Below are 72,089 nucleotides of genomic sequence, written 5' to 3'. Positions count from 1 at the left end.
CAGTCAAGCAGTAACTGTTACTATTAGTACGCCAGCTAATAGCTTTGCAGTTGTAAACTCACTCAGATGGGATTATGTGATCCTACTAATATAGTAGTGCTGGAGTGAGCTTTGCTCAATTACGTACTTGGCCTCAGGCCTTCTATTCAAGTCATTACAACAGTGTCTCACAAACTCATCTAGCAAGAAATCTGGTATTTCTTCCTACACTAGTCCTAGAAAACCACCAAAGAAAACTTATTTGCTCACTGAGTTTGTACTTTCTTGCTTCATTTCAGGGAATTATGTTTCTGGAAGCACAAAAGGATGAGATACAGAAACATAATGTTACCCATATAACCCAGGAAATACAGTTCTTACATATTTATAAATCCTTTCTGCACACTAATTGATTACTAATCTTTTGGAAGAAATGCTAACAGCCCAGATGGCAATAATCTTAAAGAAGGTGAGCTAGTAAATGGCTTAATATTAAGCTGAATAATAACAATGAAGAGGGACTCACAGGCCCACTGAGGTATTCACCTAAATGGAAAGAAATCTTTTTTGTAAATTTTTAGCAACTACTTTCCCACTAAAGAGCCTTTGATGAAGCAGCCTGCTCATCTAGTTACTGATCATCTGGGAGTCTGTACTTGGCCCCTTGGAACTATTTTAAAAAGCACAGAAAATAAATATGTGGTGCTCATCAAATTAACATTGTTTGGGGGAATGAAGCACTTCATAACTCCTTCAGGAACAGTATCATGAAAAAAGTGTGAGGCAATCACAGAGAGGGACTGAGACTTTAGCAAATGTTCTAAGCACTGTCTTTCATATAACTGTTGTATCACAAAAGCTACTTGAAGAATGGACTTGACACTGCTTCAGCGAATAAGCTGGGGTACTATATTCACACTGAGGCCTTCTGATGCTAAATTTTGTAGGCTATTACACATCCAAACACAACTCATGGATCTCTGTTCTCAAAGCAAGATAACAACTACCCTTAATAAATGTACAATTACCCTAGAGACAGACAGCCAAGTACATGAGAAAGTATGTCAGGAGGCTGAGAATCCTTGCCAAATAAGTGACAAAGATAAAGCAAGCATCTGGCTCTTTTTTTCTAGAACTGTCTTGACATTAAATACCCTACTGGATAGTATCTCCATAAACCCATCAAGTGTCCTAGAAATGGCAATGTTTCAGCAAATGGTGACAGAATTGAGTCAGTAATCATAGCAATACCAACTTCAACAACTCACAGAGGTCACAGCTCAGATCATGTGTCCTTAGTCCTTCACTGATAGACAACATAGTGCTCCAGCTTTGAGAAAGACATTCCTTATAGGTTGGTGTTTCTACTGGAGGTCTTTGATTGTAGGCAACAGAAAAGGATTCAGAGTAACTTAAGTAAAAATTAGAATGCATTAGAAGACTATAGGGAATCTCAGAAGATCATAGGAAAACTAAAGAATCAAAATTGTAAGAGCCAGGAACCAGGGAGTTCCAGAGAGTCTGGGACCACTCAGCATCTTCGCCCAAGAGCATACCACCACTGAAATTCATTCACTTATCCAGTACATAATTACAAGTGCCTACCATGTGCCAGGCACAGTTCTAAATGTTAGGGAGATAGCAGTAAACAAAATACACGACGTCCCCATTCTCACGGGGCTTTCATTCCAGTAGGGGGAGACAGATAATAACAGTAATAATCACAATGGTGGTGGTAATAGCTCCCATTTTTGAGCATCTGCTCTGTGACTAACACTATGCTAATGTTTTACCTATTCATACATTTATTGAACAAACATTTATTGAGCCCTAGTATGCCAGGAATTGTCCCAAGTACTGAAAATACAGCCATGAACAAAACCAATAAGAATCCCTGCCCTCATGCAGCTGACACTGTAGTGAAACAAATAAGTTCACTCCCCCCACACAAACCCCTAGAAAGCACCACATAATTAGCTATGGTAAGGTTATGGATATGCCCCATGCTTTACCAAGGCAGTAAGAGGGAGAAGAGTAGGCATCCAGATTTACTGTTTAATTAACAGTAAATATAGTGAGAGAAGAGTCTCTAAAAAGAAATCAGGAAACTGTGAGAAAAGGAAATAGATGTTAGGTAGAAAAAAAATCCATTCTAGTGTATAAGACATGGGAGATGTACCAGATCATTAGTAAAATTATACCAGAAACTAGATTGTCTATAAACAGAAAACAATGTTTTAGACTGCTTGAGAAGTCTAGCTCCAAGATTTACAAAGTTAGCTGTAGGATCATGGGCAAATTATTTAACCTCTCTATGCCTCAGTGTCCTCATCTGTGAAATGGGTGATATTAATATCTGCCAGTAATGATGTCATAAGGAGTAAATGAGTTAATGTTTGTGAAGTGTTTAGAACAGTCCCTGTAAATATAATAAGTACTCTGTAAACAGAATAGAATAATACTAATTGATGGAAAGATATTCATAGTATATTATGTGGAAAAAATAGTTTTCAAAATGAGTGCCCAGCATAATCCCAGTTTTTATTTTTTAAAAGTAATAGTTACTGTAGAAGGTAGGTAGAAGGATGTATAATGTAAGAAACATGTATATCAAATGGTTTGCAGCTGGGATTGGGAGATATAGATAATTATTCCTTCTTTTCTCCATTTCTCGTATTTTCTAAATTTCTAGTGTTAATATTTATTACTATTTTAATTTTTAAGTTATTAGAAAAGCATCTATACTCAAGCACATATACACATCAAAATATTAGTAAAAGGCATGTATTGGTAGATGGGGAAGTGATCAAATGCAAACATGTTTAAATTGCTTACAACTTAACGTTACTTAGTAAGGCACACTGAGAGGAGAAAAGTCAGAGGAAATTCCTGGCTCTGAAATAATTATAATAAAAGCTCTGTAGTTATTACTGACAGGCTAATACTACATTAGAAGAAAAATAATCAACAAGAAGAATGACACCTGCATACTGTGGTTCCACAATCCCTAGAGATAAAGACTCTCATGCCTAACAAGACAAACCCCAACATTCTTTAAAGACAGACAAGGTTCCTAGAAACCTGTAAGACAATATAAACTGATTTAACACACATGTAATTGGAATTATAGGAACAGAAGGGAGGAACAAGACAAACACACACACACACATACATGACAACAAACTTCTCATTAGAAGCTATGCAAGCCAGAAAACAATGTAACAACTTTAAAGTGCTGAAAAAACTGTTTACTTAGAATTTTATACCCAGGGTAAAGATCTTTCAGAAATAAAAGCAAAATAAAGAAAACAAAAATCTGATATTATTCATTGCCATCAGACCTGCACTACAAGAAATGTTAAAGAGATTTCAACAAGCAGGAGGAAAATGATACCAGATGAAAATATGAATCTATACACAGAAATGAAGAGAACTTGAAAGGCTAAATATATGGGTAAATATTTAAACAATGTCTTCACTTTTTTTTAATGTCTTTAAAAATTATGAATAGTTATTGCTTAGAGCAATAATAACTATACATTGTAGTGTTAATGATATATGTAGTTCTTTTATTTGTATCTCTATAATGATGGGTGTTAACTAAACCTATTGTGGCAATTATTTCACAGTCCACTGAACTGTATGGGTACACTTATATGTGAATTTTTTAAATTGACCTGCACAGTTCAACTGACCCACACATTTCAAACCCACACTGCTCAAGGATCAACTCCATGACTGGAAATCCACATATATGGCAGGCAAACTGTAGTTATATGTGGATTGAACTGTGTGTGAGGGCAGTGCTCTTAACCCCCATGTTATTCAAAGGTCAGTTGAATGTGTAAATCAAACCATCAGGTTGTACACCTTATACTTATACAGTGATGTATGTGAATTCTTTCTCAATAAAACTGAATAAAATAATGTAGAAGTAAAATATATGAAAATGATATGATCAATAGTAACAAAAGTGGAAGAATATTTTTGTAAGGTTCCTACAATTTATTAAGGGATATAATATTATTTGAAGATAGGTCATGATAAGATAAAGATGCATATTGCAAATATTAGATCAACTACTAAAAAGATAAAACTAAGAGGAGGAGCTAATAAGCCAAGAGAGGAAATTAAGTAGAATGCTAATAAAATACTCAAGTAATACGCAACAAATTACATGGAATGTAAATGGTGTAAACACTTCAATTATTGTCAGGAAGGAGGAGGAAAAGGAAGAGAAGTAACAGATGACTGTGTATTGCTGATAGTTTCCTGTTTCTTTTATATCACATTGTCACCAGAAAGGGATCAGGACTGAGGCAGGTCTGCTCCAGTACAGTCTGGAATGTGTGGGTTCTTGTCTTCATGCAGGAAAGATTTCACAGCACAAGACCTGGTGATTTTGAGAGTACTTTTGTTAAAGCTGGGAACAGTGAGCCCTGCAGGCATGGCTCAGCAGTTGAGCATTGACCTAGGATCCAGGAGATCGTGGTTTGATCCCTGGTCAGGGCACATACCCAGGTTGTGGGCTCGATCCCCAGACAGGGGTCTGCAGGAGGCAGCAAATCAATGACAACTCTCTCACCACTGATGTTTCTCTCTCTCTCTCTCTCTCTCTCTCTCTCTCTCTCTCTCTCTCTCTCTCTCTCTCCCCTCCTCCTCCTCCTCCTCCTCTCCTTTCCTCTCTCTGAAATCAATAAAGATATATTTTTTAAAATGCTGGGGACAGTGAAACAAAGGAAGGGCTTAAGATAGTTGAGGCAAGATCATAGCAACATGAGTGAGCCTAGGGGGAGCTTCCTTCGTCCTTTGGAAATAGGAAGAGGAAAGACTAGATGTGGCTGCCTTGGCCCTTTAGAAAGTCTCAGAGGCAGAAGTGGGCCAGCTAGCTGGGCTGTGTGCTCTCAGGAAACAAGTTACAGAAGCAAAAGGACAGCCCTTAGAGACGGGTTCAGGGGGTTAGCCTGGGATGAGCTGCTGCTGCCCACTTCTTCTCTGGTTGCAAGTCTCCTAGGAACCTTTAGAGTTTAAGAGAAAGAAAGCAAAAATATATGCTTGAGGAAAGAAGGGGTGGAGAGAGCATGCACTGGGTCCTTTGTCTTAAGGGTTTTCTAAAGGTGGGGATTTTAGGGGAGGATCTCAATAGAATATTCATAAGCTTTCCAAGTGTATCTTTGATATGCTGATGCATCAAAATGAGCATAGAGAGAGGTCAGGGTCATTTTCTGGTCAGTTTCACCTTCAAAGAATGTCCTTGAAGAGGGACAAGGACTGAGGTGGGTCTACCTCATCATGGTTTGAAATGTTTAAACCTTTGCTCCTAGGTGTCCTCGGTTAGGGAAAGTAAGATCTTGTGATTTATTACCTGGCTGTAAATGGCTTGGCCATATGTTTAGCTATCTGTCTCAGTTTCCCCATTCCACTTGCCAAGAAATTTTTCTATCTTCTTAACAACCTGCCTCAACAGGATACAAAATTAACATCAGAAATCAATGTCATTTTTATACACCAATAATGAACACTCAGAAAGAGAAACTATAAAAACAATTCCATTTACCATTGCAACAACAAAAAAATAAGATACCTAAGAATAAACTTAACCAAGGAGGTAAAAGACCTGTATTTGGAAAACTACAGGACATTGAAAAAAATACAGAGGAAGATATGAATAAGTGAAAAATATACCATGTTCATGGATTTGGAAGAATTAACATCATTAAAACACCCATACTACTCAAAGCAATCTATAGATACAATACAATCCCTATTAAAATATCATTGGCATATTTCACAGATCTACAACAAATATTCCAAAATTTTATATGGAACCAAAAAAGACCCTGAATAGTCACAGCAATCTTTATATATATCTTTATTGATTCCAGAGAGAGGAATGGAGAGGGAGAGAGGGAGGGGGGGGAGAGAGAGAGAGAGAGAGAGAGACATCAGTGATGAGAGAGTCATTGACTGGCTGACTCCTGCATGCCCCCGATTGGGGATTGAGCCCAAAACCCCGGGCATGTGCCCTGACCGGGAATCAAACCTTGATCTCCTGGATCATAGGCTGATGCTCAACCACTTGAGCCACGCTGGCCAGGCAGCAATCTTGAGAAAGAAGAACAAAGTTGGAGGGAACACAAAACCAGATATCAAACTATACTACAAAACTATTGTAATCAAAACAGTGTGGTACTGGCACAAGAACAGGCATATGGGTCAATGGAAGAGAACAGAAACCGCAGAAACCTACCTATGCCGTTATGGTCAATTAATATTTGACAAAGGAGGCAAGAGCATACAATGGAGTAAAGACAGTCTCTTCAATAAATGGTGTTGGGAAAATTGGGCAGGTACATGCAAAAAAAAAAAATCCAACTAGACCACCAGCTTACACCATACACAAGAATAAATCCAATGGATAGAATACTTAAATGTAAGTCATGAAACCATAAAAATCCTGGAATAAAACACAGGCCATAAAATCACAGACATCTCATGTAGTAGAATTTTCACCAATACATCTCTTAGGGCAAGAGAAACAAACAAAAACAAATGGAACTACATCAAACTAAAAAGCTTCTGCACGGCAAAAGAAACCATCATCAAAATGAAAAGGGAACCCACTGTATGGAAGAACATATTTCCCAGTGATACTTCTGATCAGGGGTTAATTTCCAAAATATATAAAGAAGTCATTCAACTCAACACCAGGAAGACAAACAATCCAATTAAAAAATGGGAACAGGACCTGAATAGGCACTTCTCCAAAGTGGACATGCAGATGGTCAATAGACATATGAAAAAATGCTCAGCATTACTAATCATCAGAGAGGTGCAAATTAAAATAAGGAGATATCACTTCACAACAGTCGGAATGTCTACCATCAATAAATCAACAAACAAGTGCTGGCAAGGATGGGCAGAAAAGGGAACCTAGTACACTGCTGGTGGGAATGCAAAGTGATCCAGCCACTATGGAAAACAGTATGGAGTTTCCTCAAAAACCAGTGGGGCGTATGTGGAAAGCAGCCTGCAGATGTTTCTCTCTCATCGATGTTTTGCTCTCTCACTCCCTTCCTCTCTCTCTAAGAAATCAATGAAAACTTTAAGAAATGGAACTGCCTTTTGACCCAGTGATCCTACTTCTGGGAGTATATCTTAAAAACCCCAAAACACTGCCCGGCCAGGAGTGGCTTAGTGGTTGAGCATTGACCTAGGATCCAGGAGATCGGGGTTCAATTCCCAGTCAGGGCACATGCCTGGGTTGCGGGCTGCAGCTGATAAATGACTTTCTCATCATTGATGTTTCTATCTCTCTCTCTCCCTCTCCTTTCCTCTCTCTGAAATCAATAAAGATGTATTTAAAAAAAAAACAAAAAAAAACCCACTAATCAAACAATAAATCAAACAATATATGCACCCCTATATTAATAGCAGCATTATTTACTATAGCTAAGATCTGGAAACAGCCCAAGTGCCCATCAGTTGATGAGTGGATAAAAAAAGCTGTGCTACATTTACACAGTGGAATACTATGCAGCTATAAAAAAGAGGGAGCTCTTACCATTTGTGGCAGTATGAATGGACCTGGAAATTATTATACTAAGAGAAATAAGCCAGTCAGCGAAAGACAAATATCACATGATCTCACTTATATGTGGAATTACTGAACAAAATAAGCTGACGAACAAAATAGGTCTTGAGACATGGAAGCATGACACAAATTATTGATTCTCAGGGGAAGGGGTGTGGGGTACGAGAAGAGATTAACCAAAGAATTTATATACATATATGCATAGCCTATGGACAGAGACAACAGTGTGGTGAAGGACTGGGGTAGGGCAGGGGGCTGGGAGGGGGGGGCAAAGGGGGAGGGAAGTGGGGTACATCTGTAATACTGTCAACAATAAAGATAAATTTTAAAAAAGAAAGGGTTCTGGAGATGGGTTGCACAAGGTAAATGTACTTTTAACATTACTGAAAAGTACACTTAAAAATGGCTAAGTTGGTTTTATCTTATGTCTGTTTTAGAAAAATTTAAAAAAATTTTAAAGAAAAATTTTATGAAGTAAAAAGCAATGTTGACGTCGAGAGAGAGAGAGAGAGAGAGAGAGTGAGAGAGAGAGCGCAACCAAGCCCTTTTTTCTCTTTGCCCATGGGTTAAAATATTAAGAATGGGTATTTGTCTTCTGGGCTCAGTCCTCACCCAGTCTCCAATGTCTGGCTATTTGTGTACCTGCCAGTGTGGCTCCCAACTCTCCTTAACCTCACTTTCTCCTTTCTCACAGGTCTTCTTCCTTTAGATCGGAGGACTTGCACACATATACACATATACCTCCTGGAATAGGGGATTTTCAAAACTTGTTGGTTTTATTTTAATCATCCCATCTCTGTTTCATGATGGTGTTGTATATTATAGGCGTGTCATTTTGTAGGGCCTCCTTGGCCTGGCCTCAGTGTTTTCAGCTTAGGCTACTATTCAGTCTTTGCTAATGGCCGAAACTTCTTGGCCTTTTTCACTCTCTTCACCTTCTTTGGAACTTCTGTACTAGTACAAGAGGATTTTTTTCTTGGACTCCCATGAAGCAGTCTTTTTATTCCCCTCTGTATCTTCTTCAGCTAGAAGGACAACAGGGATGGGAGGAAGAAGATGGCAACAGAATGGAAAGGAGGGTTTCATGAGAAGGGGCACAGGCTAATGAAGGGTTTTATGCCAAACAATGAATGGGTGGGAGTCTTGGGGGGAAGGTAATCAATGGGAAAGAAAAGGAGGAGCTTGGATGAGGTGGTCTCACCTTGCCACTATCTCTGGACCTGGGTTGACAGGGGTTCTTCCTCTTCTTCCTCCGTTTTGAGATTGCAGTTGATTGTCCTGTGCCTGGGGTTGCATGTTCTATAACTCTGCTATGTTCCTCCTTTTTCCTGGTAACTTTAGCCATGTTGAACTGTCCCTGTGGTCTTCTCCAGAGCTCCTAGTCAAGCTATGAGATACCCTTTGCTAGGACGATGAAGAGCCACACCCGTCAGCTTTGTTTGTTCAGCTAGGCAGTAGGTGATAGGGGGAGGGCCTCAGACATCACAAAGCACAAGTCCTGGCTCCTCCCTGGGGATGGGGATGCTGGGGAAACCAAGATATTCTGGTTGGAGTTAGAGAGTGGGCATTTCCTGAACATTCCCCTAAAGAACTTTCTCAAGCTGGCCTGCCATCCCTTTTTCTTATCTGCACACATGGCACGAAGAGGATGTTTCCTTCAAGCCCTTCCCTTTAGCCACTCCCATTTTTTGTTTTATTCTGTTGGCTCCCATCCTTCACCACTACCTAGTATTTTAGATATCTAAAATCTTTTCAAGATAACATAACTATATTTCGGTTTCTATGGAAATGCAAATCTTCCCATCTCCCTTCACTAGTTTTCTCTTATGCACCTTGAAAATAATTCCCCTTTGGGCTATTACCAGGAAACTTCCCCATCTCACTTCCTCTTCTCAGTGTCTATGTAGATCTCCTTAGTTTTCTGTTCTCCCTCTGAAATACCTGCCTCTATCAGTAATCAAAACAGTAGGGTACTAGCATGAGGATAGACATGTAGAGTAATGAAACAGAATTGAGTATTCAGAAGTAAACCCATATATCTATTGGCAATTAATTTTTTAGAACAATGTCAAGAACATTCATTGGGAAATAACAGTGATTTTCAACAAATGGTGTTGTGACAGCTGGATATCCATATGTAAAAGAATAAATTTAGACCCCTATCTCTCATTATACTATACTCAAATGAACTCAAAACAGATCACAGACCTAAATATAAGAGCTGAAACTATAAAACTCTTGGAAGAAAACATAGGCAAAATCTTCATGATCCTTGAATAGGCAATAGTTTCTTAGGTATGACACAAAGGACACTAGCACAAAAGAAAAATTTGATAAATTGGCATCAGAATTACAACCTTGTGATTCAACATACCCTATCAAGAAAGTAAAGAGACAAAAGTGAATGTACAGAAGTGGATGAACAGAATGGGAGGTAAATTTTGTATATCATATGTAAGGGAAATTTATCTGGAATATGTAAAGAACCATCCAATTTAAAAGTGGCCAAAAGACCTGAAAGACACTTCTCTAAAGAAGATATACGAATGGTCAATAAGTATACAAACAGATACTCAACATCATTAGCCATCAGAGAAATGCAAATTAAAACCAAAATGAGATATCACTTTCCACCCAGTAAGACAGCAATAATTTAAAAGTTAAATAATAACATGTGTTGGTGAGGTTGTGAAAAAAATTGGAACCCTCGTACCCTGCTTGTACAAATGTAAAATGGTGCAGCAGTTTAAAAAATAGTCTGGCAGTTCCCCCTTAAAGCTAAGCATAGAGTTATCATATAACCCTGGAATTCCACTCCTAGTTATATCTATTCATAAGAAATGAAAACTGTTTCCACACAAAAGCATGTACATTGAATGTTCATAGCAGCATTTTTCATAATAACCACAAGGTGGAAAAAAGTCAAATGTCCATCAACAGGTGAATGGGTTAAAAAGGTGGTACATCCATACAGTGGAATATTATTTGGCCATAAAAATGGAATTCTAATACATGCTACAACATGCATGACCCTTGAGAACATTGTGCTAAGTGAAAGAAGCCAGTCACAAAAGACCACATTATGATTCCATTTATATGAAATGTCCACATTAGAAAAATCTGTAAACACAGAACACAGAGTAGTGGTGGCTGAAGGCTGGTTAGGGAATAGGGATATTGGAAGGTGAATATATTAAGTCATTGAATTATACCTTATAAATGGATGAATTGTATGCTTTATGAAATATATATCAATAAAGCTATTTTAAAAAGATGAACAATAACTGCCCTCATTAAGGCTGTTTACTAGTTTGTACTTAATAATCAAAAAGTTCTTTACAATCAGACCTGGGTTTGAATTTTGACTCTACCATTCACAAGCTGTGGGCCTTAGGTGAACAATTTTCTCTTTCTTTTGGTTTCCTCATCTGTAAAACAGGGCTAATAATAGTACCTACCTTATAAGGTGATCACCAGGGTTAACTTAAATAAATAGTGATTTTCAAACATGAAAATATTAAGACCCCCAAGAATATATCTGTGGACTCCTGGGAATGTGTCTTGTGGCCTCAAGTTGGAGAAACACTGCCATTTCCATTCATCACCATCACCAATACCAGTGCTAAGCAGACACAGAAGCCATGTACCACAGTTCACTCACGAGTGGTCCTCAAGGTTATCCAGAATGTACTCACTCATCAAAATCTGAACAGAACTTTCTATAGTTAACATTGAGAACTCACTGATTATATATCTACTGCAATTGTAACTCTCCTATACTGCTGGAGGGAGTATAAAGTATTACAATTACTTTGGATAACTAGTTGGCAGTCAGAATACCTATAATGGAATATTATTCAGTCTTACAAAGGAAGGAAATTCTGTTCCATGCTACAATATGGATGAACCCTTGAGGACATTATGCTACATGAATATAGCCAAAATGGAGGGCCACTGACCTAGAGAGATTTAGAGTTGGTATGAAGGTCTCCTTGGGAACATATGATAAAGATTCAAGTGCTGGTACACTTTAAGGGGCTGAAATGAAGTAGCTGGTGGGAATGGAGAGGAGGCAGAATCAGCTGAGATTGGTGATGATTGATTGAAGTGGTTGGAGGAAGTCAAGGGTAACTTCGAAGTTTCTGGCTTGAACAACAGGAAGGATGGTAGTTCTATCATGTGGGGAAGATTGCAGAGAAGACCAGTATTTGCAGAGAAGACCATGGATTCAGCTTAGGAGACTTCTTGAGATTTCGCTGTCTATTAAAGGTTCATGTAAAGGCAGAGTAGGAATTGGATATAGTAGCCTGGAGCTTGGGGAGAGGTTCACTGCAGAGGTGAATCTGTGCATAATTTAAAGGTATAGGCATTGACAAAAATAACCTTGGGGAGGAAGTATAGAGCAAGAAAAGAGCTCAGAACCAGGCTCTTGAGTACTCCAATATTGGCTTAGGAAACTGAAAAATGCAGTGATTTTTAAAATGGTAAAATTAATAACAGTTTATTAAAAAGTACACTGAGCTCTGTTCCCCAAGCTAAAGACTTTACTTGTTTTAACTCACTTAATCCTCAGAACTTCTTGAGTTGGGTCATTATAATAGAGTCTCTACTGCATTTTTATTTTTGACTATTGAGAGCTTTCAAGGCCCCATCCTTTCTCCTTTCCCTTCTGCTCCATATCTGAGAAAGTTAGGAGCTCTGTCCCTTTGCACCATTGGAAATTTCAAACCATGAAAGGCCCACACCCCCTGCACAAACTATCACCCAGCCCAACCTCACACCACAATAAAATCCCTAAGGCATCTACCACCATCTCACTGCTGTTTCACCTTAAATGGAACCTGAGCCCTTCTCCAGGGGGAACCTTTGTGCTGTTTACTATGTGAGTAATCAACTGTATTTGTTTCCAGTAACAAATTCTCACAAACTTGGTTGCATAAAGCATCAAAAATGTATTTTCTCACAGTTCTGGAGTCTGAAATCAGTTTCACTTGTCTGAAACAACTTGACAGCAAAACCTCACTTCCTCTGGAAGCTCTGTGGGAGAATCTGTTCTTAGTCTCTTTCAGCCTCTAGTAGCTTCTGGAATCTCTTGGCTTGTGGTCTTGTTGCTTCAATCTTCAAAGCTGGCATCTTTGAATCTCTCTGCTTCACCTTCACATCACCTTATCCTCCGTGTGCCTGTCAAATCTACCTTTGCCTCTCTCTTATAAAGACACGCTGGACTGCATTTATGGTCCACCCACATAATCCAAGATGAAGTCCCAGTCTCAAGGTCCTTAACTTAGTCACATCTGGAAAGACTCTTTCTTCAAATAAGGTAACATTTACAAGTTCTAAGGAATAGACCCCAAGGTCTCAAGGAGCCATTGGTACCCATGTGTCATTTTTCCCAATATCCAAAAATTCTTGTCTGGAAGAACTGCTCAGTATCCAGCAGGGAAAGCAAGGCACCCAAATAAAACAGTAATATTATTCCTAATTCACAGCTGACAGGACTGAGGGCACACTAGAGGTTGGGGAAGTGGGAGGAAGGTGCATTTAGTTGTTTTCTTTCAATAGGACAATTCCCTCATTAGCTAAAAAATATTTTGGTCCCTTTATAGAAAACACCCAAAAAATGAAGAGGGCATCTGCAGTGCAATGAGCTGGCCTAGAAGTTTTGGAGGAAAAGAGAAAAAAAAAAAACACACCAAAAAAAATGAGACCCGAAGGAGCATAGCAATTCCTAAGTTCAGAATGAGCTGATTTTACTGCTGAGCATGCTGAATGCAGACAGAGCTAGCAAGTGGCTTCAATGCTGTAGTGGATTTTCAGCTCTACTTACATGGATTTAAAGCTGCAGTTGTTATACATCATCCTACTTTTAGTAAGTGGTAGATGTTCAAAACTTACTGTCAAGGTTTACTGTAACCTTGACAGTAGTTACTGTGATATACTGTTTTTCATAATTATCAGGCTTACTTTGACATTTTGTTCTTCACAGTTCTTTATCAGTTCCTTTTATGATTTCCCCTGACACTTTATCTAGCACACATGATTAGTTGTGTCCTTCAACATTCCTCAGTTAGTTTGGATTCCGTTCACTTTCTCCACGGAAGTGAGAATATCTGGGTTCAAGTACTTGTTCTGACACTAATTTGTTGTGTGCCATGGAGAAAATCCCTTCTATCTGGGTTCCAGATTTTGCATCTGAAAATAATGTCTTGAAAACAGGTCTTATGGACCTGTTCAAAAGCACAGAATTCTTTATGGTGGCTGAAGCATCCTGGACGCTCCCCAGAGAGAATTGAAAAGGAAACTCTCTTAAACTACAGCACTGCTCAGCTTCATAGGAGGCTGCTTGCTGCCTTTGTGACATCTCAGGTTGGTCCTAAATTCTACTATGTGGCATCAGGCAAAGAAAAGCAATCATTCTTCTTTGGAATGACTGTTAACAGATCTCATTCTTGGCAGTTACTTTAGCTGGGAAAGAAAAATTCTTTCATAATGAACAAAAACTTTTGTGTGTTTTCCAAGCACTGGAACACTGCCTAAATAGACACACCAAACCACCATGCTAGAAGACTTCAGAATGTTTCATTTGAAAACCAGGCACAGGGCAATACAATGAAGGCATCTGCCACCATTTTTCTCCAGTTATTTTCCTCTCTCTGCTTGCTGCACTGTGCCAAATTTAAACAATCTTTTCTCTGAAAACTTTAAAACATTACCATAATCATTTTTATTGGTTTTAAGCAAGTACCAAATTAACAAGCAAAACAGTGCAGCCAAATAACCAGCCTAACGTGTTCCTGGGGTAGACAACCTTTAAAGAGTCTCGTTATTCCAGTGGGGAATGCATGGGCTTTGTGCCTGATGAAGTCAGGCTAGAATCCCAGTTCTATTATTACTTAATTGTGTGACTTTGGGGAAGTTGTTAACCTTTTGGAGTCTCCACTTCTTCATCTACAAAATTAGTCTCATGATACCTACTCACTATGGTAAAAGGTTCACAGGGGTTATAACACTTAATCTTCACAGTAGCTTCTGAGTTGGGTGTCATGTTTTCTTTAGTTTTTTTATTTTTATTTTATTGTTGAGAGTATTAGATGTCCCAAATTGCTCCCTCTTTGCCCCCTTCCACCTATCTCCCACCCCACACCAGGCCTTCACCTGTCTATTATCTGTGTCCATGGGTTGTTCATATATGCTTATAAATTCTTTGGTTAATCTCTTCCCACCTTCCCTCTGAGATCTGTCAGTCTTTTATGCTTCCATGTTTCTTGTCCTGTCTCGTTAATTTATTTTGTTCTTTAGATTCCACATATAAGTGAGATCATGGTATACTTGTCTTTCTCTGTCTGGCTTATTTCACTTAGCATAATACTCTCCAGATCCATCCATGCTTCCCCAAAGGGTAAGAGATCCTTCCTTTTTATAGCTGCATAGTATTCCATGGTGTAAATGTACCACAGCTTTTTTATCCACTCAAATACTGATGGGCACTTGAGCTATTTCCAGATCTTAGCTATTGTAAATAACACTGCTATGAACACAGAGGTGCATATATTCTTTCTGATTGGTGTTTCAGGATTCTTAGGATATATTCCTAAAAGTGGGGTCACTGGGTCAAATGGAAGTTTCATTTTTAGTTTCTTGAGGAACCTCCATACTTTTTCCATAGTTGCTGCCCCAGTCTGCATTCCCACCAGCAGAGTACTTAGGGTCCCCTTTCTTCATATCCTCACCAGTACATGTCATTTGTTGATTTTGTTGATTTGTTGGTGGAGCCATTCTGACAGGTGTGAAGTGATACCTCATTGTGGTTTTAATTTGCATCTCTCTGATGATTAGCAACCTTGAGCATTTTTTCTTATGTCTCTTGGCCATCTGTATGTCCTCTTTGGAGAAGTCTCTATTCAGGTCCTTTGCCCATTTTTCAAGTAGACTGTCTTCTTTTTGTTGACTTGTATGAGTTCTTTGTATATTTTGGATATAAACCCCTTACTAGATGTATCCTTGGCAAATATGTTCTCCCATAACATGGGGTCCCTTTGTATTTTGGGGATGATTTCTTTTGCTGTGCAGAAGCTTTTTAGTTTGATGTAGTGTATAGCAGTATCCTTTGACATTTATGGGATGTAGATTCAAAGAGAAATCCGACAGACACTGGATAGAAAGGAGGCTTATTAAGATAAGGTGTGATCCCTAAAGAACATTTAATGACATCAGAACAAAAAAAGGAAGTATATCATGGCCCATTCAATGCAAAGGTATGTTTTAGGACTATTTATCTTAATCTCAAATTGAGAAATGAAAAGGGCCAGAAATCAGGAGGCTTTCAATCAATTGCTATAAGTTGTTTTGGTGGTAACTAGAGCTAGTTCTAAATAATCTGATTGCCCTCCTTCTGGGCACACACATGGTTGGACCGAAATTTCTCAACACATTTGGAGAATATAACTTGTATCTTCCCATTTGGGTTGGCCAAGTCCTTCCTTTGGCTAATGAAATGTACAAGGAAGTAAGCAGGGGCTGGTGCTACTGTGATCATAGAAACCTGTATAAGAATGGAGGCTCTAGCAATGTGAGTGATCTTAATGAGGATAGTTCCAATAAGCTGTGGGGGCATATAGCATGGGCAATAAATATGTTTCTGTGCTAAGCTACTGAGATTTGGGGGTTATTTATAACTATATCAAAACCTAACTCATGCTGACCCAGACTGTTATTAATCCAGATCATTCGCTGTCCTGAATCAAACCTATCTAAACTTTTATTTCTAGTAATATAAAGTTTAGTTGCTAATATCCAGTTGCTTACAAAAACAGACTGCTCTAACTTTCACAGGACAGTAAGAAAGAATAGTTCACAAATAGCACAGGCATTGGAGTCCTAAAAAAGAAAGTAAAATTGTTTTCAAGTCCTGGCTACTACTAGCTCTATGCCATGGGCCAATCTATGAGCACCAATTGTTTTTCATCTGTAGGTTGCATAGTAACAGCGATAATTTCTCAGCAGTAATGTAAGGAGAAAATAAGACAATGGACATAAGCACTTGGCACAGTGGACAGAAGATGGCAAGTGTTCAGTAAATGACTGTCAACATCATCATTACTACTTCTCAGTATGTATTTACAATCTTATTTTTAAAATACCATAAGACCAATAACTTGTTAACCTTATGGCTCCCCACATATCAGAGATAAGAATTTTTAGCATGCAAATATGCCATATTTATTGATTGTTCTGCCTCACCTCAATGGAAGAACGTACTGTTGGTAGAAATGAAATATCAGCCTCAACTTGTACATATTACCCAAGATTTCATAAGTCATTACAATGTGTTTTTGAGAGTTGCCACTTCAGTGCTCTATAAAAAGCTTCCTGGAAAAAGTATTAACAGATGGCCTCTTCCTTTCTGAGACTGTTAGTAGCACACCAGATGGCAACCCAAATGAGAAGATTCAACTTAAATTCTACAAACTGAAGGAAATGTGACACTAGCTTTTTAATAGGTGTGCAGCATTAGAGGTAGCAAAAAATGATCAGTTAAGAAAAAAACTCATTTTCTCTCATTTCAATATGGAATACAGTCTTCATTGTCTCACCAGATTTCCAGATAGTTTATATAAAATTCTGGAAATGGTTTGCCAAACACAAACACATTTTCTTTGAAATGACTGACAGATTCATGAGGTGTAAGGCTAGTCTAAAGAATGAAAATACAAGGCAGTGCCCCAGGGATGAGTGCTCTCTGCCATGGACACTCCTTTCTTTCCAGGATCAGTCATTAGTTTGCAACATTTTCCTCTTATTGTTAGAAATATTTGCCCTCAGCTCAACTGTCAAACTTTTGACAGGGAGGTACTAACTGTTCTAAGATATATATCATCTTTCCAGATGTCTGACTTACCTACTGCTGAATAAAAGCCTGACATGGGGATTCTATCACTGCTGTACAAATTTTCCCAGGTATCTTTGCAATTCAAAACAACTCTGCCCCATTAGGGTTCAGAAAAGGCCAACAGAGTCTTCATATTGGGTAAGAAGGTGTCCTTCTACCATCTTAGGTTACGTGTCAATGAGGATTTTTCAGATCCTCAAATATCAATGTTTCAATAGGCCATGGAATCCCCCTAAGTTGGCACTCAACTATTCTATTCTGTAGACCACCTTGGTCTTCAAATATGGAAGCCAACAGGGCACATTGCACAGATGGATTTTTGGCAAAGTGGCTGGAAATACAGTGGTGTCGCAAAAGTAGGTTTACAGTTGTTCTAATGGAAAATAATACTATAATTAATAAATAATAATACAAGAATAAACTCCATGTTTCACATACTCACAACTGTAGACTTACTTTTACCCCATCCTGTATGATCTGCAGTATGAACACGCAACATTAAAATATGCATGTATACTCTCTGAATCAGTTATTTGGGGCAAAGGGTGAATTACAACCTCCCTGATTACACAAGGCTGCTGTCCTCTCCTGTCTCAAGTGCAAATCTAGTTCATTGCTGGGGTAGACACAAAAGAATCATGACTGCCACAAACCACATCAGGTTTCCAAAAGCTCGTTCCAGTTTTCTTGTGAGCTTCTAGGGCAGTTTGAAGAAGCAAAAACCAGGGTAGGGAATGGATCCATCCATTGATTTCACAGACCCTTTTTACATATGGGCTATAAGCTAAGATGTGTGCATCTTATAATTGGAGGATATAGACAAGGCTCCAGGGCTCCAAAAAACAGAGTCAGTCTAAAGAAAGAATGAGTTAACCAAGAGGGCTGACAAGCATGGGAAACCAAATTCAAAGAAGTACAAGTTGTCATGTATATCCAGCATTATATAAGGGAGAAAAATCCTGGATCTGGGGTCACTAAGGAGATGATCTTTGGTTTGGGACAGGGACAGATCAGAGTTCCCTCAGTGCTGGAGTTAAAAAGCCCACCACAGGCCACCCACCTCTTTAAGCAATATTTGGCTGAATGATTCTGCTTCCCAGGTCTCTGGATACAAGAAGACATAAAAGCATTCTTGCTACTGGAAAGAGGGAAGTCCTGCTCTAAATTCTTTGACATTTTGCTTTATAAGTCATTTGTGTAGTTTTTCAGTCAGCATGAGTCTATCCTCACTTCTGACACCCTGATACAGTTTAAAATTGAGAACCAGACTGCAGAACCGGAGTTTTTAACCTGGGTTGTATGGTCTTTTAGGATAGGTCTTTAGTAGTGAAATGAACTCCATGAAATGATATGTATAAATGTGTGTATGTACATATGAGCATGTGGTGGTGTGAAGTAAACCATAGGTACTTTCATATTCCCAAAGTGGCCCATCACTTAAAAAAGGTTAAAAACTACTTTTCTAGCATCATGGTTGGTGAACACATGGAGGTGCTGGGAGGGTAGTGTGCCAGAAGAGGGCATAGAAGCTCTGTGCTACTCTACTCCCACACAATACCTTGCCCTATGCATCTCTTCCATTTGGCTGTTTCTGAGATGCATCTTTATAATAAATCAATAATAATAAGTTTTTTAAAACCACTTTTCTAGAATGTGCTTACCCAACTAAAAAGCTGTTGTTGAGAAACCATACCCACCACTAACCATCACTTCTAGATGGCACCTATGTACCTGGCTGGCATTATTGCACCCCCTAAGTTGCAACAATACAATGCTTAAACCATACCAGGCATGACCATTTTTATTATTCCCAAAGATTGCCAGAAAAGATTTTACCACTTCTCTCAGTTGTAATACAAAAAGACAGCTATCCTCAGAGTAGAATAATTCTTTCATTATTTGTTACCAGTTCCTCACCTCACGGATAAGTTTGTATTTTTTTTGTCCTGCTAAATCATAGTATAATTAGCTCATCTTCCAGGAATTAGTGGTGAGATCTGGTGAAAGGCCAGATTTTTCAGTCCAAAAATGTCTGAGTTTTCTTTACCATGTGATATATTAGGGATCTAAAAGAAGTTGCATTAATCTCATAATAATTAAATGAAAACATGATTGCCAATTAATAGTGGAGGACAATGTATGAAATTAAAAACTACACAGATGCCCTCTCAGACAAAGCATTCATTGTATAAAGTCAAATATACTGAAAATAACATCACATATTTATCATGCTGGTGGATTCAGGCAAAATCACACCGAGAAAGCCTTCCTCTTAGCTTCAGCATTGGCTGCTATCCAAAATTCACAGACTGTAAACAATGAAAACCTTTCCATTAAGAAAGTTCGGAGTGGGACTCACTTGAAGTCCCCAACTTTCTGAGGAAGTGCTCAAGCCATAAGTCAAAGTAACATTTTCATCAGTCCAAGGTGGCAGGCAGGATAAATGACATGGCCATGAATGCACACGTTGAGAGAGAACTGTGAGAAGGGCCCTCAGGAAATACCTGTGAATTGCTGACCCTCATCTCAATGGGCCTGGGCTGGAAAGGAAGTCCCCATTGAAGGTGTTACACCAAAGTGGAAAGCTGAGCTCCTCCAAGCATGTCTCACTCCAGTGAAACACAGTGACTTTATTGTTGACTTTCTGTGGAAATAAGTTTTTGGTTTTACTAGCAGCCTAATTCAGGGAACATGCTGGCTGGGCTTTTATGTTGTATGAATCTAAGAAGGTTGAAGATGACCCAAAGTCAGGTTGTAGCCACTAAAGCCTAATGATGGCCAGCCCAGGAGATTACAATTTTCACTGTGATTACTGCTGCTTCAGGTGAGCACATGTCCACATATTTTACACTATATTTTCCTGAGGTGTTGACGCTTTGCAGCTTTTGAAGATGTAAATTTGTGATGTGTGAAATGAATAGTACAGTACCAGTTCTTTTGAAAACCTAAAAGAAAAAAGCCACTTAGAAAAAATTATTTCCCCTCAAGGTCACTAGGTTGATTCCACCTCAGACTGGTTGTTACCAAACCTCATTACTTTCTAAATATCAGAGTTTCAGCTTATTGAGGGAAAGGGGGAAAAAGTGGTGCTGAGAAGAAACGGATGACCAGAACTCTCAGCAGCTGGGCCAGTTGGGGCCCAGGCCCCAGAGAAGGAGACCATTATTCCTGGGAGGCCTGGAACAATGGTCTCAAATCCACAAGGAGTTTGTGGGAATGAACATTCTTTTTTCAGGCACTGAAGTATATGCAGGGTGTTCTTGGGATAAAAAAGAATGGGGTCACCTCCTATTGAATCACAGTCATGCCCTGCACAAGAGCCTTTTCAGGGCCCTGGTCTCTCACTTGACAAGAATGAAAAATTGGAGGTGATAATGGACACCTATGACTCCCACAGTCACTGAAAATGCACACACAAAGGCAAAAGGACTATGTATGTAAAATCTCTGGCACAGCACAGAGGGTTCAACACAATGGATGATACTGTTATCATCACATAGTTGTTTGAAACTGTCCCCAAGTTCTACCAGTGAACTGAGTTCCCTGAGAACAATTAACTCTTGGTTTCTCCCACTGTATATACCGCAATTCCTGAAAAATAGTGTCAATGTATTCAGTGCTCAGTAAATGATTTATAATGCATGGAGGGAGGAAGGGAGGAAGAGCACTACATAGACATTGCATGAAAAAAGAGAGCTTCCTCTCATCCTCCAAATCAAATCAGTACTGCTGATTTTACCTCCTAACATCTTTAAAGCCATTTCTCCACTTATCTCTATCACCACTGCCACCACCCTGTCATCAACTCTAGCCTGGCCTATTCAGTCTCCTAACTTACAACTGTTCTCCACTCTGCTGTCAATGGGGCCTATTAAAAATTCATATCTGATTATCATGTCACCCTTCTTTTAAAAACATCTTTTTTAATACATTGCACATGAGGAAAAAGACTAAACTCCTTACCATGTGTAGGTCAACAGAGGATATGGCCTGATTCTGCCTCCCAGTCAGTGGAACCGGTGTCCGCCTGCCCAGGGGCCACAAGGAGCAGAGAAGCCCAGAGCCGAGTGTTTCCTACATCCCTGATGGCTCACAAGCTTCACCAGACCCTCCGTTTGGCCTTGGCATGCAGGCAGCTCCCAGCAAGGCTCCCTCCTTCCTCCTTCATCTCCCCTCTGCTAGATAAGCCCCTAGCCTATCCTGGCCAAGTGTGAAACTCACCTGACAAGCTGCCATTGGGTCTTCCCCAGATTTAAGTAATAAAGGCTATGTCTCTTCCCTATGGTCCCCCCACCTGGTTTTTGAGGACTATCAAAGAACAGTGTGGCGTTCCCTGGGTTGAAACTTCTACAGAACACCATGGTGTGGCAGATTACAGATGTAAGCTGAGTGTGAGCTATAGAAAAGTGGAAGAACAGTATGCCTAGCCACAGTCCTGAGACTTAAAAGCAGGACACAAGCAAGGCTAATTCAACTCCCCAGAGCAATGCCTATTCCTGGGGAAGGCAGCTTACACAGCAGCTGTTGAAGAAAGTCCCAGTCATTGAGGACACCTGTGGCTGAGACTGAGCAGAATAAAAAATTAGAGAAAATAAATTTTGGATTTTGGACTTAAATTTCTTTGGAGTGAAGAGTTCTAAGCTTTGGACTTCACTTACATGGAAAAGAAATTTCAATTTTGGACCTTAACTTTTTGGACCTTAACTTATAAAAACAAGAGGATTTAATTTGTTTTTGCTTCATTATTTAAATTTAATACACATTTGGAACCTAATGCAGCATCAATTTTTCTGATTAGAGCCAAGTTTTTAAATATACACACATATATATTTGTTCAACTCTTCTTTTTCCCATGATTGTTTTCATTTTCATAATAAAAGAACTATAATTGTTTTTTAATTTAAAATAGGGAGAGGGGAAGATGGCGGCACTATGAGAAGCAGCAAGGCACCCCCGCTCCCAGCCACGGACTCGATTTCCTCCTAAAATCCTACAGAGCCAGCTTGGAAAAACCAGAGAAACATACCTGAGTGGACGGAGTGCGAGTGGGGAGCACTGAAGAAACATCACAGAGTCCGGTAAGAGGGGGGGGGCATAGGAAGGGGGAATCCCCCCTGAAGCCTGTGCTGGGCTCCAAGCCCAGAGGCTTGGAGGCTGCAAAGCTCCCTCCCCTCGGGAGTGCGAATGGGACTACAAAAGCAGGGATCCCACACCCGGAGCGATGAGAGGGGAAGGAGTGCCCCACACAAAGGGCAGAGGGACCCAGGGGAGCGGTGAGTCCCCCAGGAGGGGATGACTTCTTCCTAGGAAACAAAGCCTCTAGTGGTGGTCAGCACCTTCCTAGGAAACAAAGCCTCTAGTGGCCGCTGCGACCAGCGTCTGCTGCTCGGGGTGCTGACCATAGGAAAGGCTGTCCCAAAGTCTGTGGCACCCGAGTGGTAAGGGACCAGAGGACTGCGCTGAGCAGCCACACACGGGGACCCTCTGCCTCCCTGTGGGGCATCGTGTTGAGCCTCAGAAAGCGCTGAATCTGTGTGGTGCAAGGGAGGGGAGGAGCCCTCCCTCCTTGAGCTCCGGGTACAGAGAGGCTGGGATCTGTGACCAGCCCTGAGGGGCACCATGGTGGCCCGTGAAGCCACCCCAGCTTTGCTGAGACCAGCGGTGTGGGGAGCTGCGTGGAGCTGACTTTGGGTCCCCTCCCGCTGGGGGCCTTGGCACACCGGCAGTGAGACCTTGTAGGTCGGACTCTGCCTGTGTGTTGTTTTGTGCATTTGTGAGTTTGATAGCAGAACTGGCTCCCACCTTCCCCTTCCCAGCGTGCACTGGGGAACAGACCAGCGGAGGCTGGGATTGGGGTAGGCACAGTAGATGGTCTGAGGGGTGGGCCTGGTGCGACCAGCAACCAGAGCTGAGCAGGGAGGGGTGGAGTCCGCTGGCCTCTCCCGCAGCCAGGAGCACCGCCCCCAACAGGAAAGGGGCGGGTCCCACTCACTGAGGCCCCAGACATAGTCCTGAGGGGGAAGGGAGAGCAGCTCACAGGAGGACATTACAAGAATAAGACTCTCAGGGACTGTTACTTGGGAACTGGAGGAAAAGCTGAAAACCCCTGCTGGTGGCTGGGCAGGCAAAGGGCTCAACAGAATGTTTTTTTAATTGAACCCACTGAGCCCAGGCTGCTGAAACAGCCCATACAGAAAAGGCAACAGGCTGAAATCAATCTGAAGCTGCAGCAGGACAGAGCCTGGGGAACCAGAATCAGAGGACAAGGTAGGGACTGAGGAGCTAGCAGTGGAGCAGAGACTAACTCCTGCAGAGTGAGCGCCTGACAGTGACACCTCTAAGGGGAGTGATACCCTGAGCTACACTAGCCACCCTGCACCCTAAAGACTCTACAGAAGACTCTGGAGCAAGACCAGGCCACTACAAGGTTGCAAAATAGCTAACAAGGGGAGGTGGCCCACGGAGAGCCTCAGATCAACCATCTACCTGAGGACACCAGAGGCAAACCAAATCGGCTCCTCACATTGGGGGATACACAAGCACCTCCCAGGAGAACAGAAATCAGCCCACAAAACAGTGACCCTCAGACAACACAAGCTGCCCAGAAGAGACTCACCTGACTGACTGTCTTTTTTTCTTCTGTTTTTTTGTTTTGTTTTGGCTTTGTTTTGTTTGTTTGTTTTGTTTTGTTTTTTGTATGTTTGTTTGTTTTTTCTCTTTTTTCCTTAGGAAGAAGAGAAAGGGGAGAAAATTTGTTTTTTCTTTTTTGAATTTTATAATAATTTTTTTTAGAAAACATTTTTTAACAAGTTTTTTTTCTCTTTTTTATAAAAGAATTTTGTCTTGCTTAGCTTGTTTTTAGTTTTAGTTTTGTTTATTTGCTTTGTTTTGTTTTATCCTTGCTTCTACTATCAAGACTTTCTTGGTATCCCTGCTTAACGACTGGGACTTTATCATTATAACCAAGTTTTCTGCTTTCCTCTATAGTTTCCACCAAATGTCTTACAGGACTCCCTCCCTGCCTGGGCTTTATCTCTCTCTCTCCTCTCGATCCATTGGCATAACTTTTTTTTCTTTTTCTGTTTTCTTTTTCTACTTTTCTTTCATTCTTTTGTTATCCTCCCTTCTGTCTTCTTGTCTTTTTGTTCGATTATTAGTGTCTCTTATTCTCTTTATTGTATTTTTGTTTTCTCATTTTCAATTACTATCCTATTCCTATTCTCTCCCTTAATTTTTTGCTGGCCCTGCTTTCAGAATCTTTTCTCTGCTTCTGTTATCTCCCAGTAGCTTCTCTATTTTTTATATTTTAGTTTATTATTATTTTCTAAATTTTCACCACTATTAAAACAATATACATCTCTCTCTCTAAGCATTACTTTTCTTTCTCTCTCTCAAGCTTTGTGTGTGTGTGTGTGTGTGTGTGTGTGTGTGTGTGTTCTCCCTTCACCCCAGTTCTATTTTCATGTGGGTTGTTTTCATTGTGACTGTCAAGATGTTTTGTAAGATACCTCGTTTCCTGGAAGTTTAGTTGTGTATTGTGCTGCCTTGCCAGCACCCATACAGCAGCTTACACGATGAGATTGGGGCTGAGACACAGTTAGCCAACCAGAGAGGAGGGTCCTCCCAAGAACTGATCAATGACAATCTAGACCCAACCACAACAGGAGAACATAAAGGAACCACAAAAGGGACACCCACAAGAGGGACATGCCTAGAGCAAAGAGCTCAGAAGTATAAAGAAAATACACCTCTGGGCTCCACTGGACCCACAAGACAAAATCCCATCCCACAAGACTGGGAGACAGCAAATAGATCTAATATATAGATACAAACACTAAGACCTACCAAAATGGGGAGACAAAGAAACAACCCCCAAATTAAAGAAAAGGAAACCACCAGAAAGTCTTTCATGAGATGGAGATAAGCAAGTTATCAGAAACACAGTTCAGAGTATTGATGATGAAGATGTTCAAGGAACTTAAAGATAAAAACAAGGAAATAGATGATAAGATCGAGGACTTTAGGGAAAACATGAAAAAGATAAATAACAAACAAAATCAGACAGAAATAAAGAATGCTGTATCTGATATCAAGAATACACTGGAAGGAATTAAAAGCAGGCTCAATGAAGCAGAGAATAGAATAAATGACTTAGAAGAAAAGGTAGAAAAAATCACACAATCAGAGGAGCAAAAAGAAAAAAACACTTAAAAAGCATGAGGACAGTCTAAGGGAGCTTTGGGACAACATGAAGCGAAAATACATTCGCATTATGGGAGTGCCAGGGGGGGAGGGGAAGAGAGCAAGGGATAGAGAACTTGGTGGAGGAAATAATGATAGAAAACTTCCCAAGGCTGGCGAAGGAGAAAGCCACACAAGTTCAGGAAGCACAGAGGGTTCCAAACAAGAGGGACCCAAAGAGACCCACTCCAAGACACATCATAATTAAAATGGCAAATGGCAAGGACAAAGAGAAAATATTAAGGGCTGCAAGAAAGAGATAAGCAGTGACCTACAAGGGAACCCCCATAAGGCTGACAGCTGATTTCTCAACAGAAACTCTTCAGGCCAGAAGGGAGTGGCATGAAGTTCTCAAAGTGATGAAAAGCAAGAACATGCAACCAAGGTTGCTTTATCCAGCATGGCTATCATTTAAAATTAAAGGTGGAATAAAGAGCTTCCCAGGCAAAAAAAAAAAAAAAAAAAGGCTAGAGGAGTTCAGTACCACCAAACCAGCATTGCAAGAAATGCCAAAAGGACTGCTCTAAGAAAAATGGAGGAATAGTGAGAGAAAGGTACATCAGCATAAAGGGGGGAAAGGGCATTAAATAAGTTGATATCAATAGTAAGCTTAAGTATAAATGAAATAAATGGCCCAATCAAAAGACATAGGGTAGCTGAATGGATAAGAAAACAGGACCCAAATATATGCTGTCTAGAAGAGACCCACCTGAAAACAAAAGACTCACACAGGCTAAAAGTGAAGGGATGGAGTAAAATGTTCCATGCAAATGGAAAGGGAAAGAAAGCTGGAGTAGCAATTCTTATTTCTGACAAAATAGACTTCAAAATAAAGACCATAACAAGAGATAGAGATAGTCATTACATAATACCAATGGGATCAATACGACAGTAGGAAATAACCCTTATAAACATTTATGCACCCAATATGGGAGCACCTAAATATATAAAAAAATTTCATGGGGGACTTTAACGGGGAGATGGACAGCAACACAGTCATACTGGGGGACTTTAATACCCCACTGTCAGCACTGGACAGATCATCAAGACAAAAATCAACAGGGAAACACAGACCTTAAATGACTCACTAGAACTAATGGATTTAATTGACATTGACAGAACATTTCACCCCAAAGCAGCAGAATACACATTCTTCTCAAGTGCACATGGAACATTCTCAAAAATAGACCACATGTTAGGGCACAAGGCAAGTCTCTACAAATATAAGAAATCATATCAAGCATCGTCTCAGATCACAACCACAACAACTAGAAATCAACCACTATAAAAAAACTCAAAAATATTCAAACACATGGAGGCTAAATAGCATGTTATTAAACAATGAATAGGTTACCAATGAGATCAAGGAAGAAATCAAATACTTCATGGAAAGTAACGAAAATGAACAGACAAGAACCCAAAATCTATGGGACACGGAGAATTTTCCCTGAGAGGAAAATTCATAGCATTACAGGCCTATCTCAAGAAACAAGAAAAAGATCTAATGAACCATCTAACACAACAACTAAAAGAGCTAGAACAAGAACAGCAAGAAAAGCCCCGAGGAAGTAGAAGGAAGGGAATAATTAAAATCAGAGCAGAAATTAATGACAGAGACTAAAAAAAAAAAATACAAAAAATCAATGAAACCCAGAGCTGGTTCTTTGAAAAGGTAAATAAGATTGATGCACCTTTAGCCAGACTCACTAAGAAAAAAAGAAAGAGGAACTAAATAAGTAAAATCAGAAATGAAAGAGGCGATATAACAACTGACCCAACAGAAATACAAAGGATTGTAAGAAAATATTATGAGCAACTATATGCCAACAAATTGGATAACATGCATGAAGTGGACAAATTCCTAGAAGCACACAGTCTTCCAAAGCTGAATCAGGAAGAGGCAGAAAACATGAATAGGCGATAACAACTAATGAAACTGAAGTAGTAATCAAAAAACTCCCAGCAAACAAAAGTCCTCGACAAGATGTATTTACAGGCTAGTTTTATCATTCAAAGAAGAATTAACACCTATTCTATTCAAACTATTCTAGAAAATTCAAGAGGAGGGAAAACTCCCAAACTCTTTTTATGAGGCCAGCATCATCCTAATCCCAAAACCAGATAAAGATACTATGAAGAAGGAAATTACAGGCCAATATCCCTGATGAACATAGATGCTAAAATCCTCACTAAAATACTAGCAAACCAGATCCAGCAATACATTAAAAAGATCATACACCATGACCAAGTGGGACTTATTCTAGGGATGCAAGGCGGGTACAATATTCGCAAATCAATAAACGTGATACATCACATAAACAAATTGAAAGATAAAAATCACATGATCTTATCAATAGACGCAGAAAAAGCATTTGATAAAATCCAACACCCATTTTTGATAAAAACTCTCAGCAAAGTGGGAATAGAGGGATCATACCTCAGCACAGTAAAAGGCATATATGACAAACCTACAGCCATCATCATACTCAATGGGCAAAAACTAAGACCATTTCCCCTAAGAACAGGAACAAGACAGGGGTGTCCACTTTCACCACTCGTATTCAACATAGTACTGGAAGTCCTAGCCATAGTGATCAGAGAAGAAGAAAACATAAAAGGCATCCAAACTGGAAAGGAGGAAACAAAACTGTCATTATTTGCAGATGACATGTTGTTGTACATAGAAAACCCTAAAGACTCCATCAAAGTACTACTAGATTTGATAAACAAATTTGACAAGGTAGCTGGATAGAAAATCAACATCCAGAAATCAATGGCATTACTATACACCAACAATGAACTTTCAGAGAGAGAAGCTAAAAAAAAATACCATTTACCATTGCAACTAAAAAAATAAGATACCTAGGAATAAACTTAACCAAGGATGTAAAAGACCTGTACTCAGAAAACTACGTGACACTGAAAAAAGAAATAGAGGAAGATTTAAACAAGTGGAAGAAGATACCATGGTCATGGATTGGAAGAATTAATATCATTAAAATGCCCATACTACCCAAAGCAATTTATAAATTCAATGCAATTCCTACTAAAATACCAACAGCATATTTCACAGACCTAGAACAAACATTTCGAAAATTTATATGGAACCAAAAAAGACCCCTAATAGCTGCAGCCATCTTGAAAAAAAAAAGAACAGAGTGGGAGGGATCACATTACCAGACTTCAAACTGTATTACAAAGCCATTGTAATCAAAACAGCCTGGTATTGGTACAACAGGCATATAGATCAGTGGAACAGAACAGGGACCCCAGAAATAGACTCTCGCCATTATGGCAAGTTAATATTTGACAAAGGAGGCAAGAGCATCCAATGGAGTAAAGACAGTCTCTTCAATAAGTGGTGCTGGGAAAATTGGACAGATACATGCAAAAAAATGAAACTAGACCACCAACTTTCACCATACACAAAAATAAATTCAAAATGGATAAAAGACTTAAATGTAAGTCATGAAACCATAAAAATCCTGGTAGAAAACATAGGCAATAAAGTCACAGACATCCCACGTAGTGGAATTTTCACTGATACATCTCCTAGGGCAAGAGAAATAAAAGAAAATAAACATATGGGACTACATCAAACTAAAAAGCTTCTGCACAGCAAAAGAAAACAGCCTCAAAATACAAAGGAACCCCATGGTCTGGGAAAACATATTTGCCAAGGATGAATCCGATAAGGGACTAATTTCCAAAGTGTACAAAGAACTCATACTACTCAGCAAGAGGAAGACAAACAACCCAATTAAGAAATGGGCAAAGGACCTGAATAGACACTTCTCCAAAGAGGACATACGGATGGCAAGAGACACATGAGAAAATGCTCAACGTCACTAATCATCAGAGAGATGCAAATTAAAACCACAATGAGGTATCACTTCACACCTGTCAGAATGGCTCCATTAACAAATCAACAAATGACACGTGCTGGCAAGGGTGTGGAGAATGGGGACCCTGGTACACTGCTGGTGGGAATGCAGACTCCTGTAGCCACTATGGAAAACAATGTGGAGAGTCCTCAAAAAATTAAAAATGGAGCTGCCTTTTGACCCAGTGATTCCACTCCTAGGAATGTATCCTAAGGATCTGAAACACGAATTAGAAAGAATATACTTACCCTGATGTTCATAACAGCACAGTTTACAATAGCTAAGATCTGGAACCAGCCCAAGTACCCATCAGTAGATGAGTGGATAAAAAGCTGTGGGACATTTACACCATGGAATACTACACAGCTGTAAAGAAGAATCTCGTACCCTTTGGGACAGTATGGATGGACCTGGAGGAAATTATGCTAAGTGAAATAAGCCAGGCAGAGAAATAACAAATGTCACATGATCTCGCTTATACGTGGAATCTAAAGAACTTAATAAACTGATGAACAGAATAGATTCAATGACATGGAAGCATAGATGAGACTGACGAATGTCAGAGGGATGGAGGAGGGTGGGTGGGTGGAGGGGGAAAGAGTAACCAAAGAATTTATATGCATATATGTACAACCCAAGGACACAGACAGTGGTGGGGAGATGGACTGGGGAGGGGGATGGGACAGGGTAGAATGGGTCATTGGGGAGAAAAAGGGACATCTGTCATATTTTAAAGAAAAATTAAATAAATAAATAAATAAATATAAATAATAAATAATAAATAAGTAAGTAAATAAGTAAATAAATAAATAAATAAATAAATAAATAAATAAATAAATAAATAGAAAAGAAAAGAAAAGAAAAAAATAAACATTTTCCCTGGGAAATCTTTTTCATTTATTTTTTCCAAAAAATGTATTGTGGTAAAATACACATAACATAAAACTTACTTTCTTAACCATTTTTAAATGCGCTGTTCACTGATATTAATTACATTCATACTGTTGTGCAATCGTCACCACCATATATCTCCAGAACTCTTTTCATTCTGCAAAACTGAAACTCTGTACCCGTTAAAAACTAGCTCCCCATGACCCCTTCCCCTCAGCTCCTGGAAAACACCATTCTTCTTTCCTTTTCATTTATTTTTTAGTTTCTGTTTCTCTCCCCCCAAGCTCTAGCCTCTGGTAACCACCATTCTAATCTCTGTTATTGTGAGTTAGTCTTTTTAAAATTCTACATATAAGTGAGATCTTGTAATATTTGTCTTTCTCTGTCTTGCTCATTTCACTTAGCATAATGCCCTCCAGATTCATCCATGCTATCACAAATGGCAAGATTCTATTCTTTTTTAATGCTGAATAATATTCCATTACATATATATTGCATCTTTATCCATTCATCCATTGACATTTAAGTTGTTTTTATACCTTGGCTGTTGTGAATAATGCTGCAATGTACACGAGGGTACAGATATCTCTTTAAGATAGTGATTTCACTTCCTTCAGATATATACTCAGAAGTAGGATTGCTGAATCACATGGTAGTTCTATTTTTAATTTTTTTAGTAACCTTCATAACACTTTCCATAGTGGTTGTACCAATTTACACTCCCACCAACAGTATAAAAGGGTTTATTTTTCTCCACATTCTCACCAGTACTTGGTATCTCTTATGATTTTTGTAATAGCCATTCGAATGAGGTGATATCTTATTGTGGTTTCGATTTGCATTTCCCTGATGATTAGTGATGTTGAGCACCTTTTCATATACATGTTGGCCGTTTGTATGCCTTTGGTAAAATTTCTATTGAGGTCATTACCTATTTTTAATCAGGTTATTTGTTGCTTTGCTATGGAGTTGTATGAGTTATTTATATATTTTAGATATTAACCCTTTATCAGATATATCACCATGTCACTTTCTGTGGAGGCTTGGAGAGCCAGTGCATAATGTTAAAAAAGAAATTTTTCTCAAATACTGGTAGAGTGCCCCTGTATTTATCAACAATTGCCATGTTCATAAATGTCATTATTGACTCTTCGTTAAAGCAGGTTCCTAAGGATATTCTCTAATTTTAGGTTGAGTCGTATGAATTTATAGCATTCATCAATTTGTAATATATTTCAATAAAGTCTTTCTGCCACATTTTAATTTTTTGTCAAACATTTATTAAGCACCTGTTATGTTTCATGTACTGTGCTAGGTATTGGGGTATTAATAATAAACAAGAAATATATGGTTCCTTCCTTCAGGGAGCTGGGAAATATTATGAAGGAAAAGAACAGGGTTTTTTGAGAGCGTATAACATGGGACCTCACCTATGCAGAGGGGACAGTGAAGGCCTCCTGGAAAATATAACATTCTCACTGAGAATGGAAAGATATATAGATATTGGCCTTGACATGGCATTTGTCAATACAATCTTGATTAATTGGAATATTGAAGAAATAGGGTATTTAGGTTAATTAAAAGTTCTAGCTTTTTAATTAAATAATTAATTAAACCTCATTTATAAAGACTGCCAGTACTTTCATACCCATTTTCTTATTTTACTGTTACAAACTCTCAAAGAGGGAGACTGAGCCCGGCCGGGCGTGGCTCAGCAGTTGAGCATCGACCTAGGATCCAGGAGATTGGGGTTCGATTCCCGGTCAGGGCACATGCCCAGGTTGCGGGCTAGGCAGCCGATCAATGACTCTCTCATCATTGATGTTTCTATCTCTCTCTCCTCCTTTCCTCTCTCTGAAATCAATAAAGATATGTTTAAAAAAAAAAAAAAAAGAGGGAGATTGAGAATGTATTATTTTCTCTGTTTTTCTAGACATTCTCTGTGCCCCACCCATGTCCCTTAGCCCTTACCATTTCCATGCACCCTGACCCAACTTCCAAATGCCAGAATCAGAGTCTTTGTCTGAGTGCTGTCTCTAACTACTGATGTCTGCTCAACCTGCCCATGTGGCAGCCCTGAAGGATGACACATTATTCCCTACACTGGAAGCAGCTCTGAACCAATGACTGATGGGAGTTATTGTATGAATGAGCCAGCTCCTTCACCCCTTGGGCATGACAAGTTGGAGGCACGTGTTCTACTCTGGTATCTAGAGTTCCCCATAAGGAGTAAGTTTCTGCTGTCCACAGTAGTAACTTACTTGTATAACATACCTTTTTTAGCTACTTTCCTTCCCTGTATCATTTCTTCATTCCTTTGCAGGTATGTCCTGAGATCCCCACTGTGATGGTTAATTTTATGTGTCAATTTGCCTAGGCCATGATGCCCAGCTGTATGGTCAAGCATCAGTGTGTTTGTTCTATTAAGTTATTCTTTAGATGTGATTAACATTTAAATCAGTAATCTCTGAGTAAAGCAGGTTACCCTCCATGTGTGGGTGGGCCTTATCCAATCAGTTGAAGGTCCTAAGAGAAAAACACTGAGGTCCCCTCAAAAAGAAGAAATATATTTGTAATATATATGTATGTATATGTACAGATAGATGATAGATATACATATAGATAGATGCACACATAAACATATGCAGAGCTAAGTGACTTGCTCAAGTCACAAAACTAGTTAGCTGTAGAGCTCAGACTAAAAATTCTATGTCCTCACTGGCACGGATTCCACCTTGAAGATTTTGTAAACACTTGCCTAGTACTCCCCTTCCTGCATCCATGGCAGACATCATGAGTTGATCTCTTCTGGGCCTGGTCGCATCCTCAGAAACTTTCTCAAGACACACTCTAAGGCAGCTTTTTGCAGTCAACAGGACCTAGCATGAAAGAAAAAAACCTGTTTGTCCTCCTTGTTCTGGACTATATTCGGAAACTTTCTGAAATGCATCATCATGACTTTGACAATGACTGGCAGTAACTACCTCATTTTCCCACCTCTGCTGCTTTATTAGCTCCTTGAAGCTAGAGTCAAGTGTGCCTTCTAGCTCCACCCTACCCTGCCACCTTCACCACACACTTAGTACTGATTCAAGCCTACTCCATTTTCTGACAGATGCTGCAGAGACCACCCGTCCTAGCCCCAAAAAACCCACACCCAAGGGACTGGAGCTTGAACTTAGTGTCACTTCCAAAGGCCAGATCTGATGATCCATCCACAGCTGAGTCCAGCATGGGGCCTGGCCAAGAGTAAGCAGTACTCTGTATTAATGGACTGAGAAAAGGAACACATGAGTGAATGAGTACCTCTAAGCACAGTGAGTTATTTCAGTCTCTGATTCCAGTGGCCTTTAGGGGAGTTAAGAACAAAACAAGAGACACAAAGCTGGTCCTGTTATTCTCGAATCCCCACACATGAGCCTAGAGCTCATTCAAATATTTGCCAAAGTGCTTACAGATGCTGCAGCTTCTCTTGTTATGGAATCTAAGGCTGTGGATCTTGGAAAGTGGATTTGCAAGATAAACTCAGCAGAGATGGCAAACCCTAGTAGATTAATAGTGGCAAAAGGAGCTGGTGTAGGAATCCTCCAACTACCTAGGGATACAACCTGTCGACATTGGTCTGGTCAGCTCCTGCAAGAAGGAGCATGGGACAAGTTCTGCTTTCAGTTATGGAAAAAGCTGGGCCCTCCTCCATCATGGCTGTGGCGGCGGGGTGGGGGGGTGGGGGGGGGTGGCTACAACTTACACAGCTGCAGCACATCAACAGAAAAAAAAGCAAAAGGCTGCAGGTTGGGTGGGAAACCATGACAGAGACAGCCAGAGCCTTCCACAGAGGAAATGCTTTAGCAAATAAGGTCCAACCTCTGCGCCCTCACTCCTACCTTTGACCTGCTTTTCTGTCAGAAGTTAACTGCAAGGACCAGCTGGGGAAGTGTGGATGCTGGGAAATGAGAATCTGAGGCTCCCAACTCTCAGTGGGAAAACAGGCAAGCTTTTCTCCTGTGTGAGTACATAATCTTCCAAGGTCAGTTTGATGCCATGAACAAGGAACCTAAAGCCATCTGGACCAGAGATTAGAAGAGGGTCCTAATGTCAGCAATGGGGACACTGACCCCCAAGATTAAGGCTGTTGTTGCAGTACTATAACCATTCTGATGCTCTGGGTTTAGAACGTCGGATAGTTTACACGGTCTGAGATAGGCAGGATGTATCATCCCCTTTACACTTGAGAAGACTGATTAAGGCTCAGATAGGTTAATGCACTTACCTAAGGCCACACACCTAGTCCTGGGTGGAGTCAGAATTCACACTCTGAAATCAGGGCCCATTTTCACATGCCATGCAACAAGCTCTCAAACAGTGGTCAAAAAGTGATGCAATAAATACTTTGCAAACACTTCTGAGGCCCTGTTCTGTGATCTGAGAATATAGTGATAAATAAGATACCACAAGGTCCCTGCTCTCTGGATCCAATGTTCTATTGCTGGAAATATACAATGATGACTCACTACCAAGAATATAATAAGTTCAGAAAATGGTGGGTACTATGAAGGAAATGAAGCCAGGTAATGTGAGAGAAAAGTGGCAGGTCTAAAGACTGGGTGAGCAGACAAATTAGGCAGGTGACATTTTCTACAGCCCTGGACCCTTTGAGGAAATAATGTTCTCCTAGGCTTTGGACTTGTGAATACCAGGGCAGGGCCAGCTATCCAGATCAAGGTCTAGCCTCTAGAGGTGATGACCTGTACAGTAACCCGTGTCCCCACCCCTTCTGTCAGTTAGCCTCCCCCAGTCCTGGTCTCCCCTACCCTGGAAGCGGCCTTCAAGCTACTGTCTGGCCCAGTACCATGCCAGTCTGGGACCCCTCCAACCCAAGGAACTCAGGAAATGTGTATGCGTGTGAGTTAGGTTTGAAGTTAAACTCATCCAGGTCTAGTTCTAGAAAGAACTAGAAAGAAATGAAATAAATTTATGATTGTATATTGCCATTTACAATGAACAGAGCTCCTATGCAGAGAATAGCTGGCCTTTCATGGGACTCTAAAATATGACAGCAGGGAAGGACAGATCCTAGATGGGGAGACCCAAGGCCAGGGAAATTTTTCCCAGGTCACTCCATGGGTAACAGTCAAGGTCAGGGTCAGGGTCAGGGCTTGAATCTCAGTACTGGGAGGGCAGAGATGGGAACATATTCCCTAACTTCCAGGTGTTCACAGCCTAGGCAAACAATAAAAAAATGTTCCAAATAATTGCCATCAACTTTGATACTTGCAGAGTAGTAATTGTATTTAAAAGCTGCCTTTGTTTTCAGAAGAATCCCCTAATCAGAGACCTCCTTCCCTCTTAAATGTTTCTACTACAGCAGTGGTGGCCTGGGATGTGCAGATTTATCAGTTTCAAGTGGGCCCCACCTTCTCCCTGATTTCAAGGAGTTTGCAAAATGAGAAGACACATGGGCTGATGCTAGACCCTACCCAGATGTGGCACATTCTCAGCACTTGCTCACTGAGGGCATCCTTCTCCCGAGCAAACAGGCCCAGAGAGGGAAAGGGGCTTGTACAAAGTCATCCAACTCTCAGGTGGCAGAATGGGATCAACCTCAATCTGTGTGGGCTCTTCCAGATCTCTGCCCCCCAGGATTTCTCCTGGGCTACCTGGAGGTGCAAGTAGACCCACAGGAGTGGACCAGAGGTTGGGGGATCCTCAGGAAATGTTTTTTATTTACCAAACCAGAAAATGGAAATTCCAGGGCTGCACATCCCCACTGAGTCCTAGAGACCTCTAACCATGTGGGAGGGCTTTGTGGAGTCAGAGAAGGTGAACATTTATGTGTTCGGTCCTCAAGGACTTCAAGGAGCTGCACATTCAAAATGCCTAGTGTGTCATCTACAATACAATGCAAAGGCCCCTTGCTTGCTTCACCTCTTTCTCTGGCTGCCCAGAGTTAAATCTACTGCTGGTCCCACCTGCAGCCCCAGTCCCACTGCAGGGCCAGTGGTGACCACACCAGAGGAAAGGGCCTGTATCAGTACAGCATGTGTGCACAGGTTCTCCCACAGTCAGGACACAGGTGACCATCAATTAAACTCAGTGAGGCTGGGAATCAAGTCCTCAGAAATTGGTGTGCCTGTGCAGCTGTTAAGGGGAGGGCAATAACCAAAAAGAGGAAAATAGAACATTACCTCTAGCTACCACTTCTCAGTGAGCAACTCCTTCCTCTGAGGCGCCTTACCAATAGGCAGGTCTGAGAGCCCATTCTTTCTCTGTCTGAATGTATGGCACCCATCTGGGATTAGAACTGCCTGTGCATGGCTTCAGTTCTGACCACTCAAAGTCTCCAAGTTCCCTCAGGGCAGTTCAATGCTACCTGAGCAGAGCCACCCTTCCTGTGTAGGGTGGTCAGAGTTTGCAAATCAAAATGCAGGACATCTAGTTAAATTGGAAGTTCTAAGAAACAACAAATCATTACCTACAGTAATCAATTATTCATTGTTCATCTGAAATTCATATTTATCTGGGCGTCCAAATTTTATCCCGCAGCCCTATTCCTGCAGCCCACTTGGTGCTTCACACCTGCCGCTATTACTTGTTAATGGAGAAAACAGTGCAATATCCTGTTTTGCAAAAGTATTTGGGGATAAATACTACAGGCTGCAGCCACAATTCTTCCTCTTGTATCATTTTTGGAGGATTGTATTCAAGATATACAAAGCCTGCATCTGGAAGGATGCAAATGAGACCCAGTCCTAGAGAGGGGGAAATGAGTTAGAAAAGCAGTTAGAAAACAACCTCAGGGGATCTGAAATCAACGTTTCATCTGCCGAGTCTTTTATCCTCGTTAATTCATAACAGTGTCTTTAAAATTCTGGACTAGAATACGAGAGCAGTCAGTGCGTGAGTGTGACCGTCATTACTGCTAGGAGAGCCCCCCCCTCCCCGCCCCCACCAGCTGCTCGCCCTCTTCCCCGTTCTTGTCGCCACAGCGGCCTCCACTGGCCTCTCGGGGAACCGCATGCTGTCTCCACCCCGGGCTAGCACCCTCCCGCGCTTTGAGGGAGCAGTGGTGCACCTCACAGCTCTAGGGCCTTGGCGGTGTGGAAGGATGGCAGCCAAAAGGCAGAAGTCCAAGTGCACTACTTGGAAACAAAGCTCTTTCCTGCCGCTGTGAAGCTCCGACCAGATCAGGGCTGTATTTCATCTTGCCTGAGAACGTGTAACATATCTGCTGACACAATTTTACAGACGTTTTCTTCAAAACAGACTCGGCTTTGTGAATATTTTTCTTCAATTATCAAGCTGTGGTGGTGGAGACGTAAAAAAAACCAAAAAACCTTTAATAGAATGAGAGATGGTTGGGCTCGGGATTCTTTTTCTACGCATTGGGTTATGCTTAAGTAGATAGTTGGGGTGTGTGGGAAAGGTAAAACCACTGAATTAGAACCCCTACCCCACCCACTCCCTCTTACCACCAACCTAGCGGCCATCTCCCTTTATTTCCAACAAAGGGAGGCACCACAAATCTATTATTGAAAACACACTACTCCCATAACCTTGTTCATTTTCATATATGTAGCTCAGGGCAAGAGGTTCTCTGCCACAGCTTCCCTTTGATTTGAAAGCAATACAAAGAATGAAGGGAAAGAAAAAAATGTGGCCAAAAAGGGGCTCTAGCTTGATCCTTACACACACACACACACACACACACACACACACTCATGCCCTTCATTTACATAAAAAGGCAGTTTTCCAAATGGGTGGTCACCAGTCTGTCTCCTTTCACAAGTTGATTTTTTAGCAGCTCCACAGCTTTTAGTTGGCTTATTTGCTCATTATTTCAGCTGAAGCCTACCTCCTGGATGGGAAAGAAAAAGGCTGCCCAAGCCACAGCCTTTGCAACAGCTGCCACAGAGAACTGAACTTAGAGGTGGCCACAGAATAGACTTGGTGGACTTGGGTCTGAGGTCTGCTGCCGCTTGGCTAGCTGTGAATCCTTGGCTGAGTGGCTTCCCTCCTCTGGGCTTCAGCTCCTCTCATGGAATAAGGAATTGCGCTGGAGTCCTCCCAACTCTGACTCTCTGCCATTGCCACTGCTAACACTGGTGGCCCCTGCTAGCCCACTGCTGCTGCAGAGCCTGTGTGCTGTGCCATGCCACACTGCTTCCTACCACAAAGATGGAGTCACCGTGGTTCCTATCTCACAAATTGGGGAAGAGGGTATCTGCTTAACTGGGTCAGGGTCACATAACTGCTCTCTAGCCAAAAGGGAACCACAGGAAAAGTGGCCACCTGGTATTTTGTGCCTTTACAATGGCAAGTGAGCTCTGCTTCCCACCCAAAGTATTAGCATGGGGAATTTCCCCAGCAGAGGAACATGTTTATCATGCTGGTGGCCAAAATCATGACAAATGTCCTCTATATGTGCCTTTCACCTGGAAATTTCATTTCTACAATTTAATCCTTTAGAGTTAGTTAATACTCATACAAGTATTCATTCATGCCACTAATATTTGTTGCGGGGTTACCATGTGCTAGGCACTGAGAGATAATAGTACAAAAACAGACACTCTATGCCCCCAAGGAGCTCACTGGGGGGAAACACATACAAATGAAATAATTATATAAATGAATGTGAAAGTACAACTGAGCTGAGGGCTAAGAAAAAGTGGTACATACACTATAACCTAACCTACTAAAAGGCATTAGGGGAGGATGCCCTTGGGAAGGGAGGGTCAAGGATCTGTGGCAGGTCAGTAGGGACCAAATCATGAAGAGTATACACAAAGGCCAGGTTAAAGTGCTTTCTGCCTATCATCACTTCAACTGGAAGCCACTGAACACTGTGTGTGGGGATGCGGGATGTACAAGCAGTGAGCAGTGACATGATCAGATTTGCATTTTGCAAAGATCATCTTCAGAACTATGTGAACTGGACTGCAGGGCAGCAGGAGTAGACAACCACTTAGGAAGCGGTCAGGTGACCAACCAATAGGAGAGGGTGGCATGGAATGGTATGGGTATAGATAGATGCCTGAACAGGTTCAGGATATACTGAAGGAGGTAAAATCCACATAGCCTTTTGGTGGATGTCTACACCCCATGTGGTTGCAATGCTTTCCAGGCCCTGTGGCCAGTAGTCATGAAGGTCAAGGCTGAAAAGAGCAGTTCACATTTATAAGCTCTCATGGGAAAAGAAGGAAACCAGTTTTGTCCTCCAGGAAATAGTATCACGTTCTCACATGCCAATGCTTCATATTTGTGTGTCACAGAAAGTTGGAGTTGAGGAACCCCTTAGAAATCATGCAGCATGAAAAGCAGGTTGTAATATAGGATGTAGAAAAACTGATAGAATGTAAAATTGTTCAATATATTATGCATTGGAAAGGCTATGCCAGGTTAACAGTGGTGTTAGATTGTCTTTGCTTTCTAATATTTTTCTAATTTTTCTGTGATATGTAAATAATACGGCAATAAGGGAGGAATCCAATATTATTTTTTAAAAGAAATTACTGAGTATACATAACTCCCCTTCTATCAGAGAAGAAACTGAGATGGGAGAATCTCTCTGGATAGGAAGAAAGGAAAAATCCAATCAACTATTACTATAGAAACTTTGTTATTGTTTTAAAATCTTCATATTTATTTGAAAGCTCCTTGTCCTTAAAGATTTTTCAAGGCTATGTGCAAAGGGATACTCATTTTATATACTTAGCACATTATTTTAATAATTGGGTGTGTATTCCTCAAATCATGAATCTCAGAGACAGAAGGGAGGTTAGTAATTGCCCTGCTCTGTCAAATGATTGCCTGTGTCAGAGTTCCTCAGCCTCAACCTCGGCACTATTGCCATTTGGGGCCAGATGGTTTTTGTTGTTGGGGTTGTCCGATCACCCCTGGCCTCTCCCCACTCAATGCCAGTAGCACTGCCCCCAAGTTGTGACAATAAAAAATGAGTTCACACACTGCCCAATGTCCCCTGAGGGTAGAATCACCCTTGTTGAGAACTACCAGCCTAGGTATTGCTTACATACCTCAGGTGACAGAGAGCTTACCACAACAAGGAACAGAGTCTTCCAACCATGAGTTGCTGTTAACATCCAACCTTTCACTGAACTTCCATCTGTCTCCTTCAGCCTCTGGTGCTGGTTCGTTCCTTAAGGCCATTAGAGAGCATGTCCAATCTCTCTTGCCTATAATGGTTCTGCAGAGATTTCAAGACAGCACCATGCTTTGCCCCTCATTACTATCCCCTGCCACATGCTCCCAAGTTTTTCTCTCCCAAGTTGAACATTCCTCCTTAGGCTGTTCCTCACATGCCATGTTGGGTTTCCTGTTTGTGCATATTTCTATAACAACTCTGGATCCTTGGCTAAATACAATTCTCCAGGTGCCTGCTGACTGTGTAGGAAGAACAGCTGACCATCTCCCTCCTCCTGAATACCCATTTATGTAGCCCAACATTCCTTTCACTTCCTGGCAACTATGTTACACTAAGTCCCCATCATAAGCTCTTGACCAAAATGCTAAAGGTTTGTATGTATCACATTGCTCCCTTGTGTCACCCCCCTAGCTTCTTGGTTCTGGGGCCCACCTGTTTGGTAACTATCAAGGTTCATCAAAGCGCACTTAAGTCAAGGCACTAAGTAGGTACTTTTCCAGTTGAAACCTCAGGAACTCACGCATTTCCTTCCAGAAGATGAGTCAGTTCTCTTTTAAGTGGCTGCTATTGCATATCTGGTTTCCCTAAACAAAGGCCCACCTGACTGATCACCCCACTTCCTTCTTTCTGAGGAGTTTCTAACTTCAGGGCAAGCTTGGAGAAATATTACTGCTCAGAAAGGCATTTCTACACTCAAGAGCCACTCACCCCTACTTGCCCTATCCTCACATGGATGGGAACATTTTGGATACTGGAAGAGAGCAAACCTGTACCACAGTATCAAGATTTGTTAAATGGTTTCATTTATTTTAAGGAAGCATCAAGCAGTCCCAAAACAACAGGAAGGATTGTACACAGAATGATAATGGCAAATTTAACATGATTTAATCATACAATAACTCATGCTACCCTTAACACAAATATCTTTTTAACAGCATGGAAGAGACGAATTCATAAAACCCGTTAAGTAAATGAAGAGTTTTGAATATAAATCACCTGTAAAAGTTTCTTTCCAAAACACAACCAAAATTACGATAAATTAGGACAAGGGCTGTGTCAAGGTCAGCCTCAGTCCTACTCCAAACCATCTTACTCATATAAAGCAATGGTTCTTGACCTTCACAGGCAGAATAAAGCAACAGCAGTTTACCACTGGCCTTTGCTCCTCTCTTTGCCCACATCCTAACTCTTGCTTCCTAGTAGGTACCAAATACACTAGACCTTTGTTCCCTGCTGGCAGTGGGACTCTGCTCCTCCTGCCTGGGCTTTGCCACGTGATCCTGTGCAGGCACATGCAAGTGGTTTCAAGACACCTCATTTAGAGCCTTCCCAAGCCATGTTTGTTTTCTTCAGCCTGGACTCACCCCCATCAGAGATCTAAGAATCCAGAGTCAAACAAGGGTATTTTTCGGTGACTAGCACCATTGGCTGCCAGTGATCTTGTGTGGGATGTGGAGTAACAGCCAGCAAACTCTGTCACAAAGAAAAGCCCTTGAAGGTAGGCTCACCACAACATCAGACTGCCAGTATTTCAGCAGACACTTCAGAGGAAAGTGGCACCTGCACCACCAGGTGGGCAAATGGACAGGGATGCCAGCAGGAGCTTCAACAGCATGGGGAAGGCAAGTCCTGAGAACAGGGAGGGCTCTTACCTACCATGGCAACACTATGAGCAATCCGAGGGCACCAATTAATGACAGCCCTCTCAGCTTCAAGTTCTCATGAGCAGAAAAGAGACTGACCAGGAGTGCTAAGGGGACACAGAGTGCATTGGGGCAGAGACGGGCTAGGCTGACAGCATGCTCAACCACAATAGGCTAAACCTAAGGCCAAAAAAGGAAATGGGTGGAGACCAAAGGGGACAGCTGGGTTCTATTTCAATGCTGGATCCGAGGCCAGAATTCAAGAGACTCCTCAGAGGAGTTATAACTTCAGGTTGGATTTGGGCAAGGAGAAGGGGATAAACCCAGTTTCTGAATTTATACCCAAAGCGCCTCACATGGTGCCTTGGGAACCTGGCAGGCATCAGTGAGGTTGGCCCTAGAGGGGAGAAGAGCCAGCCTTTGTCATCCATCATTCAGAGAAATCTTGCCCTCTGTAGACTGGGTGAGGTTCCTTCAGAGTTACGTTGCTCATGTCTCAGCACACACCCCAACATTTTTAAATGATTAAAGATGAATGTAGGCTGGGTATATACCCAAAAGAATGAAAAACAGAGACTCAGATAGCTGTATAGCCATGATCATAGCAGCATTATTTGCAATAGCCAAAAATTAGAAACAAACCAAGTGTCCATCAAGGGATGAATGGATAAACAAAACGTGGCCAATCCATACAATGTAACATTAATCAGCCTTTAAAAAGGAAATTCTGCAATATGCTACAACATGGATGAACCTTAACAATATTATTCTAAGTGAAATAAGCCAAACTCAAAAAGACAAATATTGTATGATTCCACTTATATGAGGTTCCTAGAGTAGTCAAATTCATAGGGACAGAAAATAGAATGGTGGGAGCCAAGTGTTAGAGGGAGGGGAAGAATGCAAAGATAGTGTTTAATGGGAACAGAGTTTCAGTTTGGCAAGAGGATAAGAGCTCTGTGGATGGATGGAGGTGACAATAGCACAACAACGTGAGTGTACTTATTGCCACTGAACTGCACATATAATAATGTTTAAGACGGTAAATTTCATGTTATGTGTATTTTACCACAGTTTTTAAAAATGCATACAAATTGAGAATTTCAGTTGAAAGATTAGTATAGGAAGGTAAAGCCATTACAACTGCTAACCAAGAATCGTCACTTTCACGAAAAACCACATTAACATTATTTTAGATCAAAAAAGCAGGATACAGGATTGTACGTGGTAAATTTCAGCTATGTAAAGATAAAAATGTCCATATCTGTACATATGTAGGTGAGAAAATAGCAGAAAAAATGCACATGTCAATAGTGGTTATATTCTGGAAGGTGGACTTTTCATCATCATCATTTTCCACAGTGAACATGTGTTACTTTGCTAGTGGGGTAGAGAGTCAGGATAAATCAAGTATAAAACCAAACCACAAAAAAACAAAGGACTATGAATATTTATTCAGTCACCAGATTGAGAAAGTTCTCCAGGTTTAACAGGAAAATACAGGGAGGAAAAATCACATAGGAAAAGAGCAATTTGTTTCATTACTTAAAAAGTGAAACCCATAATCCAAATTAAAAGGCAATTTCACATCCTGGAAATACAGATGTCCAAAATAGTACAAAGAGGAGATGATCAAATTCATCAATGAGCAAAGAATTAGAAGGCAAAACATGATACCGCTTTTATCTATTATTGTTAGCGGTGGGTTTTCAGGGATTTTATTGGTTTTATGGTTTTTATTTGTATGCTTATTTGCTTTATTTTTAGTTTCACTACCCTAAGGTAGCAGGAGAGTGGGAAGAAGAGCAAAATAGAGAAGCTTTTGACAATGTGGCACTGAAAGACTATCCTAAGAGAGTAATTTGAAATACATAAAAAATTATATTCAAAAAGTTATTCATCACAGCATTATTTACAATTATTTACAAAATTTGGAAATAACCTAAACTTTGAATAATTGAAAGAAGGCTATGTAAATTGATAAAACTACACAATAAAATATATTCTAACCAGTATAAAGCATCTTCGCAAAAATCTTTAATAACAACATGTAATAGTGGAAGAGAAAAACAAGAATACAAAATTGCACAATAAAGCACATACTATGATCACAACTATGTAAAAATTCACACACCAAAAAAGACAAGATATTAAGTGACTATCTTGGGGTAAAATACTGATGCATTTTCTTACCTTTTACTACATTTCTGTCTTCCAATTTTTCTATAATTAACACAATTTTATAATCAACAAAAATGCCTTTTTTAAGTAAGAGGACCACAAGATTCTTTGGTGATGTTCACTTCATCCCATGATGTAGTCTAGAGAGTCACAAACCCTCAGCCTCTTGTAGGTGGGAGTGTGGGAGCAGGGTGTGAAGAATGATAGTGAATGGATGGTGAAGGGAGAAGAGGAAAACCTAGGGGTGGATAGGGAGGCAGGGATTGGCAAAGGAGAGTGCGGGACCAGTATGCAAACTGGTCAACCGAGGAAAGGGGCTTTGTGGAGTCAGGGAAGACTCTGACTGCTCAGCGGAGGTCTGTGTAGACCCAGTAGTAGGCACTAACGGTGTTCTCAAAGGGCAGGATCAAATAGGGATTTCAGGAAGACACATGGATTCTTTAGGGACGAGGGAGGAAAGAGGAGGGGTGGGTAAACTACTTGGGAAGGAGGTGAGAAGGGCTGAGGCGATGGCCATGGAAATGGAGAAAAAGAGGCTGATTGCCAGAGCAAACTCCCTATGCTACGCTTAAACAAAACACACTTCACTCACTTCTGCATATGGCTTTGCTGCCAAACCCAGGGTAGAGAATCAAGCCACAGGAAGAACTTGCCAACAACCAGGTGGATCCAGCTCAAACTCAGTTGATCTAGAGCAGCTCCATTCAATCAACTTGCTGTGATGACAGAAAGGTTCTAGATCTGTGTTGTACAATATGGTAGCCACTAACCAACCACATGTGGCCATTGAGCACTTGAAATATAGCAAGTGCAACTGAGATTCTGATTTTGAAATATTTATTTAATTTTAACTAATTTAAAATTAAAGTCACATGTGCTTAGTGGCTACTGGACAGCACACACATAGGGGTAGTGGTTCTCACAGTGTGGTCTTTAGAGGAGCAGGGTGATTTGTAAGAAATGCAAATTCTCAGGCCTCACCCAGACACACTGGATCAGAACCTTTGCATTTGGGCAGGCCCCAGCACACTGGATTTTAACAAGCCCTTCGGGTGGTTCTCTGATGTACCCACCTATTTGTGAGCCACTGAATTAGGACTATTCAAAATTTCTAGGATCACTTATTCTGGTTTCAACTGAACTATATAAAAGAACCCTTGGTCAAGTGAAATGGGACTTTCTACAAAGTGACTGGAGAACCATTAATAAAAGATGTACAGCCCTGCTAGTGTGGCTCAGGGGTTGAGCGCTGACCTATGATCCAGGAGAGAGCGGTTCGATTCCCAGTCAGGGCACATGTCTAGGTTGCGGGCTCGATCCCCAGTAGGGGACGTGTAGGAGGCAGCCGATCAATGACTCTCTCATCATTGATATTTCTATCTCTCTCTACTTCTCCCTTCCTCTCTGAAATCAATAAAGACTTTTTTTTTTTTTAAAGATGTACAGATCAGTGAGATTGGATAAATGTTATGTGAAACAGCAAAGATGTGGTTTATTTAAACTAAGTCAAGATAAAGAACATGGTCAGCTTTGATACCTAAAAACCAGAAGTGGCTGCTTATCCCACTGTGTGTTGGAGACATGCAAAAGGAAACAAAAGTGTCTCTAACTTGGGTTCAGTATCAAAAAGAAAAAAAGCAACCATAACCTGTTCGATGATTTAGAAAAGCATGGTACTGAACGTGAAATGCAGCTTTCACTTCTAAAAGGAGACATCTGTAAAGGGAGGCAAAGAAAAACTACAACCTAAGGAGAGCTGAAGCATTCTGATGCTACACCCACTCTTGTAGCAAAGATAAGGCAGAAGCACTTTCAGCAGAGACAGATCAACATGCAAGACCCAGATGTGGCTTTGGTAACACAGGTAAATTACTGTCAAAATGACAGATGCACATCTGACTTCACTCTCTTCTGGCATAGTTCAGCTTATGATTTCAATAAGAGCAGAATTTAGAGATTTTTGATAATAAAACTGCTTCAAGAAATCAAGTGAGAAAAAATGATGAGTGTACGTATTGTAGCCAACAGGAACAACAAATGAATGTAAAATAAAACCCTGTGTTATAATTATGGAGTAGGAAATAAAGCTAAATACACTGAAGCTATGTCATGAGAAATTTACAGATTGGATTGTAAAAATCTTAGTGGAAATGATTAAGTGCCATGAAGAAGATGAAGCATAGAAAGAAAACGCTGAGGGAAACCATCTACATGTGAAGCTGAGACTTCCACAGAGAGGTGAGCTTCAGGACTGGGGGAGATGAGTAAGGCCTTTGCTCCTGAAGTAGAAATTACTGTTGCCAGAACACTAAGTCAATCATTTAGAAGGTCACTGTGTTACCATATATACCTCTATTGTGGGCTATTTAGTAAAAACAAAAAACAAATTAAAAAAAACACCTTTCTGAAATTTTACTGATTTTAGGTAATCTTTTAATATAATATCTTGCCTTTTTTGGTTACCATTTAATATACTACAGTAACTTACCCTAATTTGCTGTATTTTGTTTCACAAACATTTCCCTTTAAACAATGAAGCACTTGTACAGACAGAAATACTAAGAATTAGTCTCTTTGATAGAGGACTACATTAGATGTTTATTTAGAAAGTGGATTACTCTTCTGATTACTAATGATAATTAATCAGCTTCAACATATGGAAAATATGAGTTGTGAATATTGCATCCTTTTTAAGATGACATAGGCTAAGCTTATCACTACCCCCTGCATTTTTGGTTACTTCCATATTTAGGGAATATAGAACTATATTCTTGGGGAATAGAAATTACCTAATATTATACTAATGAAAAGTTTTCACAATTCTCAAAATAATTTAGAATTTAATAAAATTAATGTTTTCTATAATCAGTAATTAAAAGTAGAATATTTCTTGAATCCTGGATAAATGAATGTCTGCAAGAGAACACCCTTGAGGAAGAACACTAATAAGGTTGTGAGTAACTCAATTCATGGATACAGTTATGCCTTTAACTGTTTGCCATTGTAAATAACAATGTCTTTTAATAGATGGCCTTTGGGTCCGTGGGTCATATTATTTACTTACAAATTATTATTTAAGTCAGAAAGTCTCTAAAAAATTTTAACTGAATTTCTCATACATTTCATATCTAGTTTACTGAGTATTATTTATTATTCAATGTAGAAATTCCACATTAATCACTTCATATAAATTTATCTTTGAATTTTGAAATTTTGCAATCCTGGAAACAAAAATTTAAGATAAGATTTTAAGAGTTTGGCATCTAGCATTATTATTTAACTTTACATTTTAAAAAGAAACCTGGATTACATGTTGACAATATTTTTACTACATTGGGCTAAATAAGATAAATTATAAACAAAAGAACCAGAAACTTGGTGTCAAATCTAATTTGGTATATGCTTACTTTGTGAAATGCACTAAGTTCCATAAATAATAGTATTTCTAGGATGTAGCTTTATGTTTGGTTATTATGGTCTGATATCTAAAGGAACAACGACTTCAGTTTGCTCACTCTCAACTTATCCATTCAATAAATAAGCTATGACTGTTAAACAAAAAGGAAAGGATCAGCCAAGCCCCAGTTCAATTAACAATTAGAAATTAATAAAGACCAAATCAAAATGTTTGCCTGTTATATATTCTTAGGCCAAACTGGTGATGCAAGTTTTGATTGCATGCCCCTCAGACTTCTTCCCATATTAAGAATAATCAAAATAACCAGCTCTAACTCATTCTGTCACCAGCTAGAAGGAAGCACATTATCTATGCCCTCTGTGGTTGTCACAACTCAAGGTGTCAATGATTGGGGAAGGTATCCACCTTGGGAGTCATTATACATATTATGATCCTGCAAAGGGTCAGAATCTACAAAATACAGTTCCCCTCCATGGATATCAGAAAAGTTAGCCAGAAAGTCATGGGGATTAAAGCCAACCCACACAGTATACCTATAGTCAATCGTGCGTATGGAATATCCCATGACTTTTATATCCTTTAAACTTGGCTTGTCAGAATTCCACTGAGGGTAGTCTGCAGGCCGGGGATACTGGCTATAGGCAATGGACTCACGGGGATTACCATGGAGGGTCAGATCCTCTTCCAAGTCATGAAATCGGAAATGCTTCAGAAGGCTCTGGCCTTCTCGGCACAGCTCCACATGAAATGAGGGAATGGGACAGCGAGGTGGAACATGCAATCCTGCAAGTCCCGCGAGTGTGGGGAAGAGAGAGATAAGTTCCACAAGGTCCATGACTTGCCGGCCTGAAGGAGAAAAAGACGCAGAAAAATGGGTTACATTACAGAATCCTGCCACAGCCAGGCAGAATAAGTAACAGAGCCCATCTGGGCTCCACAAATTGTCTTTTTTTAAAAATAACATATTTTTAGCATAAGAATTTTAGAAACAATGCCAACTCAGGCCCTCACCCAATAGCAGGATACAAAATGAAAGTGTCTTCAGCCTCTTGGGACTTTTAAAAACTATTGGAATTTTGGAACCACCAGTTTATAATTAATTCAAGCAAGGATCATCAATGGAGGCCCATAATCACTGAGTAAAAGTCTGTTAAGGAACACAATATTCTGAGTCTCATAGTACCATCCTGCAGATTACCTTTACAATGGCAAGACCTGGCTGACATGACCACCTTAACCAGATGATCAAACCTGGCATCACTAATAATGGCACAGGCTGTCAGGAAGTACCCTGATGTGATATAATGGGAGCCCACAAGCTCAGATATAGTGTACATGTTAAAAATGTTTTCCCTGAATCTAGTCATGAGAAAACAATTGGATAATTCCATTTGGGCCACTGCACAAGACAGCTGGCCTGGACACTTGTAAAAAGATGAGGTTAGGAAGATAATGGGGCCAGATCACATCAGACTTTGTTAGCCATTGTAAGGACAATTTACTCAGTTTGCTCAGAGTAAGACAGGAAAGCATAGAATCACTTTGGCTACTATGAGCAAGAACAACTCTAGGGGATCAAGGGCACACCCAGGAGACCTTAGCAACCTGTTCCAATAATCCAGGAAGAAATGGTGGCAGTGTGGTCCACGGTGATGGCAGTGAAGTGGTGAGAAATGTTAAGGACAAGCTGTTGGAAATCTAAGTCCAAAGTTCAGAAAAGAGATACAAGCTATAGACAAAATTTGGAAATGAACAGGATGACAGTGCAATTTTGTGACTTTATAAGTTGCCAACAAAAGTTTCAAAAAGAATTTTTAATCTGTCAGAAGATTTCTCCAGGTAAACAAAGGGCTATAATCATTCCTTTAAACTATTTAACCTTTTAATCAATGATATGAAACAAGAGAGAGCATGCAGCACACAAAAATCAAATGTATAAAAAATAAAATTGGGCAGTAGAAAGCAAACTTGGAAAGATACAGAAAGGCCAGAATGATGGTCCAAAACCAGGAAAAAAATTAAACAGGAATCAATATAAAGTGCAGAATGTAGATGTTAAAGATGGATTAAATGAAGAACTCCAGAAAGGGAGCAATCTGCTTTAGCAGAGTTCAGAGAAACAGGACTCCCAAAAGAGCAAATGTTGTCTAAAGTACATGCCTCATCTCTGCACTAAGCAGATCAAGTCAGGAGACAACTCACAAAAACACTACCCTGTCAAGAGACATTTCTGGAATTGCTTTCTGAAACTGGGGTATTTTGGAAGACAGAGACGAAGATAAACATGAGTCTAACAGTATCTTGAGAGGAAAGGACTGGGGATTTCATCCGAGAGAAGAGGAGAATCACCTGGTAATGTTATAGATCTGGTAATGTTCACTAGATCGATGAGCTGCCAAAATGGCAAATGCCCATCTGTCGCAAAGGGCCAAGTCCCTGTCAGAAGTGTGGAAGTAATATAGTTCTGCTCATTTTTGTGTGTGTATGGCAGGGGAGGGAGGACAGCCCCTGCTCTGGCCAAGTCTGCTACCTACTTCCTGAGTTCTGGAGTAGTCTGCTGTTGTCTGTCACCTCTATGATAGCCCTCCCCATCCCAGGGATGCCTCCTGTTTCTTTGTCTCCAACCCCCCCTGACATCCATGGCTCTTCATGAACAGGGGCCATACTTGTCAGCTCTGGCCCTGCTGGTCCTCCCTGACCCAGAACATGGAAAGGAAACATGTAGGAATGCCAACACTTGTCAGGAAAGTGGACTGGGTAAGCCCCTAGCCTATGATTTGGTAAGGTGGTTTATATAAACTAAAGAAGCTATTATTGTCAAGCAATATCACTTTGGCATATTTTATACCTGGCTCCATCAATTCTGAGATGGAATCAAAAGGGTCAATGTAAGGGAAAAGCTTCTCTCCTGCCTCCGGAAGCGGAGCCGTCCTTCCGGGAACATACAACATCAGGGGTACGTGAGTAGTGACATCAAAATTGCTGTATTTGGCCCATTCTCCATGTTCACCTAGAGCCCACCCTGGTTCACAAAAAGCACAGAATAACAGAAAATAAAATAATCACATTATAGCTTGATCATTTGACACACCATTTCATTTCCCACAAAAAAGGCTGATTTCACCTGAATATTACTTTATTTAAAGTTACACATTTATCTTGAATAAGAAAAACTTTAAAAGGAAAAAAATTAAAATTTCAAACTAAAATATCCTCTTTTAGCAAACAACTAGCAAAATGCCACCTTCCCTACTAAGAGGGGCTCATTCTTGACTAGGCAGGGACCCCCAACAGCTGTAGTGTCACTGCTGCCTTATCCTATGCCCAGCTATCTTGACTCAAGTTTCACTGCTCTGGTTTTCACATTTGGGTGTGTACTGCTGAAAAATAAGCTGTGAAACTGAAGCATAATCACTCAAATTAAAAAAAAAAAAAAAAAAAAAGACAAGGACAGCTTGTCCAACTTTTAGGACATAGCATAAACCAAAAATATATAACTTTTGATTTCAAATTCTTAACCTCGATTAAAAACCACCCTTAACCCTGATTTAAAACATCTGTTGCAAAAGATAACTTGAATACTCCAAACTGGAAATTTCCAAACTTTTAAGTTTGAATATTCTTTTTAGTATAAAAAAATATAAAAAGACAGAGATTGTACATTATTTTGTGTTACAAAATAACCAAAGCCACAAAAAGTTGCTATGCATGGATTTGAGAAGAGTTCGGATGTAGGAAGTCCTGGGAGAGCCCTTTGAGAAGGGCAATTTGTAATCAACAGCAGCTGCCTCGAAGCAGAGAGCTTCCAAGTGGGCCTTGCCATAGTGGGGTATACAGGGCTGGGAAGCCCTACAAGAGGGAACTGGGCATTGAGAAGAGAGATTGGAAGTGAATGGCAGGTCATTAGGGAAACAGCAAAAAATTATGACACCTCCATATATAATGAATTCAAGCCATTACAAGGCATAAGCTAGGTCTGTGAGAAATGACACGAAAAACTGTCTATGACATTGTTAAGTGATAAAAAACAAACCAGGGAACAAAACAGCACACATAGCACAGTCAACCCTGCCTTGTTTCATTACTAGTATATTATATATGTACACACACATAACCCATAGCCACATGCATATGCACAACCAAAGGCTGGCAGATGGCCCCAGATCTATCAGTGCCTGTTGTTAGCCCAGGGAAGGTGGGACAAAAGGGCAGGGTGCTCTGGCCTTATATATGCTCCATATACCTTTTTTTCTTTTTACAATGAGTATATGTTATGTTCTAATATTGTTGTGTTTTATATTACATGATATGAAATAATTGCTTTCCTGGCTCTAGGTATGATAATGGTAGTATGGTTATACTTCAAAAAAGCCAAATTTTTTAGAGATACTGTTCAGAAAACTGAACCACCTGAGAAGTGCTTCAAAACAATCCAGAGGTGGGATGTGGGTGTGCGGGATGAACGAGACTGCCGTGAGTGGGCACCTGGGAAGCAGGAAGATGGATGGAGACCAGGGAGTTTTTTTTATCCTTTCCTCTTGGGCATGTTTAAAATTTTTTTAATTAGAAAGAAATTAAAAAAAAAAGATGTTTCCATTTTTGGAAAAAATGAGAAACTGCCTCAGAAGAGATAAGAGTTGTGAAGCCCAGGCTCTTGGCAAAAAGGACAGTTGGGTTGGGGTGGAGGGGTAGAGGCAGATCTGAGGTCCTTGTTGGGTTTTATCAGGAATGTTCTGGATCCTCCTAAGACCAATAAAAATCATTCAACCCTCTAGGTTAGAATGGGGCTTAAAAGGGCTTCCCAACAAATGAAGGGTTCCTGCTGATTTTATCAAGCAAAAAAAATAAAAGGTTGCTCCCTCTACCCACCTCCACCACCCCAGCATCCAACATTCTCATCTGACCCATATATACATGGAGAAAGGCCCAAGGACTAACAAGGTGGCCATACAAGCACCCCAAGACTCCAGACTCAAGGCACCACTGATTCCCAAAAAAGAACAAGCCTATGTTTAAGGCAATCTAGAAAAGCACATATCACAGAAAAGTTCAGGCACTTTGAGTAACTTACCAGAGCATTTCAAAATGCTTACCGTGATCTGATGTAAATGCAACAATAGTGCTGTTGGCCAGCTGAAAATCATCCAAAGCACTCAAAAGGTGGCCAACCTGCGTATCCACGTACGAAACAGAGGCAAAGTAGCTCTGGCGTATTTTCCGCTACAAATTAAAAAATAATAATAATAATGAGTGAGACTGAGATTTAAATTGCTATAGCATACAGTGCTCACCTGAACATCCCTCCCAAAAACCACCCCTCTGCTGATGCCCTTAATTTTCTCACCGAAAATATGACATTCATTTCTATACTATCTACATCCCCTCGCTTCACAGTCACAGCGATTATGCAGGTCTATAAGTAAGATTCTTTTTTAAGGGGATCAGCTTTAACTTAGGGAACAGCAGATGGATGTGCCACTTACTGTTCCTTTCTGTCTCCTTCACATACTTTTACAGGTCCCAGGAGATGACCATGTACACATAAACTGATCCCTCAGTCCCTCCAAACTATGCTGAGGGTCATGCCAAAGGTACCATAAAGCTGTATCCATTTCCTGTTGCTACTATAACAAAGGATGACAGAGCTGAGGGCTTAAAAAACAGAAATTTACTGTCTCCCAGTTCTGGAAGCCAGAAGTCTGAAATCAGGACATCCACGGGGCCATTCTCTCTCTGAAGGCTTAAGGGGAAAGTCTTGCCTCTTCCAGCTTCTGGTGGTGGCAGCAGTCCTTGGCTTTCCTTGCCTTGCAGCTGTAGCACTCACATCTCTGCCTCTGTCATCACATGGAATTCTTCCCCATGTGTCTCTCTCCTCTTCTCAGAAGGACACCAATCAGATTGAGTCAGGGCCCATCCTACTGTAGTAGGACTCATCCTAACTTGTTGCATCTGCAATGACCCTAGTTCCAAATAAGGTCACATTCTGAGCTACTGGGGGTCAGGACTTCAACATATCTTTTTGAGGAACACAATTCAATTCATAACAATAGCAGTGGGTGGACCTTTACTCTGACCACTTTTTCACCCAGCAGAAGAGAGCAACAGCTTATCCTCATTGGCTGTGGCTGTCATGTGAGGCTCATCTCTAACGAACTCCCAGCAGGCAAGAGAGCAACGGTGGGACAAGAGACCAGCACACCCTCCATGGTCCCTAAACCCAAGAGGAACTTCAGGAGCAGCCAGGCCACGCACTGATGTAAAAGGGCCAAGGCCCCTTCTGGGATGACTCCCCTCCCAGCCTTGTTCACAAATAAATATTAAATAAAAAGATGAACCCCCACCCTCACCAAGGATGAGAAATAAGGGGGCCACTGACCTATCAGAGCAGCCACAGCTTCCAACATGTGCCCAGTAGCCATTTTATCAGCTGGACTCTCTGGCTTGTTTTCTCACTGCCAGCTGAGGACAATCATGAGACTCACCTCTTCTCCCCATGAGGTAAAAACAACAGATACCCATCCAACAACCTTCTAAGAGGATTATGCTGAACACTGGCCTACTTCAACTTTCTACTGGATAAAAGCTTTCAGTCTGTAACTTGGGGAACTTTGATCCTCCTGGGGATCAAAGGCACCTGTAAGGATGGCTATGTCCTATTCAGGATTATGCCTGCCTTCCTATGCTGGACCTTGGAAAGAGGGAAAGAAACAGACGTGGTCCTTACACTTAATGAGTCACCTGTCCAGTGAGGACACAGGCTTGGAAACAAGAAAGAGAACGTTACTAGTGGGGCCCAGGGACAACATGGGAGAATGAGCCCTCAAGTCAGCCTAGGGAAATCAGGGAAGATTTCACAGAGGAGTTAGCATTTGAGAAGGGGTAAGGCACTCTAAACAGGGGCTGCAAAGCATGGGATGGGGCAGAGTCACCACAGCAGGGTGTGTTTGGGGTCAATGAGCTGGCTGCTGTGGCTGGAGAATAAAACAAGAGGGCCAAGGGGGTAGGGGAGGATGCTGAAAAGGCAGATCAGGGCCAGATGATCCAGACCTAGTGGGTCCATCCAAGGAGTGGAGGTCCCACACTGGAGGCAAAGGGAGGCACTGAGGATGTTCAGGGTGAGGAGTTGATATGGTCTGGGTTGCAGGTCAGCATGACTCCTTAGGAAATAGCCCAGAGCAGATTCCAGAGGCTCAAGAGAAAAGGAAATTATATTAGTGCCGGGCACACAGGAGGGGCTCAACAGACACTTGTTAAATAAACAAAACACACCCAGACCTACTGCTTTGGTTGGGAAAGATGTGACAAAAGAGCCAGAGGCCAGTGTAGATTTGAGAGAAATTAGGGAGAACAAGTAGAAGTGGGAGAGGGGAGGGAGCAAGCAGAGGGAGAAGATGAGGACTCCAAGGATGACTCTAGGTTTCTCATTCACTGGGTGATATGACTCAGTGGTTGATTCAATGGAATGGAGGTAGCACAAAAAAAGGGGGATGAGGGAGAAAAGCAAGAACAGGAGTGGTGGTGGGGCCACATGGGGCCTATGGAGCTGAGGTCACCATGGGCAGTGGCCTGGGAATGGCCATTCAGCCAAGTGGACAGACACTTCTGAAAATCAGGAGCGAGGCCAGGGCTGGAAGAGTAGTTCAGCAGGGCTCAACTGCGGAGGAAGGGCATATAGGAGACAGTGGGGTCCCTGGGGCTGCACTCCTAAGTGGCAGATGCAGAAAGAGGTGGACATTTCCAGAAAGGGTGGTGGTAGTTAACAGTAAGAAAGCACCAGGGAGTCAGGGAAGGTCATACCTGCAGGACAGATTTTATTTGCCAAGGTCAGTGCTGACCCAGGTGAGCGAACTCTTTAGTGGCTTGGGAAGGCAGAAGGCCACACAGAGGCAGATGAAGAACGAATGGACAGTGAGGCCATGGACAAAGCAAGAACAGGCCACGTTTCACTCATCCTCCCTTGAAGGGCTGGTAATAAACTGGTAAAGGAGAAGAAACAGGCAGGGGCAAGGGAGGCAGGACTTCTGAACAGAGATGGGAGGGTACGATCAGCTGTGGAGGCTATAGGGAAACTGGTGAGGAGACCTCGCTTGTAGAGATGGGAAGGAGGGGCAAAGGGGCTGGGGAGGGGTCAAGGGGCTGGGGAGGGGCCAAGTCCCTGCTGCTTTTTTTGCAAGACTAGAGAGAAGGCTGCTATCCCAGCACACATGTAAGAACAATTCTGGCTACTGGTGAGGGAGATTATTAATAGTACCATTTACCACATACCTGCTGGGTACCATCTCATCCTCCAAACCACCTTTAAAGGTAAGCATTACCATTTTGATCTTACACAGGAGGACTCTGAGGCTCAGAGAGGTTGATTAACTTGCCTAGAGACACACAGCTGGCAAGGAGTACAGCCAGGATGTGTACTCACATCCATCTTTTGCATTCCCCTCCCTCAGACTGTCCACCAGGCTCCATTTCTGAAACAGGAAGTGCAGTCATCACTGAGACCAGGTAGAGGGGTGTGTGGGGCAGAGGGTCCTAAGGGGTTGAAGGGACCTGAGCAGAGAGCTTGCAGCTCACAGGACTGCTGGGGCTAGAGGCTTGGCATGTGTGTCTATTCCTCATGGCTACATGGATTCCCTCAGGATTCAGTCTTGAGAGCAGAGGTAGTGGCTATGATCAGGGTACTGCAGGTGTGGCAAGGATCAATGGACAAGGGCTGAGGTGCCAGCAAGACCAATACGTGACCTGCCATGGGGCATCAGCTATTCTGGGAGGGTGTGAAGCCCAGAAAGGTCCTAATCATTGGGGGAGAAGAGGGAGGTATGTGTGGAATGAGGGCATGGAATAAGGGAATTGCAAAAAACAGAAAAAGAAAAAGAAAAAGAAAAAAAAAGATTGTGGTCAGAGTGTTTATCAAGGAAGCAGCCCTTGGAGATGACAAACTTCCAAGTATGACCCTGAGGTGGCTGGCTCACAAGGAGCTCAGTTAGAAGGCTAGGGGCTAAAGAAGGCACAGAACTGAGGCTCAAGAATGGAATGAGATGGGGCTCTGGGCATAGACCACCAAATCTGCAAGAGGACAGGGAGCAGGGCTCCAGTTCCAGGTAAATGTGGGACAGGGACCAGTACATGAGCATTCCAGGAAGGTCCTCTGGGTCACTTTCAACTCTGTGTCCAACTGGGCAGTTACACCACCAATGGATGAGGGACAAGAGAACTTTGAAGGAGCCCTCACCAGGCAGCTGACACTGTCCTTAATTCTTTCACATGCTCACCATGGTCTCCACTGAATATCTCTAAAATAGGTGTTCTCACAGAAAACCTTCCTTCATTTGGTTTCTATTTTACAGATAAGGAATCTAAGGCTCCGAGAGATACAATGACTTGAGAGAAGTCATGCATCTGGTATGGGGTAGAACAGGAATTTGAACCAGGACCGTTTGGAACCATCAAAATAAAACCATGAAGCTTTGACATTACACACTCCCCTATCACTAACTGTGATCTGGGACAAGTCACCATACTTCTCTGCCTTGAATTTCCTCATCTGGACAACAAAGATGGCAGGTACCTCATGAGGTTCCCATGGAGACCGAAAGAGAAAACACACATAATGCTGAGCACCCTTCTTGGCACATAGCCCATTTAAAAGGTCATTTTAGCTCAGCCAGGTGTGGCTCAGTGCTTGAGCATTGACCCAGGAACCAAGCAGTCGTGGTTCGATTCCCCCGGTCAGGGCACATGCCTGGTGTTTGGGGCTCGATCCCCAGTAGGGGACTTGCAGGAGGCAGTCAATCAATGACTCTCATCATTGATGTTTCTATCTCTCTCCCTTTCCCTTCCTCTCTCTCTAAAAATCAATAAAAACATATAAAAATAAGAAATAAAGGGTCATTTTAAGTGACCATTACTAACAAGGTGTCCAAGTGTAGCCTTGGAGCTGCAATTCGAGCAACCTCACTATTGGAATGCAAACTAGGAACCAAAGGAACGGATGAATCCACTGCTTTCCAAACTCTCACTACTGCCATCTGAAACTCAGGAATGAAATAGATGTGAGGAACACACATCCCACAACTACCCACATTCTTGGTGTCCAAACTCAGAAATAAAATATATGTGGATAGCAAGAGATACCTGTATATTATGTTTTATTGTGAACTATACCCTATAGCAGTGGTTCTCAAAGTTCTGTGTGCATCAGAGTCAACTGTGTGATTTTTTTTGGAAATGCAGGTTCTCGGGCCCCACCTCCTGCTTCTAGTTCCCTGAGTATGAGTGGGGCCAGGACTCTGTGCTTCTAACAAGCCCTCATGGCAATTCTGATTCAGGTGGTCCAGGAAGCACATTTTGAAAGCATGGCCCTCTTCCCTCCACTGTAGACTGCCTGTTGGAGTATTCATATGGTAAAAGAAGGGCAGAGCTGAATGTGGAATATTCCAGAAATAGCATTGGTCAGCATGTCTTCTGTACTCCAGGGAGAGGGTAGCTGATGAGTCAGTGTGAGGATTCTAACTCTATTTCTTCTCCACCCCAATTCATTGGAGCTGGATGGCACTGGCCAGGTTGGTGCCCCAGCTCCCTCTGCTCCAAGACCCTGCTCACCAAGGTACCCCCTGAGAGTGATGTGTGCCCATGCTGCATTTCCCTCAGAGGGGAACCACAAGTAGAAGCAAACTGAGTGTTCTGGGCTGCATAGGAGTTCCCTACCACCCTATAACTGATGAACTGTCACCTAGATTAAATAGCATGCCCCATGAGTTACAGATGATCATCTAGGCCTCCTCCTCACCCCTGTGCCCACATCCACTGAGTGACCAAATCTCCAAATGCCTCTTTCTTTGGAAGTGGAGACAATGACTGGGAGATACTGTATCCATCCAACACTTCCTAAATGCTTCCAGACCAGCCCCAACCCCAGTACTTTGCAAGATGCTTTGCACACGGAGGGTTCTTAGTATGTAGTATCTACTGAGAAAAGTGACGTCATACCATAAGTGTCCAAAACTTCCCCAAAATATGTTCTTGGTACCTGAAAGTCCACAGGAATTGAGCCATAGGGCACACTGAGGTTTAAAGCTTGGACGTCCTCCCGCTGCCTGATGTCCATCCAGGGGTTATAGGCCACAGGAGGGAGGCCAGCAGGGACCTGGGGATCAGGAGCCAGGGTGATGTTCTCCAAGGGATACAACTTCTGAAACTCCTTGAGGGAAAGCACACAAAGCCATCAGGTTGTCACTCTTTTGGCAAAGGCATGAGGCTGAGACTCTATCAGTATTTATATTGCCTTTTCTCTAAGCCTGTGATGTGGTATTTCCCCACACCTGAAAGTCTGACCCTAAGTCACTCCCACAAGATGCCAATGGTAATGAAATACCACGACTTGTTTTCTATAAACAGAGTAGCAACAGCTCTCTTCCCTCATACACATGCCCCCCTGTTCCTATCCACACCTCCCATTCAACTAGAAAAGGTATGGAGAGGTGTTGTCAGCTCCCCAAACCACTCTCAGGTTTGGTAATTCACCGGAACTCAGTACACATTCAGCAAAGTAAAAAGTCACATGGATAAGGTCTGAGGAAAACCAGGCACAAGCTTCTAGAGTCCTCTTCTGGTGAAGTCACACAGGATGTCCTTAATTCCCCCAGCAACAAGTTGTGTGATAACATGTATGAAATTCTGCCACCAGGGGAGCTCATTAAAGCCTTAGCATCCAGGGTTTTTACTAGGGCTGGTCACCTGGCACCCTCTGCCTACATATACCAAACTTCCAGACTCCAAGCAGGAAGACAGGGGTTTGCATAAACAGTTTAGGTATAGTGAGCCACTCATCAGTTCTGGGAATGGTAGGAACAATTCAGAGATTCAGGTTACCAGCCAGGTCCAAGCTCATAAGCAGGACTTCGAAAGGATAATAGGCCTGCTAGGTTAACTTTTTTCTGCACAAGAAGCAAAAGAAGTGAGACTCACTCCATCAAGGGAGCTCACAGCTCCTGCTAGGAAGGTGAGATACCGTGGGCCAATCAAAGCAAGATCAGCAGCATCAAAGAACATGCCTTCTGGTCTCAACTCTCATTACAAGTAAGGGACATTCTCTTCTAAGTAAAAATAATGGGCTGCTCAGGCCCGGGGAAAACATGATAGCAAAAAACTGAAAACTCTCCAGTGGAAGAAAGTAGAAAGTCAAGCATTTCCAACAAGATTTTTATATATACTAAGTCTGCTACTTAGCCTTGACCTCTGAATCCCATCTTCACACTGTTGAGTACACTAGTGCCATCAGGCATCCCTGGTGACCAGGAACAGCAGGATGTGGCCACCTTCACTACATAAATCCCTTCTTTAACAAATGACACAGCTGTCATGGCTGTCTCAGCCAGCTCTTCACCTTGGGATATCTGAAGGGGATGTGTGGCTTGTGATACCCAATGGCCAGGAAGAAAGGACTGGCAGATGTTTTCATTTTTTCCAACAATCGTATGGCTTGTTTGGTGCTCTGTTTGTCAGGCAAGGTACCCTCTGGTATATCTGCCACATCCACAGGGCAAATCAGGTTGGCATGGAGTTCTCCGTCTGGACCTCTACATGTCTTTTAAAACAAAATATATAAAGTCGGCTTTTTAAGTGCAAGAAATAGAAGTCATGGGTGTTACACACACAATGTATTTAACATTCATATCAGCAGCCTATTAAGTATTAGTCATTCAGGACGGACATAGGAAGTAAAACTTAAACAGAGAAATGTTTCTTCTTTTCCAAGGAGGGGCCAGGTATCAACCAGCACTTACCTCCCTGCTGTTAATCCTCTGTCTTTAGCTCATAATTAAAGGAAACCCAAGTAAAGTAATGATCAAAAAAATCTGTCTCCAACTCAACAATAAAAAAAAAGGCCGATTAAAAAAGGGGCAAAGGACTTGAATAGACATTTCTCCAAAGAAAATATTCAAATGGCCAATAAGCACACATAAAGATGCTTAACATCTTTAGTCATCATAGAAATGCAAATCAAAACCACTAGGGTGGCTATAATTTTTAAAAATGGAAAGAAACAGATATTGGCAAGGATGTATATAAATTGGAATCCTCATACATTGTTGGTGAGAATGTAACATGATGCAGCTGTTTTGAAAAACACTCTGGCAAGTCTTCAAAAAGTTAAACATAGACTTACTATATGACCCAACAATTCCACTCCTAGGTGTATAGCAAAAAATAAAAACCTAAGTCCACACAAACACTTGATCTAGCAATTCTACCAAAGAGAAGTGAAAGCTTAAGTCCATACAAAAAACCTGTGCAGCTTCAATGTTTATAGCAGCTTCATTCATAGTTGCCAAAAAGTGGACAACATAAATGTCCATTAACTGATGAATGGATAAATAAAACGTGTTCAACCATACAATGGAATACTCTTTGGCTATAAAAAGTAATGAAGTTAGGATCCATGCTACAACATGGATGAACCTCAAAAACATTATGCTAAGTAAAAGTAGCCAGACACAAAAGGCCATATACTGTATGATCCCATTTAAACAAAATGTCCAAAAGAGGCAAATCAGTTTTTGCCACAGGCAAGGGATGAGAGGAAATGGGGAGTGAATGATAATGGGTACAACGCTACTTTTTGGGGTAATGAAAATGGTCTTAAATTGATTTTGGTAATAGTTGTACAACTCTGATTATACTAAAAATCACTGAATTTACACTTTAGAGGGCAATTTTTACGGTATATGAATTATATCTCAAAAAATTAAAAAAGCATTCTGTCTTCAATTTTAAAGACAGATTAAGGCTTGTAAGTGACAGGGTCTCAGTCAACTGGATAAGGTGAAAGTCCATGGAATTCCCAGATCCTCAACCACAGCATGCATAGAATGTAATCCACTGCTTCATTTTCCCAAAGTGGCCACACTGGCCAAAGGCCAAAGTCAGTGTTGACCACGACTTCCACTACACAAAGACCCAGGGGCAGTGGTAGCTGCTACCCCCAAGCTGGAGAGCCCGGCACCTGACTCCCAGCACCTGCTCCGCTTTTCATGATCTCCAGCACTCACAGTGCATTTGACACAGTCAGACCCACCACTTTGAGAACAAATGCGTAGAGTAGGGGGCATGGGCCTAGCATTTGAGAGGTCACTAAAAAGTAGGAAGATGTACTCAAGGAATGGAGGGTTTGAGATGGGGTCTTCTAATCTCATTCTGTTAATATTCAAGCCACAAGCCAAAGGCCAGGGCCCATAGCTCTCACTGTATTATAAAATGAAAAGTTGTCAAGAATTTAAAATACTCTTCTCCACCACAGCAACCACAAAAATCCATACCCTTCTCCACATGAGGTCTCTAAAAGCCTCCAAGGAGCATGTCATTTCTCAGTCCTGAAGCTGGTTTTCTGAATTTCTCAAATATGGGTTTTAGTTTCACTTATACATTGGGGATTCATCTGAACCAAGATTAAGTTTCTTTGTATATTCCTTTTATATAATGCTCTAAAATTGTAAGACTCCTATCAAAGATCTCAGCACCTGAACATATCCATTAGGCCTAAGATAGACAAACAGATAGACATACAGTGTGCCTTTCTTTCAATCTGGGCTGAAGTTCCTGGAGCACAGGTCTCTCTTCTCCCTTCCATGTCTTGGCATTTCCTATAACACTCAGCACAGAGTCTTATCCAGAATAAGCACCAAGGAGCCATTAAATGAGTCTTACACACTAGAACATAAGGTTCTAGAACAAGGCATGCCTACTGGCTTCTAAAATAAAACCACCTCTCCCATTGGACCTAATGCCAAAGATCTCAACACTTGTCTCTGTCAAGTCATAATCATAAACAAAACCCACAAATCTCAATGGATAACCACCTTGAAAGAAGTTATAGTATACACAATAGTTAACCTTAAATTCCTATACAGGGTAAAAGTGATTCTTCTTCATAACCGTACCCCATTCACATTCTTACCTTAGTATTTTCATACTTTTCAGAGGAAGGATGATAAGGTCGAACTGACCAGCTATATGGAGAATCATCACTATGATTAGAAGATATTCCTTGAGAGGGAATAAAAAGAAAGTCATTAAATAAAACATGAAGGGTCTTTCAATGCCCTCCCCACCCTAAGTTAAAACTTTGTTAACATTTGGGGAAGTATCATCTTCCCTCTTTGGGTCTCAGTTTTTTTATCTATAAAATCAAGAGCTTAAGCCACATGATGAGAAGTCCCCACTAAAGCCAACTCTCTCTAGGTTTCTATTTGAGTACTAAGCATTTGACCTCCCAGTCTCTAAAGCCCTCGCGATTCATGCTAGGCTCTGAGTAAGAAACCTAAAAGGGTGAGATAAGCCAGTCTGTCACAGCAACACAGCCCTGCAGAGTCCTCACTGGAGCTTCTCATCTACCCTATAAAGGAGGTGACACAGGCACCTGTACCATCATGGGCCAGGTAAGGAAGAGGAGGCTCAGAGAAGTTTGGTGCCCTGTCTAATGCCAACCAGATATTACATGAATGAGTCAAGACTCCAATCCATGTCTTAGAACTCCAGGTTCAGTGCTCATTTATGAAGCATAAACCCACTCCTAAGCTCAGTAGTTAACAGCCTATTTGGGAAGACAAAACAACATGTGAAACCAAGGAATCACTGCCAGCTATCTAGAGTAGAACTGCAGTGTTAGGTGGGGGAAGCCCCAGGCCCAGAGGTGATACAGGTCTGGTGATAGTTGGCAGCGAGCATCTAGGAGTCAATGAGGCTTGCAAGGGGTCTGAGGGGAAGTGCTACCAATGGGGATTAGCCAGGAGGAGCAGAGAGGGTAGTACAGTCAGAACCATGGGAGAAAGAACATTACCAGGACAGTGACACACTGGGGGGCAGTGGGTGGAGGGCTCATCAACACAATATGCACAGTGGATAGAGCAGAGGTCACTAACAGGCCTGGATTCAAATCCTGGCGCTTCTTAGCACTTGTGCAACCTTGGGCAAGCTACTTGAACTCCATAAGCCTCAATTTCCTCCTCAGGAAATGATGACTATGATAAAAACCCACCTTGTTTGCTGCTGAGGAGAGGATTAATGGAGCAGCCAGAGCAGTAACTGACACATAGCTAGCCTGAATCAAAGGTGGCTGCTCTCATCCTCGACAGGTTCTTCCCTGACAGAACAAGGTCTTGAGAACAAAGACCCAATTGAAAAATGTGTTTCCACAAGGACTGCAGGCAAAGCTTTTGTTCTCTGGCTAAACACGGTGCTTAGAACCTGATCCCAAAATCTAACCATCAGGAGGAAAGAGGCCAAAAGACACCACTCAGGCCATATCTCCCCTCCACTGTATTCACTCCTCTCCCCAAAACTGCCCCTTCCCTCCAGCTGTACTCACACAAGGGGTATCATAATATGAGTACTGACTGCAGGAAGTTCTCCTGATGGTGGGCTTTTTGTTGCACAACATGATTCCTGACAGATTCACCTTCAAAACTGTGCCCGACTTAGCCCCACTGTAAATTACCCTCAACCTGGACTGGCCAGGTGGGTTCTAGAAACAGGCTGCCTATCCTGCCAATATAAACAGTGAACAAAAGCTACTGAAAACATTCAAGTAGTAGTCCCTAATGATAAGCACTGTGTTCCATAAAGGACTTGGGTTTTCAATGCACTTTCACTCACACTCCTGAACTACCTGCCCTGGAATGCTCCCTTGAGAAGTAATTAAGGTAGTTATGGCTGCAGCTTCCCAGAGAAGGAATCTGAGGCTCAGAGGGTAAATGGTTTGCTCAAGGTCAACTGCACAGCTAAGAAGTGGCAGAGCTGGGACTGAAACCCAGGGGCCCAGATTCTTAGTGGCACTACCCATCAGCAGCAGTTCACTCTGCCTCCAGAAATGTTCGTCTCAGCTGTATGTGTGACAGGAAAGATCTGAAAACAACTTAGACTAAAGTATAGTAGATCTGTATGTTAGACTACTGGGCTGTCATTAAAAAAACTTTGCATGAAGAGTAACTATATGGGAAAATTTTATGTTAAAAAATCACGATATAAAATTACATGTACAGAATAATCTCCAATCAGAAAAATAATGTGCCCAGAACAGGGTGGACATCAAAATACAGCTCCCCCAGAGGGTGCTGTGATTACAAGTGATTTATATTTAGTTTATACTTTCCTTTTTTTCCCAACTTCTTGTCAAATAATCATGCAATTCTTCTGTAAGTTATAAAAAGTCTTAAAGTTTGTGCTTCAGAGTTCTCATTTTGACATTAAAGAGAGTCAGCTTATCAGGCAGTGTTGAAGGTCAGGACTGGCAGCCCCTGGCACCCCATAGGTCCTGGGTACCAGCTTACACTGCTTTTGCTGACCTAATTCACAGACCTTAAGCAGCAGCCCCTTCCTTGGGCAAGACAGCAATAACAGCTTTGGCCACATGGGGCATCCTCAAATATTCTAAGCTTTAATCCCTAACTTACTGACATGGACCCTGGAGTACAGAGGGTCAGGCACAGAGCTAGAATCTCACCCAACACTGTCACCTTCCCATCCAGTGCACGTCCTTCCACCCCATGAGCCAAAGGAACCAAACAGCACTATGACTAATTTCTGAAAGGAAGAAAAACTCCTCTACCCTTTTTTACTTTGGGTAAGAACATAAAGCCAGGTGCCCACCCAGCCCCAAGAGGTCTCTGAAAAGACAGCCCCAACCCCAGGACAGAATTTGTGTGCTTGGGCATGAAACAAAAAATAACCCAGAATTTGGACAGCAAGCAGTACCAGGGTGAAAGACTTTTCCAACCGACATGGTCACGTAGCCATTCTCCTTGAAGTACTGGGGGATGGTGGAGAAGTTTCCAGCCTGTACTCTCCAGTAGGAGTTGAAGTCATACAGGCGGGTGGTGTCAGGTCTCCTCCCAGTTAGGAAGGAAACACGGCTCGGGGCACACACTGCTTGCTGTTAGGGAGCAGAAGGATAGGAAAACGCCATCAGAGAAAAACAATCTGGGAGCTAAACTGTAACCAGGCAACCCTCCCTCCCCAAGTCCTCAGCAAACAGCTTAGCAGCTGAGTCATGCAAATCTTAAAGCCAACCAGTGGGATTTTGGTCTTACCCGGTCACCGGAAATGTCTCCCAGGAAAGAGGAAGGGAAGGACTCAGTCCCTCAAACCAGCAGATAATTGTGTCCTGCTTCTACACAATAGTGTCTCACAGGTGCACAGAACTGGCAAGGGTCCTGGGGGTGCCCCCATTAGTGGGATCAAGGAGGAGTGCCACCATGGCAAGCAGACTGGCACTCACTCGAGGTTAGCTAGCAGGTCTGAGGGTGGCATTCTATAGCACCCCTTCCTTCTCAGCACCAGTCAACCCCTTCTTTGGGGAAGAAAGCTGGTCAGGACCATCCTGAGCATGTTAGGGCTAGGGCACACCCTGTACCCAAGGAGGAGGGGAACCCTTGAAAGCACAATCTTGTCAGTGGACAACCAGGTTATCACAACCGCCATTTTCCAGATGATGCTTCCCTGTAATAAAGAGATGCCTGATACAATCACTGCCATCTAACAACTGCTGAAGCGACCCCTCCCTCCCCAATCCTCAGGGCACAAGGCACAAATACATACCTAGAGGACCCCAGACATACCTGGGCAAAGGCATTCTGGAAGAGAAGACTGTGGGATGCCAGTTGGTCAATATTTGGGGATCTTATGAGCTTGTCCCCATAACAACCCAAGGAGAGGCGCAGGTCATCCACAATGATTAGAAGGACATTTAGAGCATCTGCATGGGAGAGTGGGGCTTCAGTGAGATGACCTGCACTGACAGTGAACCCCCACTCATGGTAGGTGCTAGGGTACTGAAAGGCCCAAGGCTGCACCCCGCACCTTGACAAACCAGCTAACGGAGCCAGAGATGGTGGGAGTAGGTGCACAGAGGAAACCTTAGTCCTGGGTAGCAGAGTTAAGCTTTGGCCACGGCCTCAAGCCTGGATGAGGGAGGGAAAGAGGAAGAGACCAACGGAGGGAGAGGGAAGGAAGGAAGGTTAGAGGAAAGGAAAGAAGAATTGAGGGAGGGAAGGAAGTACGGACAGAGGGAAGATGGTGGGTGGGAGGGAAGGAAGAAAGGGGGGGATGTCAGCGTGAAAAGATGGATGGAAGGAAGGAAGAAGGAAAACTACGAGGGGCGGAGCGAAAGAGTAAAGCATGAATGTGGGGAGCGAAGAATGGAGGGGATCTGGGAAGGGGCACAGGCATCACCTCCGGCATTGTTTCCCAGCGCCGCGGATACTAGAGGGACGCAGGAGCAGCCCAGGACCAGGCCAAGCCAGAGCAGGCCCCGGTCCGGCTGCGGCATTGCTGCCTCCGTGCGACTGCTCCAGGGCGACGGTGACCAGCCGCGGCGATAGGGCGCGGCCACAGCCACCGCGGCCGCCTACGCGGACTGAGGGACACGGCTTCTGGGTCCACCGGCCTGGGCCCTGCAAGACCGCGAGTGCGCCTGCGCGCCCGGTCTCCGCCTCGCCCTTTGGGGGCGGGGCCTGGTAGCAGGCGAGGCCCTAGCGTGTGATCTTTGGAGAGCTGCAGCAGGAAGTCTTTCCAGGTGTTTCCAAAGATTTGAGATTCAACCAGTATCTTTAACAAGCAGTTTCCTTCCTCTTTGCCCTTGCTCCTACTGTGCTTTTCACCTGGAGGCCTTTCCCTTTCTTCTTCTATAAAAGCCGCTTTTCCTTGCAGACCACCCCAAATGCCATTCTTCTTCAGAGAGGCCCTTTGAGAACCAGCATTCCTGACCCCCTTTCCTATGCATTTGTTCAACAAATACTAAGTACCGCAGATATGTATAGCAAACACTATTGGCAGCTTGGGAGTTTTAAGTCCCTGCCCTTATGGAGCTTGCAGACAATAAATAACCAAATAAACACAGTGGCAGTGGGCATGTATGCTCTGGAGGGGAGGAGTTGCTTGTTATTTTCTGTAGGAGTGGTCGGTAAAGTGACATTTGAAAAAAAGCTCCAAGGACGTGAGGGTACAAGCTATGTTGATGTCTGCAAGAAAGGTGAGCAGCCATTGTGCAGAGGTTGCTTGACAGTGTTAGTGGACCACAGAGGCCAGATGTAACTGGCTGGCAACAGGAGATGGGAGGAGGGAAGGTCATAACTCCCTGACAAGAATCACTCACTGTCTGCCTGGGACTGAAGGTTGGGAAACACCACAGTCCCCATCCTCCCTCTAACCCACCACAACTCCCCAGTGAAATAACCTAACATGATGCCTGGCAGATTGGAGATCTTTTTTGCATGAAGAAATGCATAAATATTAATGTTGTTATTGGGGGCTTCCTATGACTCAGGCAACATGTTAATTTGGTCCTCACAGCAATGCTGTGAAGTAGGCACTGCTATCATTCCCATTTTACAAGTCCAGAAATTAAACTCAAAGAAGCTGAATCACTTGACCAAGGACACACAGCCAGGAAGTAGGAAAGCAGGGTAGCTCTCAGTGAGAGGTGTACTTCCTCCTCAAGTGGTAAGCAGAGCATAGTCATCACCTGCAGCCTGCTGCACCTGCTTTGCTGTTTCTTCTGGCCCCAGCATGGGCAGCTGTTCACACTGAAGCCTGGCTGGTGTCCCCCTGGGAAGGGCCAGCTTGTGCCTGCTATCCCCAGGCTAAGGGTGAGACAGCGACAGCCAAGGGCCCAAGATGGCAGGCTTCAAGTGGCCCTACAGCTGTCCCTCCTCATCCCGACACTTCCCTTGTATTGGGGGCTACTCAGGGTCTTGCCCTTTCCCTCCCAAAATTACGGTCTAATGTCTCAGGAAAGTCTGAACCCAATGTCAATAAAGACTCCAATGGACGTTTACAAAACTGTTCTTACTCTTATTTCCTCTTTTCTTGGCATCTATAATATTTTCTCATAGCAATAGGTGCCTCCTATGAGCTTGTAAACTAAGAACATAATTATATACTTGTCCTTATCAAAAAGCCATTAAGAAAAAAAATTCAGTAAACCCCAGGGTTGATCAAAGTGGAGAATGAGGCAAAAGTCACTCACTCTTCCTGCCTCTAAAAATGTCTTATTTTATGCATTGAATACAATCCTATCTAGGTCCAGGGATGGAGTACTACATGAGGATTAAGGAGGCAGACTGGTCCTTGCCTGCTACCCTCCCCCAGTAGTGCACAATCTGTGGGAAGGAGGGGCAGAAGTATAACTTGATCACCATAACACAGTTGGACTTTTGATTTGTCAAAAGGAAGCACTTCCCCAGAGGAAGCACTTTATATGAATACGAATTCAACTCATCCAACACTGATTCAAGCAGCTCTGACATGTTGCTGAGGTCTTGCAGTCCACCAAGAAGGGGCAGCTGGAAAGCCTGTTCTGAACAACAGCCAGGCCTCTAATGACAGGTATGAGAGATGAGAGACTAGACATGCAATCTCATCTGTATCTTTCTGGGAGAGTTTAGATTTGAATAAAGGTGAATAGCTAGTATTCATTGGCAGCTGTGGTTAGCACACCCTAAGGTGACCCCAATGAGTCACATCCATGCATAATCCCCTCTCTTTGGGTGTGGGTGGAATATGTGCTTCTAATCAATAGAGTATGGTGAAGGTGAGACAGGATGTCACATCTGTGACTACATTATGATAGAGATATGAGTCTATCTTGCTACCAAACACTAGAGGAATCCTCTTGCTGATCTTTGAAAAGCCATTGTAACAGCTCATAGAGTGAGCCACGTGGCAGGGAACTATGGGTGGCCTTAAGGACCTAAGGGCAGCCTCCAGCAAAGAGTCAGTAAGAAGCCAAGAACTTGGTCCTAGAACCACAAGGAAATGTATTCAGCCAACAACCACATGAGCTTGGCAGAGGACTTCAAACCCCAGAAAAGAATACGGCCTAGCCAACACTTGAATTGCAGCCTTGTGAGACCCTGAGCGAAGGATAGAGCTAAGCTGTGCCTGGACTCTTGGCCCACAAAACTCTGAACTAATAAATGCATATTGTTTTAAGCTGCTAAATTTGTAGTAACTTGTTACAAGCAACAGAAAATGAACACAACAATATTACTAATTCATAACATAAATAGACATTTGACCCTAAAGTCAAATCCCTTCCTAGGGTGACCCAACAGCAGTCAAACAGGTGTGGACATGACTTCTCACGGTTCTGAAAGCACCCACACCACAAGAGTCCATGAGTGCAGATTTGAAGTGTTCTGCAGAAACCAGGCCCATTTCGACAAGCTCCCCGGGTATGTGATGGCTACACAGTTCTGGAGAGAAAAGGCCACTCTGTCCGTAATCTAGCCATGGCCACAATCAAAGAAAAGGTTGAGGGAAAAGGGGATGTCTTCAAGTTTCCAGCAAAGCCCAAGAAGCCACAGACACTGCTGAGCTTGAACTTGCAGGGCATCCAGAGGGGCTTAAAGGGTGAAATGCAGAAGTAGAGGGATATGATGGTGAAAGTGAAAGCTGAAGACTGACTTTTTGGACACATAATCCAATTTAAGGAACACAAAGCAGCCATGATTGCTATAGACACCCTAGATTTGAATAACTCCTACAACTGAAATTTCAAAGGTGAGAATTTTCAAAGTACTTAAACACCCCAACCAACCAGAAGGTGAAACCCCTTCTTAAATATCAGGTGCATTCACACAGCACTTTCAATTCACTGAACAGTTTTTAAGGAAGTAGCTTAATTTCACTAAAAACTAAAATATTTGGCTGAAAGCACCATAAAATCAGACCTCTGATGTCTTAAGATTGGCACAGCTCTGTAGCTCAGAGCATACATGAGACTTAAGAGGGGCATCGAAAGTAAATAGTCCTGCCCAGCTTGTGTGGCTCAGTGGTTGAGCCTTGACCTATGATTCAGGAGGTCACAGTTCGATTCCAGAGTCTCAGGCTCAATCACCAGGAGGCGGCGTGCAGGAGGAAGCCAATCAATGACTCTCATCATTGATGTTTCTCTCTCTCTCTTCCTCTCTCTGAAATCAATTAAAAAATATTTTTTAGCCCAGCCAGGCATGGCTCAGCAGTTGAGCATCGACCTAGGATCCAGGCAATTAGGGTTCGATTCCTGGTCAGGGCACATGCCCAGGTTGCGGGATAGGCAGCCTGACTCTCTCATCATTGATGTTTCTCTCTCTCTCTCTCCCTCTCCTTTCCTCTCTCTGAAATCAATAAAGATATATTAAAAAAAAAAAAAAAATTTAATAAAAAATATTTTTTAAAAAGTAAACTGTCCCAATCTTGCTTTATAAAATATACAAGAGCAAATATGAAATACATTTCTGGAAAATTAAAGAAATAATGATTAGTTCCACTTTCAGTTCAAATCAATGAACCAAACATATGCATTTATTGTCTTTTATGAATTGGGTTGACACTAAAACAGGGTCACGTGTGCAGGAAGATGTTTATTAGGGAGTGCCTTTGGGAGAAACATCCACAGAAAGGATGAGAAGGGAGCAAGACTGGACAGACTGGTTCAGGACTTGGCTAACCCCATGAGGCAGTCTAGAACTAGAATAGCCCTTTAGAGTTGTCTCAAGTTAGGCTGAGATGGTGAGGTATTTATATATCACCTTAATAAATCATTAAATGTGGCTACACTAGGAGGGATTTGATCTTGGGAAAGTTGCCTCTCTGCAGCTGAGGCAAGCCCTGAAGGGGCAGACAGCCTTAAAGAGGAGCCCTCTCAGCAACTGGGGCAAGAAGGCCTTCATCAATAGGGGATTTAGATGGCATGTTTCTGTGTTTACCACCCTTCCTCCCTTTAAAATAATCATGAAAAAAAACCCCACAAAAATAATATAACATGACAGCATTAGTTATTAGGGAAATGCCAATCAAAACCACACTGAAGTAGCACTTCACACCCACTAAAATGACTGTTATCAAACAACATTAAAAATAATAAGTGTTGGTGAGGATGTGGAGAAATTGGAGCCCTCATACATTGCTGGTTGAAATGTAAAATGATTCAGCTGCTGTGGAAAAGAGTTTTGCAGTTCCTCAAAAAGTTAAACACAGAATTACCATATGACTCAGCAGTTCTGCTCTTATATATAAACCCAAAAGAAATGAAAACAGCTGTTAAGTCCAGCTGGGCATGGCTCAGTGGTTGAGCATCAGCCTATGATCCAGGCGATTGTAATTTGATTGCCAGTCAGGGCACATGCCTGGGTTTTGGGCTTGATCTCAGTAGAGGATGTGCAGGAGGCAGCCGATCAA

The 72,089-nt window shown here is 41.9% G+C and overlaps 1 protein-coding gene across 3 annotated transcripts; it reads right to left on the bottom strand.

Moving 5' to 3' along the window:
- Positions 1-33,025: 33,025 nt before the first annotated feature.
- On the bottom strand, positions 33,026-67,363 carry IDS (iduronate 2-sulfatase). Of its 3 annotated transcripts, XM_081126443.1 has the most exons (10): positions 67,101-67,351; positions 66,488-66,624; positions 65,625-65,802; positions 62,830-62,918; positions 60,259-60,459; positions 58,903-59,073; positions 52,973-53,099; positions 50,728-50,901; positions 48,543-48,725; positions 33,026-33,357 (listed from the first exon to the last, which is right to left on the bottom strand). In XM_081126443.1, the coding sequence occupies exons 1-10, from the start codon at positions 67,195-67,197 to the stop codon at positions 33,329-33,331; spliced, it is 1,386 nt and encodes a 461-aa protein (XP_080982569.1). In that variant the 5' UTR covers positions 67,198-67,351; the 3' UTR covers positions 33,026-33,328. The 3 variants fall into 3 exon arrangements, with proteins under 3 accessions (XP_080982569.1, XP_080982568.1, XP_080982570.1); XM_081126442.1 differs by lacking the exon at positions 33,026-33,357 and having other exon boundaries at positions 45,896-48,725; positions 67,101-67,363; XM_081126444.1 differs by lacking the exons at positions 33,026-33,357; positions 65,625-65,802; positions 66,488-66,624 and having other exon boundaries at positions 45,896-48,725; positions 67,101-67,296.
- Between the last annotated feature and the right edge of the window lie 4,726 nt (positions 67,364-72,089).

The sequence above is a fragment of the Miniopterus schreibersii genome, assembly GCF_964146895.1.
Source record: "Miniopterus schreibersii genome assembly, chromosome: X".
NCBI lineage: Eukaryota > Metazoa > Chordata > Mammalia > Chiroptera > Miniopteridae > Miniopterus > Miniopterus schreibersii.
Note: the sequence above shows the minus strand (reverse complement) of the source record. Positions and strands in the feature narration are given on the sequence as shown.

Coding starts and splice junctions, on each gene's coding strand:
- IDS (XM_081126442.1), bottom strand. CDS start 67,197: ATGCCGCAGCCGGACCGGGGCCTGCTCTGGCTTGGCCTGGTCCTGGGC. Junction 62,919..65,624: donor TGGAAAAGTCTTTCACCCTG/GTACTGCTTGCT, acceptor TTCCCTCTCAAG/GAATATCTTCTAATCATAGT. Junction 59,074..60,258: donor TCCCCTTCAGATATCCCAAG/GTGAAGAGCTGG, acceptor CTTTCCCTCAAG/GAGTTTCAGAAGTTGTATCC.